This window comes from Gossypium raimondii, chromosome 10 (assembly GCF_025698545.1).
Source record: "Gossypium raimondii isolate GPD5lz chromosome 10, ASM2569854v1, whole genome shotgun sequence".
Lineage (NCBI taxonomy): Eukaryota > Viridiplantae > Streptophyta > Magnoliopsida > Malvales > Malvaceae > Gossypium > Gossypium raimondii.
Window position 1 is genome coordinate 41,902,868 of NC_068574.1, and position 72,089 is coordinate 41,974,956.

At 31.8% G+C, this 72,089-nt stretch overlaps 2 protein-coding genes, 3 long non-coding RNA genes, 1 other non-coding gene and 1 pseudogene across 8 annotated transcripts; 5 read left to right on the forward strand and 2 right to left on the reverse strand.

Moving 5' to 3' along the window:
* Positions 1–15,720: 15,720 nt before the first annotated feature.
* LOC128034150 (uncharacterized) lies at positions 15,721–16,919 on the forward strand. 2 transcript variants are annotated; one of them, XR_008190261.1, is made up of 3 exons: positions 15,721–15,815; positions 16,147–16,469; positions 16,566–16,919. It is a non-coding gene; the product is annotated as an uncharacterized LOC128034150 (long non-coding RNA). The 2 variants fall into 2 exon arrangements; XR_008190260.1 differs by having other exon boundaries at positions 16,147–16,919.
* Positions 16,920–18,511: 1,592 nt separating this feature from the next.
* LOC105777402 (auxin-responsive protein IAA13) lies at positions 18,512–20,541 on the forward strand. Of its 2 annotated transcripts, none has more exons than XM_012600659.2 (5): positions 18,512–19,216; positions 19,304–19,626; positions 19,714–19,831; positions 19,967–20,028; positions 20,107–20,541. In XM_012600659.2, the coding sequence occupies exons 1-5, from the start codon at positions 18,846–18,848 to the stop codon at positions 20,154–20,156; spliced, it is 924 nt and encodes a 307-aa protein (XP_012456113.1). In that variant the 5' UTR covers positions 18,512–18,845; the 3' UTR covers positions 20,157–20,541. The 2 variants fall into 2 exon arrangements, with proteins under 2 accessions (XP_012456113.1, XP_012456112.1); XM_012600658.2 differs by having other exon boundaries at positions 18,567–19,216; positions 19,295–19,626.
* Positions 20,542–27,574: 7,033 nt separating this feature from the next.
* On the forward strand, positions 27,575–28,323 carry LOC105778192 (uncharacterized). Its single transcript, XR_001128564.2, has 2 exons — positions 27,575–27,715; positions 27,930–28,323. It is a non-coding gene; the product is annotated as an uncharacterized LOC105778192 (long non-coding RNA).
* Positions 28,324–32,358: 4,035 nt separating this feature from the next.
* LOC128033976 (uncharacterized) lies at positions 32,359–32,706 on the reverse strand. The gene has a single exon (XM_052622476.1). The coding sequence runs from the start codon at positions 32,704–32,706 to the stop codon at positions 32,359–32,361; it is 348 nt and encodes a 115-aa protein (XP_052478436.1).
* Positions 32,707–53,295: 20,589 nt separating this feature from the next.
* LOC105775001 (uncharacterized) lies at positions 53,296–55,100 on the reverse strand. The gene is made up of 3 exons (XR_001127633.2): positions 54,935–55,100; positions 54,100–54,214; positions 53,296–53,610 (listed from the first exon to the last, which is right to left on the reverse strand). It is a non-coding gene; the product is annotated as an uncharacterized LOC105775001 (long non-coding RNA).
* On the forward strand, positions 55,100–55,181 carry TRNAS-AGA (transfer RNA serine (anticodon AGA)). Its single transcript has one exon. It is a non-coding gene; the product is annotated as a tRNA-Ser (tRNA).
* Positions 55,182–61,724: 6,543 nt separating this feature from the next.
* Positions 61,725–72,089, forward strand: part of LOC105778700 (uncharacterized) — a 10,759-nt pseudogene continuing 394 nt past the window's right edge.

Here is a 72,089-nt window from a genome sequence, read left to right on the forward strand (position 1 = left end):
TTTATATTTTTATAAATTCTTTTTAAAATTAAATAACTAACTATTAGCTCGATTAATCAATTCGTAAACACCAAGAGGGGGTGAATTGGCCTTTTAAAATTTTTGGGAGCAAAGAGAATAAATAAAGACAATGAACAAGTCGATATATAGTGGTTTGGCCCCAATTGCCTACCCCACTACCTTAGCTTTCCACAACTAAGGATTTTCTCAAATTAACTAATTTGACAACCTTTGAGGACAAAGTTTAACCTTACAACTCTTTTAAGATTTCTATCCAAATTTTAATATTACAACTCCCTTAAGGTTATAACAAATAAGCAAGCTAAGAAATAACCCTTACAAGATTAGAGTGTTTACAAATTAAGCACAAATACAAAGAGAAAACTTGAGCTGAATGAATACAATGAAAGCTCACAAGTGTGTATAAAGAAAAATGTTGAGAATTAAAAGCACAAGGTTGTTTTGGTTGATCTTTAAGCTTGATGATCTCTCTTTTTGTTGTAAGGCCTTTAAATGATGGTATTTATACCCCCTAATTGATTTCCAATCATTGTGGTTGTTAGAGAAATGAATAGAACCATTGGGGATGAAATAACCAGTGCATTTAATTCACCTGCAACCACGAGTATCGATATTTGCTAACAAAGTATTGATATTTTTAGCATTTAATACAAAATTCAGTGATCGTTGGAACCAGAGATATCAGTACCAAATAAAAGGTATCGATACTTGGCTAGATTGTTTGAAAGTCAGAATGTCAATTTAGTATCGATTTTTAGAGAGATATCGATAAAATTGAAAAAATATTGATACTGTAACACCCCTATACTTGATTCGATCCTTAGAACCCGATATAAGATATTACATTTGGTGCCAAAGCGATCTTGGCTAATCACTAGGTAGTTTGAACATTAAACGATGAAATTTTCATTTAATCAATCCGATAATATTATTTTAAAAGTTTAGGGACATTACTAGTTAATTGAGTATGTTTAGAAATGATTTAAATATGACTTTTGATCAATACAGGGGTAAAGTATCGATTCTAAAACATGATGTATTGATACCTTGTCTTCACTATCAATACCGGAAATGTTATCGATACCAAAAATGCATTCTGAATTTCTATTTATACCGGTGTAAGTATAAGTATCGATACCTGATCCACTGGTATCGATACTTTGGGCAATTTTTGCTCAAAACCCATTTGGAAAATTTGCTTAAAACCCCCTGCATTGATTCAAAACAGTCCAACACTTCAAAACCAGTTCAATTCACCTCAAACTCATTAAAATTCATCACTTAAATATACCAACTAACTTGAATATAAGTCTTTATCTAGCTTAGCTTAAGCATGCTTTAATTTCTAATAAGATCACAGAACCAATAGAGTTTGTAAAATCTTACATTCTAGTCTTTCCAACACTTAACTTTATTCATAGCTTATTAAACCTATGTGCATGCCAAGTCTAAACCAAAACAATTGCAGCTTACTCTTTTATGAGCTTGGTAGATGTGATGAGAAGTATTGAGGTCAAACTTTCCAATCGAATGCTTGCTATCTATCTTATACCTAAGCATGAGAAAATAACGCGTTAAGTCTGTGAAGACTTAGTAAGTACCCATGATATCCAAAATCTATTAAATTCTTTAATTCTTAATATTTCATTTCTTTGTTTAACTATCATATTACATCTAAATTTCTTATTATCATATTCATTTGTCACTTTCTACGTATTTCACAATTTAGTTCTTAAGTCCTCAATTCAACCCATAGAATTTACTACTCTTTTAATACACACATCATATTTTAACATTTGATATAAATTTCCATCATTTCATCACAAATCTTTATCCTTTATTTTACAAAATACTTTTACACATTTATCTTCCTTTCTTTGTCGTCCTCATATTACTTCAGACATATTCGATTTACTTACATACTTTTACTTTTCATATACAATATTTCAATCCTCAATCAATGATAGACTTCTGCTTTATAATGAAAATTATTTACCTTATTAACAGAGACCCAGTAGACTAAATAGAACACTTAAGTTATACGGAACTGATACAAAGGTGCACTAAAGTGCACTAATAGAACAGTAGGCACCAAAGTGCAGAACGATAAGCACCGAAGTGTGAAACAGTAAGCGCTAAAGCGCAAGGCGGTAAGCGCACTAAGATTTCCTTAATGGCATGTCATCTATATCCCAATAGTTCTAATCTCGTCTATTTGGGAAAATTATATCATTCACAATTTATTCCTTGTAATAATATTTAATATAATTATATCTTCCACTCTCAATAACACATGTAACTTGTCTCCATACTTAATAATCTTTCATAAATCACTAATAATTCTTATTATACATTTCACATAACACTTATACATACTTTACAATTTAGTCCTCATCACAATATTTCATGTAACAATATTTTTCCTTTCAATAACACATATAGCATATCTCAATACTTATTAATATTTCCATAATTTGCCACAATATCTATTTTCACATATTAAGTGTTATGCACTTCCTTTTACTATTTCTAACATAAATTTCCCAAATTCACGATATAACCTCTAATCTTCACAATTTATAAAATAATTGTAGTTTGGACTACAATATTCATATATTCTTATATTTTCACTATATGCTTTACTTTTCAATATTTTCTTGTAAACTTTTATAACTTTCCAATTTAATCACTTTTTGATGAAAAATCCCTATTTAATATTAAATAAAATTTCTTTCTCATCTCACTTAATTCACATAATTAATTCCATTTCTTGTTTAAATATCAAATTTCTATGTATTTTACTTGTATTATTTCCCACATATTTTTCTCAAGTCTTTCAATTTAATCCACATTTCCATAAAAATTTATATTTTTCCATAATTCCATTTATTCAATACTTTGTGTATTTTCACTATCACATGACTCAACTATTATGCTTTTATAATAATTTCCTACTTCATATACTAAATTATTCCACTCTATATTTTACTTAATTACCACTTAGTTTACAAATTTCACATTTTAATTCTTAAATAACAAGGAAGTTCATGGGTACTTACCTCTTTTCTATCAAAATCTCTTGTTTTCTCTTCTCCTACCACTTGATTCACTTTCTCAATTTCTCTCTTCATCAACATGTCAAAAAAAAAAACAATATTTTCTCATGAGAAATCTTTACTTTAACACCATATTTATGCTTTTCTATCACTACTAAACTTGAAAATAACATAAAACCTTAACATCCATACCTTATTCTCTTGAAACCAAATTTTAACTTAACTTTCTCTCTCCTCCAACTTCTGTTTTCTTGAATCTAATTTGATATTCTAGCTTCTCATATTCTCCTTATCATTTTTCTCTCTTGGTGGCTATGAGAATTTTTTTGATTTCTAAGTGAAAATGGTGGATTTTTTGTGAAAGGACCAAATTGTAAAGAAAAGAAAATTTCTTTCTTTCTTCTTCTTCTCACGTTGGAAGCATAGGTGATATGCTAATGACCATTCTGCCCCTTATGATTCTTCAAAGTTCCCCCATTGAATCATCACTCATTTTAGTAAAATTACAATTTAACCCCTCATACTTTTTCCACTTATTCAATTTGGTCCTAATTCATCCATTTTCCTTAGTTTCTAGATCCTTCCACCCTTAAAATATTTTCACTATTGGCCCTTCAAATTTTCCATATTTACACTTTAACCCTTCAAATTTTGAGTATTTACTCTTAAGCCACAAAACTTTTCTCACATTTACGATTTAGTCCTTACTTGAATCAATACATTATAATATACTTCTTAATCAAATTTTTAATTGATATAACTCAACTTCTCCCCCTTTTTATCACTTTTATTTCCTTATTTTTCCTTTCTTTCACTTTATCGAGGGCAGGATCTCAATTTTTCACTACTTTCATGACTGTAGCAACTTCTAAGGTGTTATAGATACTTACCAAAAAAGTATTGATACTTATTGGCTTGGAGCAATTCCAACTTGTTTGAAAATTTTAGAGTGTTTGAATGAGTATCTTAGCATAACTTGCTCTTGTAAAAATAATTTCTAAGTGTTTTAAAATGTTTGTTTTGAAGTTGTTTCCTTAGACATGATTTTTATTCAAAAAATTTAAATTTTTTATATCAAAATAAATGACTAAATTACTAAAAAAATTACCATTTTTAAAAAAAAATTATCAAATTAGACATTTTTTTGAAAAATTATAAGACTAGGCCGGTTTTACGAAAATGCTTCCAACTAGAAGCGTTTTTAGGTGATTTATATAAAAACGCTTCCAGGTAAAAGCATTTTTAGCTAATTTGCAAGAAAATGCTTTTAGCTAGAAGCGCTTTTTGTCCCAATATCTTTTTTTTGTGCCACTTCTTATGAAAAGAAAAATTACAAAACAAGTCTTTATATAGACCCATAATCTCATTTCCCTTGTTTTCTTAAGCGATGTGGGATGTGTGATATGGGATATGGGATATGGGATATGGGTATATATAGACTCATAATCCATTTGCTGCTTGTTCCTAGACAATGTGGGATTGCTTACTCTTTTAACTACCAAGATTAAATGGTACACTTAATTTTTAAAAATTAAAGACAAAACTTTGTATAACATTAAACTCTAACAAATTAAAACATTATAAACTCTTAACCAAAGAGTCCAGGAGGGAAAGCTCTCTGCCATTCCTGGTTCTCTTGTAGTAGGATCCTCCAGAACCACAAGAATCCTTAGTTAGAATGGGATTCCAACTCAACACCTTTTGAGATTTTGAGAAGAGATGGTCTTTAGAGAGCACAGTACGATGAAAGTTGTAAGTTGTGTTTGGGGGGAGTTATTTTCTATCATTGGCCTCTATGGTAGAATCATTCGAGGGCCTGAGAGGTGGTGGTTTACCATGTGGCGGATGTCAGCTGTTCAATTTCGCTTATCTCCAACTCGTGAACTTAGCCGAAACAAAGCTATATGATAGTACCCAATTTTTTCAATTTGGTAGTTAGTTCGATCTATGATTTATAATTCATGAACGTTGATAAGATCATTCTATTTCATTTAGCAGCACCTTAGGATTGCATAACCTTAAATTAAAATCAAGTAAACTTAAGGGCGAGGTTCAAACGAGGAAAGGCTTACGGTGGATACCTAGGCACCAAGAGACGAGGAAAGGCGTAGTAAGCAACGAAATGCTTTGAGGAGTGGAAAATAAGCGTAGATCTGGAGATTCCCAACTAGGCCAACCTTTCAAATTGCTGTTAAATGCATAGGCAGATAAGAGACAACCTGGCGAACTGAAACATCTTAGTGGTCAGAAGAAAAGAAAGCAAAAGTGATTCCTGTAGTAGCGACAAGCGAAATGGAAGTAGCCTAAACCATGAAAACAGGGTTGTGGGAGAGAAATAAAAGCATTGTGCTGCTAGGAGAAGTAGTGAAGTGTTGAACCCTAGATGGTGATAGTCTAGTAACCGAAAGCATCACTTGTAACCCCCTAGACCCGGCCTAGACGTTATAGCCGAATCTCGAAATCACATTGGCCATGACAATGATGCAGTAAAATATTTAGAAGATTTTCTCTTTAAAATTTCCTTGCGAAATCACTTTTAATTCTTATTTTAAGTAAAACTGAACTTAGTTGATATCTTATCTTTGGAAAAACTTAAGTATTGTGATTGTTCATTGAAAACGTCGTAATTTATCTAAGACATTACAGCGGACAATTTTCTAAATTAGAAATTCATTATTTATTTTGAAGACATGAACTAATCATACAACTAGTAAAATAGTAGTCTCATAAATGGATGCATTGAATTTTGAAAACATAATATTGAGTTTTGGAAATCATCCTTATTGAGCTTAAGTTTCATCATAATTATGAAAATCAATCGTAAATTATTATTTTCTCAAACCATTTAAAAGATAGTTTTTAAATCCAAATCATGCAGAAAATTTCTCAAATCAAATCCAAGTCTCAAAACCAAAAAAAAAAAAAACACCAGAGTCCCCAAAATTAAAGTCCATAGTGAATAAACACACCCTCAATATATCAAATACCATTATTAATAAAGTTTTTTGAAAATCAGAATTTGAATGGGTGAGCTTTAAAAACTCAATGTGGGTTTCTAATAATAATCACAAAATAACTCATACCAACATTATTTATTAAACAAATCATAACATATATAAATTATTCATTCATAGAATCAAATATGGCAAAAAGCATAACGAAGATATCAATGTAACACTTTTCAGAAAATAGTGCAGATTTTGAAAACAGATCCTACCCAACTCCACTACACACCAATGAAAGTTTCCCCAGAACTCGTCCATCCAATATCACACCAATAATGTGGTCTAGCCACCAAGTAATGTAGTCGTACTACCAGAAACAGAATAGCGTGGTTGAACCACCAGATATTTATAGATTTACTGCTAGATATTTCCTCCATACGTTTTTCCTACCCCATGCATGTGATATGGCAACAGAACAAATATTCAGAAGCATGTTTTACATACAAATCAAAATATCAGAATATGACATGCTCAAAGTGTGGATCAAATCTCATATTTTTACACATATTTTCACTATGGCATGCTTTAACATGCAAATCAGAATATCATAGTAGGGCATACTCAACCATGCAAATCCATAGATTAGATTTAGTAACATATATTATTTTCATATAACCAAAATATCATATTTTTATGAACCATGAATCACATGACATGAGTGATGGAAATCACATAATAACATATATCACAGAATCATCCAATAAACCAATCACATCACAGATCTCAGAGTTTCGAGATTTTACTTACTTGATATCCTTATTTATCGATTTTTACCGATCTCTATGAATACACTTGTATTCACACATACTTATATTTCAAGAATCATATAATAAAAAATAGTACATTTAAAATATCACTATTATTTATTATTTAATCAATATTATTAATTATTATCAAGAATAAGTCCCCACACCTTAGATCCGATTGAATAGATCTTGATTCTACTTCGAAAGGGATGAATCCAATTTCTTGAGTCACTATGTTTAATCAAATATACATGTTAGTACCAATATAATGAATAAATAACAACCCCTTAATAAAAACAACATTGATCCGGCACTATTTAAGCAAAAAGGTCATCAACTATCACCCTTTCTATAGTTGATGCGCAAATTCCAGGATTTTTGAATACTCTTCAGTAATGCATGAAATCGAATAGTTAGAACCTTGCTAAATAAAAAATAATTTATGAAAGTGTAATGAGAACAATAGTTCTTCATACTTATGATTAAACGGAGAGTAAAAGGCTCAGCAACAAAATCCCGAAAAGCCAATCAAAGAGGGGGATTAGGCATTATAAACGAAAAATAGAAAAATTTAGAGATAATAATATGAAATATTATCTTTAATATTTAAAACTCAGATTCAAGAGTTTACGAGAGGATTTTCGGAAAGAGGAGAAGAAAAGAAGAAAAATCAGCGGTGGTTGATGATGGCAGCATGGCGGTGGTACAGCGACGGTGACGGTGGAGGTAGGAGGTGGTGCAAAAACCGTGTATGGTGGAGGATGGGAAGAGAATTGACTTCAAAAGTGTTGAAAAAAAGAAGAAAAACCAAAAATTAGTAGAGGAAATGTGGTAGAAGGTAAGAGAGAGGAAAAGAGGAAAAATAAGTGTATCAAAATGAAAAATAAGGTTATGGGAGTGCTTAGGCCAACCATGAGTACTCAAAGGCTTACTTTGGGTAAGTTTAGGGACAAAAGGAGTGAAAAGTGGACCATGAGCAAAAAAGGGAGTGAAAAGGGGGCTTTGGAAGGAAATTTTGACTCAAACAAAAGGAAGGGAAATCTCCCCCTTTATGGAAAGACTTGGACGACAAGAGGGAGTATTGACCTTCAAGAATGGTCAATAATTGTGGCTAGGATGAGAAAAATAAATAAAATGGAGTGCAGAGGAATTCGAACATAGGACCTCTAAGGTTTAATTAACACTCTTAACCACTTGACTACTAATTACCTTGTGATACAAACTAGCACAATTTAATAAATAAAAACTAAGGCCTGACATCACTAGCTTACATTCTGACCCGAGTACATGGGGCACGTTGTAACAGCCCGGTTTTAGTTAAATCAGTACAATGGTTTTGGAACCACAAATTTGAGGTCAAAAAATTATTTTAATATTATTTTTGGTATTTACAACATGTGATTATATATGTGTAAATGTTTCTTAAAGAAATTTTAATATTTGAATGCTTAATTTGGTAAAAATGACTAAATCGTGTAAAGCTTAAAAGTTGTATTCTATAAGCTAAAGGTGTCTAATAGCTATAGAACATTATAGTAAAGGTTCTTAAGTGGTAAATAGGTCATTTAGGAGTTATTGGATGATAGTGGAGTGGCATGTGGTGTAATTACTAATGTTTTTAATGGTAAAATAGTAAATAAGTAAATTAATGATAAAATAAATAAAATCAAAGCTAAAATTTTGTCCATCTTTTCTTCCTTGGCCGAATATTGAAGAAGAAAGACACCATTGATGAACACTTAGGGTTCGGCACACACATAGCTTGATTAATATCAAGAAAGAAAGAAATCAGATTTAGATCGGGAGAAATCGAAAGTTGACGAGTAGTTGATCCAATCCGTTCGTTTCTGTATGAGGTAAGTTCATAAGTAAATAAATGTTTTTGAATTCAAATGTACATGTTTTATATATTGCCAAATTGTTTCTAATTCAACGTTTATCAAATATAATCGGGCATATGACCAAATTATTTTGATAGTGTGATATCTCCCAACTTTGACAAAATTATTTTGTTAAGATAGAGATCACTTCCAACCGAGCTATTTTTTATAATGTTGATAATGATATTGAAATGATTGAAATGTGCTTATGATGTGTAAAATTCAGAAAGGTATGAATTGAAGTTCACGATGTGTATGTTTTAATGTACGAAATGAGATAACCACAAGTTGAGAAATGTGAAAAGTGGAATGAAATGAAAGTTTATATGGTGATAAGCCCATTCATGTTTGTTTGGCATGCATATGATGTTTTGTGCCTAACTTGTTTGATTAAGTGAATGTGATAAGTGACCTTATTCAAAATTCAAGGAATGTGTGTTTATGTACTCTTGTTGGAATAAATGCAACCAGTAAGTTCGTGTGATGTAAATATGTATGTAAATTTGCCAGAAGTGAATTATATGATTGTGATGATATTATGTTAATGATGGGTGTTAAGTCATATGTGTGTAATCATGAGAGTCGAGTTAGAGGCTTTACGACCTTACCCCCTTACCAATAGAGCTATATGCCATAAGAGTTATGAGATTTATATTGAATGAGCTCATAAGTGTGAAACTAAAGAGTTTATTGGTGAAATAATTAGTAATGCATACAGAGATGAGAATAGTTTGGAAAGTGAAAACAGTTTTAGGGAGAATATCAGAATGTTTTAAAGATTATACAGATTATGCAATGTCACGTACAAAGAAAAACTTAGTCTTGGTTAATCGACTCAATCAGGTATGATGTCTAAAGAAAGTATTAACTGAAAGCTTTTCTGAATTGATTTCTGTTAGTGAAGAGATAATGTAAAAAAAAATTCTGATGACAGAATTAGACAATTGAATAATGTTTGTAATGGATGGTTGAGTGTAGTGGTTATAGTCGGGCAATTAATATGATTCCTTCTGGACATTCTATGTGTACAATTATGTTCAGAAGTATATGTGACTGTTTAGGTTTAGAAAGAATTCTTATCGTATGAGAACATTTGCTAAACTTATTAATAGATGAAAGTATTGTTGGTCTGTTTGGGTTGTGTTTGACATTGTCATGTCTTTTCTGGTATTTATTCCTTTGAGTGAATATGAAAATCGATGGTAAAATCTGTATTAGGCTAATATTTTGTTTCTACTAACTATAGTTATGTTAAATATACGTGAAGATTATATTGCCTCTATTACTTTAGATTCCAGTACTTATGAGTGACATTGATCTTTCTAAATATTTTCTGGGATATCATCGGAATTGATATTATTCTACATGGGTTGTAATTTTCTGATATTTTGTATAGCTTCAGATGTTGAAATATCGCTACCCTAGTTTTCTTATGATTCTATGTGATTAACTGTAAGAGATATCTGTTTGACAGAAATGGCTATATCTATTATAATTATAATTTCTGTTCTGAAATTTGGGAGTACTACAGTACCGTTACCAGGGTTGTATAAGTTGTACTTCTACATCGATTGTTGATCAAATTATATTTGATTTTCTCCGTGTTCAAATGCTTTATTAATATCGGGACACAGATCAGAATCTTTGTTGCAAGATTAAAGAGATACGAAAATCTAAAGCCATGTGTGAATTTGAAATGTACTGTGTGGAAGCAAATCATTAATCTACTATCTGGTAAGATTTTCGGGGACGAAAATCCCTAAAGGGGGGAGAGTTGTAATAACCCGATTTTGGGCCTAGTCGGAATAGTGGTTTTGGGACCACAAATTTGACGAGGAAAAAATTCATTTTTATTATATTTTTATGGTCTACGATTTCACAAAATAATTTTGTGAAAAATTTGTTCGAAAATTTTGACATTTGGGCACTCAATTTAGTCAAAAGGACTAAATTGTAAAAAGTGAAAAAGTTGAGTTCTACATGTTAGAGGTGTCTAATTGTTATGAAACTTTAAATTGGAGGTCTTTATTTGGTAATTATACCATTGGTTAAGTTATGGACAAAAATAGACATGAGATAAGTGAAATAGGAAATTTTTAAGTTAGGGAAATTTGGTAATTTAGTAATAAAAAGAATTAAAAAGGGAAAAAGATGGCAAAATGTGCTTATCTTCTCCATGATGAACGAAAATAGCAAGGGGGAAGCCATAGTTAGGGTTTTCAAGCTTCCAAGCTCCATAGTAAGTGATTCAAAGCCCTGTTTTTAATGTTCTTTACGATTTTAGAGTCCCGATAACTTGATTTAGCTTATTCTAGCAATAATTTAACCTAGGGTTTATATTTGGAAAAATACCCATAGGTGAAATGTGTTTATTTTGATGTTTTATGATAGAATATGAATCTTGAAATTATGTTAAACAATTTTTGCTAAGTGATTTTAAGTGAAAACGAGTAAAACGACATAATTGATAAAAATATCTAATGTTCATAAGTAAGTGTTAGAGTGGGAATTTGATGTTTCCATATAAGGGAAAAATGTTCAGCATGTCATAATACATAAGACTAATGGATGAATTTAATTTATGAGCTTTGGGGTAAAAGTGTAAATATGCAAAAGTTTAGGGGCAAAATTGTAATTTTGCCAAAGTTTGAGGCAAGGACTGTTTTGATAAATGTGAGTATTAAATAAGTCAAATGTGTTATTATAGATCAAGAAAGAAGTGGAATCGACCTTGATCGGAGAAAAGAAAAGATTGTGAATTATATTTTTATATTGTTGTACCAAAGTAAGTTATGTGTAAATAATATCAATATATTTTTATAAATTGTGAATTATGTTTGATATGTGAATTATTATTATTGAATGTGGAAGGAAAATTGTTCATGAATTATTCAAGTGATAAAGTGTTTAAAATAAAGTGTTAAGTGTAAATTCCCCGTTGAACTTAGGAATAGAAGTGGATACAAGTGACATGTCACTAGAGACCAGTGTTATAGAGTTACACTGAGTCTCGGGTGCTGGGTGATCTAGCATGTGTTGTAAACACCTGACAGCTTGTGTGAGCAAGCTCGTGGACATTTCCAATGTTATTGATCAGTGGTAGTTACGACTACATATCAGTGGTAGCTTCAGCTACATTTTAGTGGTAGCTACGACTACGTATCAGTGGTAGTTTCAGCTACATATCAGTGTGGCACTTATGTGCTAATTCTCTACGTATCCGTGTATATTTTGAGTGTTCAACGAGAAATTTACTAAGTGAAAATATATGAGATTATGTAACGACTAAGTATAATTAAATGGTGAATATATGTGTGGAATTGAATTGAATAGTGATCAAAAGTGAAAAAGTGAAATTATGAAATAGTAGAATTAACAACAAAATAGTTTTGGACAGAAACAGTTGCATGACTTTGAAAAATCATCAAAAATGGTGAAAATCGAATTAGAGAGTGAATAAGATATGAAATGAAAGGTTAATGAGTTTATTTTTACATAAAAGAAACAAAGTAAGCAAAATAGTTATATATGTTGAGACATTTTAAGTTTAGTTAGATAGGGTCAGAATGAATTTGGAATCCCCTGTTCTAACTTTGGAAAATTGTTAAAAATTGTACAAAAATAATTACGGGCTAAACTTTATATTTTTAGAACCCTGAATGAGTCTATTTTCAAGTGAAATAAACGTAAGTACCATCCGAATTCTGTACAATGAGATAATTAATTTTTAGTGAAGAGAAGTCAGAACTGTTGAGCAATGAAATAGGGAAAATTTAAAGAATAAACCGTACTTATTGGCTAAGCCAAAAATTCTAAAAATTTTATGGTAATGCCTCGTACCCTATTCCGGCGTCGAATATGGGTAAGGGGTGTTACAATGTGACATCGCCAGATTCGGCCATAATGTTTTGGCCGGGTTTGGGATGTTACAACGAGAGCGGGACCAAATTGAGGCAAACTTTGAATACTAAATATGACCTCAAAATAACAGAGGTCGAGGTCGGCCAATGAGACGGTGGGGGATAAGCTTCATCTTCGAGAGGGAAACAGTCCCGATCACCAGCTAAGGCCTCTAAATGACTGCTCAATAATAAAGGAGGTAAGGGTGCATGAGCGATAGTAGACGAAGCGGAAGTAAGAATGTTAGATTGAGTAATGCAAACATTGGTGAGAATTCAATGCCCCGAAAACCCAAGGTTTCTTTTGCAACGTTCGTCCATGGAGGGTGAGTCAGGGCCTAAGATCAGGTTGAAAGGCGTAGTTGATGGACAACAGGTGAATATTTCTATACTACTCCTTGTTGGTCCCGAGGGATAGAGAAGGCTAGGTTAGCCGAAAGATGGTTATCGATTCAAAGACGCAAGATGACCCTACTTTTTCAAGGTAAGAAGTGGTAGAGAAAATGCCCTGAGCCAATGTTCGAGTACCAAGTGCTACGGCGTAGAAGTAACCCATGCTATACTCCTAGGAAAAGCTCAAACGACCTTCAAGAAAAGGTTACATGTACCCAAAACTGACATAGGTGGGTAGGTAGAGAATACCTAGGGGCGCGAGACAACTCTCTCCAAGGAACTTGACAAAATAGCCCTGTAACTTCGAGAGAAAGGGTACCTCCTCACAAAAGCGGTCATAATGACTAGGCTTGGGCAACTGTTTACCAAAAACACAAGTCTCTGGGAAGTCGTAAGACCATGTATAGGGTTACTCCTACCCAGTACCGGAAGGTCAAGGAAGTTAGTGACCTGATGACAGGGGAGCCGGTGACCAAAGCCTTGGTGAACAACAGTCGTAACTATAACGATCCTAAAGTAGTGAAATTTCTTGTCAGGTAAGTGAACTAAACATGTTTATGAAGATGCAGACTACTCGCACGTGGACAGAAAGACCCTATGAAGCTTCACTGTTCCTTGGGATTGGCTTTGAGCTTTTCCTACGCAGCTTACGTGGAAGGCGAAGAAGGCCTCCTTCCGGGGGGCTCGAGCCATCACTGAGATACGACTCTAAAAGAGCTAGAATTATAACCATTTTTCAGGACCTACGGGCCAATGGACAGTCTCAAGTAGACAGTTTCTATGGGGTGTAGGCTTCCCAAAAGGTAACGGAGGTGTGAAAAGGTTTCCTTGGGCCAGACGGAGATTGGCCCTTGAGTGCAAAGGCAGAAGGGAGCTTGATTGCAAGAACCACTCGTCAAGCAGGGGAGAAAGTCAGCCTTAGTGATCTGACAGTGCCGAGTGGATGGGTCGTCACTGAACGGATAAAAGTTACTTTAGGGATAATAGGCTGATCTTCCCCAAGAGCTCACATCGACGGGAAGGTTGGCACCTCAACGTCTGTTCTTCACCACCTGGGGCTGTAGTATATTCCAAGGGTTGGGTTGTTCGCCCATTAAGAGTTTAAAATGTTTTATTTTGTTAGAGTTTAATATTGTACAAAGTTTTGTCTTTAATTTTTAAAAATTAAGTGTAGCCTTTAATCTTATGTTGTTAGTTAAAAGAATAAGCAATCCCACATTATTTAGAAACAAGCTGCAAATGGATTATGAGTCAATATATACTCATATCCCACATCCCACATCGCTTAAGAAAACAAAGGAAATGAGACCTAGGGTCTATATAAAGACTTGTTTTTGTAAGTTTTGTTTTCACAAGAAGTGGCACCAAAAAAAAAAAATAAAAAAAATATTGGGCAGAAAACGCTTCTAGCTGGAGCATTTCCTTCAAATCACCTGAAAATGCTTCCAGTTGGAAGCGTTTGTGTAAATTTGGCTTAATCTTGTAAATTTTCAAAAAAAAAGTTTAATCTATTAATTTTTTTTTTAAAAATGACATTTTTAAGAAATTTAGTGAAAATAAATTCCATATAAAGTTTGGTTTAACACTAACAAAGACTATTTTAAATAAATAAAACGTTTAAAATTGAAGTTCAAAAATTATTATTTATTTTTATTGTACAATATTAGAAAAGGGAAAATGACCATTTCTACAACTAAAATTGGATTCATTTATAATATAAAGTATGGATAAATATTTTATTCATATTGTGTGGCCTAATCTAATATAAAATTGAGTTGTTTATTAAGGCCACCGCCCACTTGCAAATGTATATGTTTAGGTCGCAACTTTATAGAACAAAGTTTTGTGCAGTTTGTCCTTGAAATTGTAGACACCACAATATTTAGGGAAGAAAAAAGAAATAAGTTGTGATAATTAGAATATACCCTTCTTTTTTGGACTTGTAAGAACACTCGATACCTTTATACTTTAACTCGTTGCTTTTTTTATTTTATTCTATTTTTTTCTGATCCGTTTGTTCATTATCTTGTTCTTATTTTATAAGATTTTTGTAATTTATTTTTAGTGAGGGATAAATGTAGTCAACTCGAGTTTAATAATACTTAGGGTGGGTTTAGATGGACGGTGCATTTACCTGCGTTAGTTTAAAAATAGTAGTAACAGTGAGATTAGATATTGTAGTGATACTGTAGCGTGAGACAAAAAGTAAGCTTAACACACCGCACTACACCCCATCACTCATCCAAACTCACCCTTAGTATGTGCAGATCCAACGAATAAATAATTTAACAGGTTTAATTATGATATTATGATTTATTTGGTTCTCTAATTTATATAAAAATTATTTTAGTTTTTATTTAATTTTTAATTTTTTTAGTCCTTAACATGTATTGTTTGTCAAATCACTTTAAAATAGATAAAAAAATTAATTTTTATTAACTTTATTGACGTGACATACATGTGAATTGCCACGTGAATGTCACATCACTAAATAATTAATTTTTTAAAATTTAAAAAAAATTATATTTTTTTTAAATAATTTTTAGGGTAAATTACATCAACAGTCACTCAATTTTATGGTAGTTAACAAAACAATCACTCAAGTTTTAATTTAGTCACTCAACTTTCAAAAAATAACAAAAGAGTCACCACTAACCATTTTCCGTTAGTAACGGAGCTATCGTTCCCTTATCGACTTAACAGAAATTATCACTAGTCCCTTTACTTTTTTGCAGACCTCTCCACCATTGCCCTCTCCCTCTCTTCCCCCTATTCCAATCGGGAGTCTTCTTCGAATTTGCAATCTTGCCTCCAGGTAATGCACTAATTCTGATTTTCATTTTCTATAACAGTTTTTTATGAAATGAAAATTGTCATTTAGACATTTTAAGAAATGAATATTAGTTGTGTTTTTGAAGTTATTTCTCGCTGAGTTTGAAAAGCTTAGGTAAAGTACTTTTTTTCCCATTTTTTTAGAAGTTTATGTATGATTATAATTGCTTAGGATAAACGGTACTTTCAAATTAAAGAATTTTATTATTGTGTTCTGGAACAGTAATCTTGCTGAACTTGTTTGACATTTGGGCATGGTTTTAATTATTGGGAGTTCATTTCAAAATGTTTGGATTTTTTTTCCTTGTAAACAGGAGTTCCTCCATTCTATCAATGGAAATATGCATGTATCTCTTCAAGATAAATCAAAATTTTCTTTGTTGGGTCAGTATGGAGCTTGTATTAACTCTGAGAAAAACCTGCACTCACGGTGTAGATGGAGTTTGTGAATGCTATGGACAATGGAGCTGTGGATGCCTTAAATTTGATGGGTTTTTAGGCCAGTGTAGACGAAAGTAATTACTGGATTAAGCTGGCCTATGAATCTCTTCGTCTTCAAGCCAGGGGAATTCATTGGGTTCCTAAATTGCATCATCTTCATTGGAAGAAGGAAATAGTGTCTCAATGCGATGTCCATGTACGAAATTCAGATTGCTTCTATTGTTTGGTTTATCATTTGAGTTGTATTTGTCAATGGTGATTAATCCATGGCTCTTTGTCTGAACAAGTTTAGGTTATATTATACGAAACTCCAACATACGGTGCTCACCATTTCTCATTGCGATACTGGAATTCTTCTGAGCATGGTAAAGCTTCTCCTAAGAAGCCTCAGTGGGTTGATGAGCTTCAACAAAAGCAACCTTTAAATGACATGATAAAAATAGTACCTTCTTGTGGAGCTAGGACAGTTTCCATATATATTCTTAATTTTAAAATTTTGAAAGCAGGATATAGTTGTTTTGGCTATCAACATGGTGGAGAGGTCTGCGGACTTGTGATTGGGGGGATGGCGGGGAAGAGGGATGGTAACAGAAAATGGTTAGTGAAGACTGTTTTGTTATTTTTTGAAAGTTGAATGATTATTTTATCAGCTATCCCAAAGTTAAATGATTGTTAATGTAATTTATCCTAATTTTTAGAATGGTTTTGAATTTTTAAAATTTTAAAAATAATTAATTGGTGACATGACATCTATATGTATGCCACCAACAAAATTAACAAACATTAACTTTTCTATCTATTTAATGGTGATTGAGAACAAAAGTTACGAGAAAATAAATAGGAAAATGAAATAATTATTTTATAAAGTTAGAAGAGAAAAGAAATGATATACCTGTAATCATCTTTAGTTAAAGCCTTGATTATCATTTAAGAATATAAAATGAGGTATCTTAAACCCATCTTTCCCTACATTAATCATCATGTATGTGTTTTAGGTCTCAAAGCATGATGAACAAATTACTATTTTACTTGAGACAGCTTTGTTTAGAGAATAAAAAAAGAAGAAGACTTCTTTTATGAATCCAAAGACCAAACCAAAGGCACCTTTTTTTAAGGAGAGCCTTTCAAAAAGTTTAACTCTCCAATATCTGTTGGTATAAATAATTATTTCACTTCTATACATTTATGACCAAATCTTGAGTAAAAACAATCAATGTCTATTTCTCATGTAAACCCATTTTATTATACAACTTAAAGCTACATCAAAATTATATTAAATACAGCTTTTTGAAAATTTAATCCAGACAACCCTTAATTCAGTTGAGGCTCATCATTCATAATTTTATATAAGGGTTTCGAAATTTCACTATGGGTTTAATCTTAATTAATTTAATTTATTGACTTTAAGTAGAATTTATCATTATAATTATAACCTCTATACATCTCACTTTTCTAGGTTAAATTATGTGTTATTTTTTATGGAAATTATACTTATCAATTTATATTTGAATTATTATATGTTGAATTAAACATTACAAAGCATGATTCGGACCTAATTTAATTTATCTTAAATTAAAATAATTCAGGACTCCCTTCGTAAATGGCGTCATTTAAACCATACATAAATTTGTATAAAGCCCGCATATAATTTATGCAAGGCAAGATTTGAAATCGGACACTCGCGATGTTTCAAGTTCATATACTTTTTGTACATATAAATAATTTTTGACCTGGTAAAATTGGTGTTATGAAATTTGGATTAAACTGATTAATTGAATTGAAATTTTTGATTCAATTGATTTCAAATAATCAGAACAAATTATTATGAAAAAAGGAGTAACAAACCATTTCAATATGGAACTTATTTTAAAATTTGTTTTGGGTATTTATTTATTTTAAGTTTGGCTAATTGGCTCATATTTATTGTATAAATTCTAAAATTTTATGATTTTTTTATTTAAGCATTATTAAATAAATTGAACCAATTTTGACTAATTCAATCGCCCAGTCAAATTCTTACAAATAAATAAATAAATGAAGTAAAATGTGGTGAAAAAGTAGAATAAATATAACATACTTTGAAGTTAAACCACAGCTCACATTCACAACGACAAAGACTTTGGAATGTCGACAATTAGACCCAAGACATCAGACGTTAACTCCTACTTCCTTAACTTCCTAGTTTTATATACCCTGACTCTTGTCTGCAGATTTACAGTTCCTTTTTTTATTTTTCTCTTTTTGGATTTCATATTTTTTTTTATAACATATATATTTCCAACAAACAGAAGAAAAGCCAGATTCTAAAGAGACATGATCATGTCTAGGGAAAAAAATGTTGTTTTTTTTAAGTAAAGAGAGTGGTGACCGGTGAGAGTGCTAGGCGCACTAGCAGACATATGGGTCCCATCATCATCACTTCCTCCACCACCTTCTCTAACCTACCTTCTCCCTTTTTGCCCTCCCCTATACCTCCCCTCTTCCCCCCACCCCCCAAAAGAAAAGCCTTGTTTATTTCCCCCCTTCCACTTGTAACACGTCTTGATCTTTGAGTTTCTTTCCTTGTTTGGTGATGGAAGGTGAGTTAGTTTTACTTGGCGGTGGTGGTGGTGGCGGCGGCGGCGGCTGTGGTTCTTCTGGGGTTTCTACAAATGAATCAGCAGTGTTGTCTAAAGGGGAGGTTGTTTCTGAGGCATGTTCATATCCAGCTGAGAGTGAGTTGGAGTTAGGTCTGGGGCTGAGCCTTGGTGGTGCTACAGGGAAAACTAAGCCTGCCACTGCCACTTCTTCATGGGGTGAGTGTGGTAGAATCTTGACTGCAAAGGACTTCCCTTCTGTGGTTTCTCATAGAACCAAAAATGGCGGTCCTTCTGTTTCTGTTTCTGGGACCAAAAGAGCTGCTGAATCTGTCTCCCATGAGGGTGGATCCCCTACTGGTGTCAGGTTTATTTCTTCAACACTTTATTAAACCTTCTTCTCTTCTGTGTTGTATTCAATTTATTCATTTTAATGCTTTATTAGTGGAAGCAGTCAAGTTGTGGGATGGCCACCCATAAGAGCTTATAGGATGAACAGCTTGGTGAACCAAGCAAAGTCTCAAAGAGCTGATGAAGGAGACAGTGGAATTGGTGAAAAAGATAAACCCAAAGATGCTTTGAAGAAGAAACTTAATTACAATGGTAACAAAATCAGTTCAACAACTACTGTTAATGAAAAAGGACATCTTGGGTTTGTTAAGGTGAATATGGATGGAATCCCAATAGGAAGGAAAGTTGATTTGAATGCTCATTCTTGCTATCAGAGTTTGGCTCAAGCACTTGAGGATATGTTCCTCAGATCTACTAACTCAGTTGGTAATTCCTCTTTACTTGTGTTCTATTCCTCCTTCTCTGCTTTGTGTGGTGATGTTAATGCAATTAACCCCCCCCCCTTTTTTATAGGTGCAGAGAAGGAACAATTAACCAAGGCTTCTAAGCTTTTGGATGGATCATCTGAATTTGTTTTGACTTATGAAGACAAAGAGGGAGACTGGATGCTTGTTGGAGATGTCCCATGGAGGTATGACATTTGAGACTTGTAAATGACCATTAAATCTAATCAAGTCCCAAAAGCAACAGCAGTAACCAAAATCAAACTAGTTTGATTCATGCTTGTGATGCTTATAGTATGCTTTTGTTTCTCGTCATGTTTCAGGATGTTTGTGAGCTCGGTCCGAAGGCTCCGAATCATGAGGACCTCTGAGGCTAATGGACTTGGTATACATAAGAAAAGCATGGCAAACCACTCTTGTTTTTCGTTTTCGGTTTCTGAATCTTGTTATTCATTTGTTGCAGCCCCAAGATTCCATGATAGCAATGAAAGGCAAAGAAGCAAGCCCATTTAGGCACATCAACGCCATGAGTCATTTAAATTCCTTAAAGAAGACTAGTACAAAAAAAGAATCCACAGGTTGAACACAGAAGCTAAAGCAAATTAGAGAAGTTGATGAATATTGATACCGCACCAGAGATTGGTTTCTCACCGCTTGTTAGAGTCGTCATCCTCGAATCATCATATGATTCTCGTTGCTGTTGTTTTATTTTTGTTGGTTTTGTTTTGTTAGGTGAAATTCAATCTAGTTTTTCGCTCTTATACAGTGCCATGATCATATATACAATCCAGCAGCCTTTGACTGAATGCTGTTTTGTCATACTGTAAATATGGGACTATCAAGAAATCTAGAGTGTTTTTGAGTTTTGCTGCTATAAATTGCAGCTCAAGTTTTTTTATATTTTGTGATCATAGAAGAAATGCTGTGTGATGCTGATTTACAAGTGTTCTCATACTCTTGGTTGGTTTATGTTTTCCTTTAAATCTGAAGTTGTTGAGTGATTTGTTATAATTGTAATTTAATCTTTTTGTGTAAGTGTTGGACATGAATGTCGGGAAAAATAAAAAAGTTTGGATAACACTTTGGTAGGGTAGGAAAATGAAGTGCAAAACTTGGTGAGTGGATATAATAATAATGCTTGCATTAGTCTTTACGAGCATCATTGCCTAGAGTTAGTGAGTGCTGCAGTTGCAACCAGCAACAATGAATTTGTTCCCTAAATATACCTTAATACTTATGCATAGACATATATCAAAAGACAAATACCAACCTTATTTAAAAATTGGATCAAATTCATAACCACAATTCAGTATGATCTATGCTCAAATCATTTATCAGTTGAACAAATGTAAAGAAGTAGCATGTTCTGAGGTTGACGAGGGAAGAACAATGGGGGATCATGTGTTGAACAGAACAGATGTTCTTTTGAGGGTCTAATCAGTGATTTTAAACCCATATTTTCTTGAGGGTCTAATCAATGATTTGAAGCCATATATTACCTTCAGATGAGACATGTCCACAAAGCTAGAGTTTGAAGCTTTGACAATAAACACTTGGATGGATTATGTGATTTCTGATTTCTTTTCAAAAACAAAGGAATTTTGTGGTTCAGAAAAGAGACAAACATTAAAAAACTTTGCAGCCCTAAGAAAAATTTGCCATGTTTTTAGGTCAGGTAGGATGTTTATGTTTTCTGTAATAATTAAATTTATATTATTATATTAAGATATGAATCAATTTTGTAATATTTGAATTTATATAACTATATTAACATACCAACTAAACTCATATTTTGGGTTGGGTTATTTATTTTTGTTTAAATTATATAGTAAAAATTTAAAGTTTACAATAATTATGTCAATAAAATGTCGATTTAGTCTTAGTTTAATTGACATGATTGATGTTGTAATAAATATGAATGTAAATTTATGAACACTTAAATAAGTATTATCTTTCGGATATATTATTAAAATGAAAAATAGGAGAAAATGTAAATATTAAAAAGTAGTGGTAGATCCAAAGGAAATGTAAAAGGAGATAGGTAATAAGAAGGGGTGTTGATGAAAACTGGGACATATCTGGGTGCTTGAGATTATGCAATGATAATGAAATTGACTGTGAAGATTAGCAGGCAACTGGTAATGATGCTGCTTCTCCCATTCTCCATAATTACTTTCTTTTAATTGATTGTGAAATACAACTGTTGTCTACTATCCCTTCCATTCCATGCTTTTTCTTTAACTCTCACTGCAACCTTTTCTCAAACCAAATCTTTGTATTTATCAACAAAAGTATCCTTATCCTTCTCCTTCTCCTTCCCTTCTTTTTCATGCTTTAAATCTAACACCTACTTTTTCCTCTTTATTTTGTATGCAATCACAAATATTTATAAAAAATATGAAATTAATAAAGTTTTGTAATGGTAAAATTCAGATGTTGAAAATTAGTGCTTTAAGTTCAAATTTTATTATGTGTTTGTATTTTTCTTTTATATATAATATTTTCTCATGTTTTATTGGTAGGAATGTTAAATTATTTATACATGGGTTACAAGTACTATTACCGCTCACAGCGAGGTCTGCCTACTTTATTTTGATTGTATTATCTTTGATATTGACATTCTTTGCCCCAAATACTGACATTCTCTACAAATTTCAGGCCTGTTAGGCACGTTTGTACGGAGCATGCAATGGATGGAATAATATTGATGGTAACCTAGGAAGCTTTTCATTGGCCTTAACAGAAAAGAAAAGAAAAGATAGTATTCATAATTATGGTGAATTGAGACACATTCTGAATAGTGAATGTTTATGTTATATCATTCTGCTGCATCTTCTGTTTATGGTGAACAATATAATTTTTGTCCAATTTTGTGGGACAAATCATAAATGCCATTGCCTGCCCCCATCATTCATTTATTATCATCCATATTAAATATGATTATTATTATTATTATTATTATTATTATAATTCAAACCCAAATCAATTATTCATCAGATTTTTAATATTATAAATATTAGAATTTAGTAATTCAAAAGTTTTAAATAAAAATTTTAAAAAGTAAAATGGTTTGAATGTATATATTATCCAAAAACTAAAGTGAATATATGCATTTATTCCAAATTTAAGAAAAATACATAAAATATATTTTAAACTTTGGAATAATTAGAGTCAAACTAAACCTTTCACTTTTCTTTAAAATAAAAATATTTTCTTTTTTATTTACAAATTTTAATATATATTTATTTCAATAACTAGATTCAACTTGTTATATATTATATTTGTATCAATATTTATCATATATTTTGCATCCTTTTGAAATCAATAAGGGTAAAATGATCTTTTAGATTTATATATATATATATATATATATTTAAGATTCTTAGAACGCATATGGATAAAATAGTCTTTCACATTATTGTTAAAACCTTTTAATTTTTATATTATTTTTAACAAATCACAAGAAAAATGTATCTACTTATGTGTTAATTACTAATTGTAAATCTATATATAATTAGTTTTCTTATCCGGTCGCATGGATAATTAGTAGTTTTAAAATATGTAAATATTTTTTATAGAATGCCTAGAACTATTCATAGCCACTCCACAACCCTTAAATAGAAGGATAATGCACTTCAACGTACTCGAACCCACGACCTCCTGCACTAGCAATAATGTCGATGTCGATCGAGCTAAAACTCAATTAGTATTTAGACAACTGCCTTAACAATATAGATTTACAATAAAATATTAGTCTCCATTTTTATTTTTATTTTATTAAATATAATTAGATTTTTTTCAAACATATTTGACAATATTTTTAATTTTATAAAACAATATTATTTTTAATTGAAATTGAATAAAAAGGTTTCTTTAAGATTTCCATTTAATCTACCGGTCCCAAATTGTGTTCACCATCGTTGATGTTGTGTTTATTTGCCTTATAATATTTTTTATTCAGTCATTATTTGATTTTCTTCTATATTTTATAATATTTAGTAAATACTCTATTTAAAATTCACATATGACAATTAAAAATAAAATTAGAAATCATGCACAATATAATCAAATTAACTAAATTATACATATTTTTCAAATTAAAAATTGAAAATAAGGATTAAAATTTAAATTTCTTAAAATATAATAATTTACTATCACAATTAAAACCCAAAAGTTAGAAGTAAAGTTATCTTAAATTTTAAAACGAAAAAAAAAAACTAAAATAATTAATAGAAAATGACTTATATCTTTATTTCCTATCGAATTTTCTATTCCATTATAGTTCACAACGTAATTTATAGTTTTATTACATTTGATAATAAATTGTTTGCTTTTTTTTTAGAAAATAAAGCATAAGCAATTAACTAAAATTATCAAGCTTCAACATATTTTGCTTCTGAATGTTGCACATGTTGGATCCTCTTTTATATATTTCTCATATTTTATGGCGGGTCATTAATAATAACCAACCAATTCATCTTACCTCATGCCTCCTTATTTAATATGGACATCACATATATGATAAGGATAATTACATGTTATTATTTACTATCATGATAGGTTAGCCCAAATTAAAAGTGATCTAATTTCGTTAAAGCTTTATTGAGATTTAATTATTAAATAAATTATGGATCAAGTTCTAATCAAATTTTAATTAATGATGGGCTAATTAGGAATTAGGGCTAACATCCCAAAGTTATAAATATTAGGGTTATGGTCTCCAAATTACTACATATAAGATATCTTTTCTAATATCTCATCCTTAAGAAAGAGAGAGCAAATATTCTTTGAATTTCTTGTGTGTTAATTTGGAAGATCAAATTCCTAAGATCCGGAAAAAAAACTTCAAGGAATTCATGGATTGAGGTACGCTTCCGCATCTAGTTTTATTCTTGTTTTGTTCTTGATGATTTGACATATAGATCCTGATTTATAATTTCTTAAGTTTTATATAATATATTAATTTATGATTCAAACAAACGGCATCCGAGCCTCGTCATATTGAATCATTGGGAATTGATTAAGGTTCTTCATTTGAATGATTGATTCATGAAATTTCATGGGTTTTATATTTCAGATATATATACCGACCTTTGAAGGTTTATATTAAAATATTTTTTAGATCTTGATTATCTTGAATTCATATTAAAATATTAGAGTTTTATTTTAATTTTTAATTTGGGTGATTTTCGAATTGATGAATTTAATTATAGAATTTAAAATACTTATATAATATTACTTTAGCGAATGATAGATTAAATTCAAGATTTTTATTTCTTGGCTGTGTTTCAATTTCTATTAAAATAAAAACCTACACGACATTTAGTTAATTAAAAAATAAAAGAAAGTTCACAGCATAGAAATTGATGTTTCGTTTATATATAAATATATAATATATGCATGTTATGATTGATTCGATATTGTATGAGATGCATACTTAATTCATATATATATTTTGATTATATACATATATAATATATGCATGTTGTTTTGGAAAAGTATATAAATACATATATATACACAATTATCTTTTAATTTGATTGAAAGATAAGATTAAGGTAAAATTTTGAGATAAATAAATTCAAATTTTGACTTTTAATTAAGGAGGTCTAATATTTTAAATAGATTAGTTGAAACAAAATGCCGCCAAAGTGATCTCTTTTATGTAGATTAGTTTATTTGAAATATCAAGATGATTATATGTTTTTATGATTCATGCGTTTATTGATTGACCCAAAGGTAAGTTAATATTTGGCAGAATTTCAACGCCATCTGTGGTGATAAATGTGTGATAATTATAAGGTATTTTATGTGAGCAATAAGTTAGTCCAAAGATTAATTAATTGTTTGACATAATTTATTGTCAATGTTTGATTGCTACAACAAGAGTATTGCTTACTGTTAATATTACTATCTAAAGACTTGATATTAATGTTGTGTTTGGTATCTTGAGATGAGATTAGCCATTATCTTGAATTTATTGTTTATTTATGAATATTGGTTTGAGCTTGTTTTTTATTTGTTCTATATTCAAGTAGTTCATCTTCTACTGCCACAATATCTACTAATATAAATTCTATACCCATGCTTAATGGGACTAATTTTAAGAAATGGAAAAGGCACATACTTACAGTGCTTGGCTGTATGGACATAGACCTTGCACTAAGGGAAGAACAACCTGCACCTCTCACTACGGAAAGCACCCCTGATATTAAGAGGGATTTTGAGAGGTGGGATAATTCAAATTGCATGAGTCTAATGATCATGAAACACAGCATTCCAGAAGCCTTTAGGGGCACAAAATCTGAAGAGATTACTTAGGCCAAAGGTTTCCTTGATGAAATTGAGAAACGTTTTGCTAAAAAAGATAAGGTTGAGATGACATCACTTCTGACTTCTTTGATGTCTATGAAGTATAAAGGTCAAGGAAACGTAAGGGAGTACATTATGGAGATGTTTCATACTACTTCAAGGCTTAAGGCACTTAAAATCGAGCTTTCTGAGGAATTGCTTGTTCTTATGGTTTTGGTATCGCTTCTTGCACAATTTAATCAATTTAAAATTAGTTACAACTGTCAAAAGGAGAAATGGACTCTAAACGAGCTCATTTATCATTGTGTGTAAGAGGAAGAAAGGTTGAAGCATGATAAATCTAAAAGTGCCCATTTGGCCAATGCCCCTAAAGAAAAGGGAAAGAAAAGAAAATATCATAATGAAGCTGCTAAGGGTCCAGCTCAAAAGAAACAACAACAAGCTATAGAGAGTTGTTTCTTTTGTAACAAGTCTGGACACGTGAAGAAAGATTGTACCAAATATCATGCCTGGTGTGCAAAGAAGGGTATAATTCTTAATTTGGTCTGTTTTGAGGTTAATTTAGCTTTATGTAAGTGTTGCTATGGAGGGTTGCCTGAGTTACTGAAAGCCTAGTGATGGTGAAAGACACATCTTTGTGGGCGATGGAAAATCGGTTGAAGTAGAAGTGATTGGCCATTTTAGGTTGTTATTAGGAACTAGGTTTTATTTGGATTTAAAAGACACTTTTATTGTACCGTCATTTAGACGGAATTTAGTTTATGTTTCTTCGTTGGACAAATTTGGATATTATTGTTCATTCGGAAACAATCAATTTAGTTTGTCTTTAGATTTGAATGTTGTTGGAACTGGTTATTTAAATACTTATAACAACCTTTATTTGCTAGAAACAATTTCATCATATAATGAAACCTTGCATGTAAAATCACGTGGTATTAAACATAAATTAAAAAAGGAAAATTCAACATCATTATGGCATAAGCGCTTAGGTCATATCTCAAAAGTTAGAGTTGAACGCCTTGTGTCTGATGGTATTTTAGAGTCCCTTGACTTCACAAACTTTGATGTTTGTGTCAATTGCATTAAGGGAAAACAAACCAAAACAAAGAGATTGGGTGCCAACAGATCTTCAGACGTCTTAGATTTAATTCATACAAATATTTTTAAGCTATTCCCTACGGCATCCTGGAATGGTCAACAATATTTCATAACATTCATAGACGATTACTCACATTAAGGGTACCTATATCTAATTCATGAGAAATCTCAATCTCTGGACGTGTTCAAAGCTTATAAAGCTGAAATTGGGAATCAACTTAACAAAAGGATTAAAAACATCAGATCTGATCATGGTGGTGAGTGCTACGGTAGATATGATGGCTTAGGTGAACAATGTTCAGGACCATTTGCGAAATTCCTAGAGGAATGCAGTATTGTCCCACAATACACCATGCCATGATCACCGAGTATGAATGGTGTAGCTAAAATATGAAACAGGACTCTTACAGCATGTTTGGTTGGCATGAATAGCCATTCCATTCCTTGCCTATTCAATTGCCTACCACCAAACGTTAGTTTGGTTGGCTGTAATATCATTACAGCCTGATTCCATTCAGGCCCTATTACACCCATCGACTATAATAGCCATTCATTCCCTTCAATGCTGAATAGGGATTTCATCCGATGTTTCTTTCCTATTTTTCATTTTCTGCCCTCAGCTTCATCTTCTCCTACGTTTTTTTCTTTTCCAAATTGCAGAGGTGATTTTTTTCCTTCTTTATGATTTCTCCTTCTTACGTTTGGGTAGTTAGAAACTTTTCTGCCCTCAGCTTTATCTTCTCCTACATTTCTTTTCTTCATTCTATCAGGAACGAAAATGAAACATAAAAGAAACTTTATGATTTTTCCTTCTTACGTTCTTCCCCTTTCCCTGTTAATAGAAACATAAAAGAGAAAGGTATTTTTTTCCAACAGATTGAATGCAAAGCAACCGATGGGAGAAGAAAACAAGAAGATTAGGAAAGAAGAGGTAATTGCAAAGCTCAAGGACGATGGTGACTTCGACAAGCTCCGTCTCAAAATCATCCGCAAGCTCAAGGACAACGTACGTTCTTTCTTCTTCTTTTTTTAATCACCAATATTATCTACTTTTTTTAGCTTTTATATATTTTTTCTAGGATTAAGGTAAAAGTTTTAGAATGCTGAACTTTTGGGTAACCTGGAAATCATGGATGCTTGTTGTCTGTGATTGTTTGCTTGAATGGGTTTTGTCTTGATTTTGAGTTTTAGGTATTTTCATGGAATTTAATTTGATTATTATATCCGGGTAAAATTTATTAATTTCAAATTCAAGGCCATGTTTGATTAAGCTGCTTTGCTGCTATAGATTGTTGACAAATGTGATTATTGTATATCAATTATCAGCCTATGCTTTTCAAAAACAAGCCAAATAGCTTGATTCAACTTGTTTAGATAAAAGAAGTTGTTCAGCTCGAGCTATGTATTTTATACTTGCTTTCTTTCCTAATGGATTCAAAGAATGACTCTGTCAACTCAAGAACACACCGAATGCAACCTTCGTATATTTATTACTTTAAATGAATATAAAGTAAATAGTGGCATTCTTACAGTGTCCCTTTATAATATGTTCTAAATAAAGTAATAAATTTACCTTAGAATTACGCAACAACATTTTTTAGTGTGAAGCGATCAAAGACTTAACCTGTCTTGGCTCGAAAACATGAAAGTAAGGGAACTATCAGATGCCATACATGATGAGGTTGGGTAAGTGGACCTTGTTGTCAAAGTTATTTAGGACTTTAAACTTAAGAACTTCATTTATATGTGTATATATGCATATAAGAGTGAAAATTAAGAATACATATTGGATTTCTTAGTTGAAATAATGCGTGTTCCCGAATAAAATTCTTGCATATTTCTTTATGGTGTGTTTTATTTATGCGAAATATGGTTATTAAAAATTTCAGCATTGGGAATAATAAGATATGGATATAAGTATAAATTGGGAGAAGTTTGTGAGAAGAATATCAACTCAGAGTTCTCGAAGCTATTCAAGAGTATGTTAGATTTTTCACTTAATCTTCACATATGCTTCACCAGCTATAAGTTCTTGTTGGTTGTTTCCATGTAGTCAATAATGTTGATATTAATGTGACACTTGAATTTTTTATAATGATTAGGAACAAAGTGATGGGCAAGATTTCAGATAGTCTCTGGGAAATAATAAGATCGGAAGGTAGCACGAGAATTGAATTATAGAAACAGTTGTTTCCCACAGAAATAATAATGAGAGTAAACTTGCAAGTTGTTTCCCATAGCCATTGTGATGTAAATGTTGCACTATAAATGGATCAGTCGTGACCCACTGGGATGGTATACCTCTTTCTTTGCTCTAATGGCCTTTCCTTTCTGTTTTCAATTGGGGAGGGAGCTTTTTATCTGCTAATTGTAATAACCCGGTTCCATATTCCTTTTTGATAATTTTTTCTATGCTAGAATTCTTGAGAATCAGCAAGGGGTTACTAATATTGTAAGAGGCTGTTTTACAAAAATAACCTTTCTTATTGTCATCTCTTTGGTTTTCACTAGTTCCTAATCTCTGTTACTTTATTTGATTGTTACTAATAACTGGTTTATTGGAGCTTTTGAAAATGCACAAGGTAGGGATGTAAAAATTGAAATTGTATGTACCTCTTATTTGAACGACTTTCTAAACTTTGTATCAACTCTGTATCTCCCCTTTTTTGGAGAAATTTACATTAATTCCAGCAGCAAACAAGCTGATTTTCCAATGTTTCTATTTCATATAAATGCACTTTGTAGGACTTCTTTGGCACATGAAATGACCAAATTAATTCTTTTCATGGATTTTTCTCTCAAACCTTTCTACTTATTGTTATTGTTGATCTTTTGATAGACATTATTACTATTTACATTTTTTAAGCAACTTCATTATCAAGTATTGATTTTGAGTTTAGAAAAGCAAAGATACTCCACATCTATAACTGGATTAATTGATGAACGTTAGATATATGTATGTACTTGACATACCCTTGAGTGAATTCACCAATTTTATATTCTGATTCTGCTCGAGTAAATATCATTAAGTTACCTTGTGCAAAAGATGAATTTGCCTCACCAACATTTGTCAAAGTCCTTATGCATATTTGAGATAGTCTTAATTTGACAGAAAATGAAGTATAGTTTAACTCTCCTTGCAGTTTACTTGGCTTTTCTTAGCACTTGGCCGATCTATGTGCAGGCATCCCAATATAGAATATAGAATTCACCATGAGGCTTTATTCTAACAGCCATCCTGTCTATGGGAAATCTCTCTCAAGTTATAAGGAACAAAAAAAATAGAAGAAGAAATTCGTTCATATGATCATTTCTGCAAAAGAAATTATAATCCAATTGTTGCACATCAAAGTTACCAAAATACAACTTTCCAATTCTCCATTTGATAAGTTGCATAGTAATGGGTCTCTGCTCCATGCTAAAAGCAATCTAATTCCTTCAGAATACTTGAAAAATAAACAAAACGGTAAAAGTACTATAGAAGTCATTATATTAGGAGTTGCATTGTATTTTGCCCTCTCCACTGGAAAAATGAGTAAATTACTCATTATACATTAACCTTGAAATTTAGGAAATGCAAAAGATTCCTTATGCATCAGCTGTTAGGAGTTTAATGTATGCTTAAGTATATATGCATCCGAATATTATGTACATTGTTGGGATGTTAGGCAGATATTTAAGCAACCCTAGTATAGACCATTGGATAGTAGTTAAAAGGGTTATGAGATATCTTAAGAGAACAAAAGGTTACATGCTTACTTATGAAAGATCAGATCTTTTAAAGGTCGTAGGGTATTTTGATTCTGATTTCGCTAGGTGCCAAGATAGTAGGAAATCTACATCAGGGTATATTTACCTGTTAGCTAGAGGATCTATATCCTGGAAAAGTGTCAAATAGACACTTGTAGCTTCATTCACTATGGCAACAAAGTTTGTGACACTTTGTCATTAGGCTATACATTTTAGAGAATGCAGAAAGACCACTCAAACTATTTTGTGACAATAAATCAGCAGTGTTATATTCTAATAACAACAGGAGTTCATCTAAGTCAAAGCATATTGACATAAAGTTCCTAGTTGTGAAAGAAAGACTGCAAAATGGTCAAATATCCATAGAGCACTTTGGTTCAAACTCCATGATAGTGGATTCGCTCTTAAAAGGTTTACCACCCAAGGTCTTTCATGAGCACACTGCTCACATGGATGTTACATTGTTAGAGGATATCGCGATTTAGTGGGAGTTTATATTTTATTTGCTTTATGTTTGTTTTCAGATATTTATGTATTTGGTTATTTTCTGATAAAAAATGAAGTATTCAGTTTATTCACTCTGTTTGTTGTTTTGATACTGACCTCACTTAAGTTTAAAGAGGACCAGTTGGAAATAGAAATGTTTAGATCATATTACATGTAATTTTCATGCTACACATCCATACTTGATCTATGTCATTTGTTTGTGTTAATATAAGTGATCAGGGATGAATTTAGTTACGATATATGTAACAAAAGTCGCCTTGGTTCTATGTTAGCATAATTAACGGACGAGATTGTTCAGAATACCTTTGGGATATGATAGTAACATTTTTGAGCTCATAAGGTTATATAATGACATGTAATTATAAAGTAATTAGTATATATATGTGTGGTCCAAGTGGGAGATTGTTGGAAAATATGGACATCACATACATAATAACGGTAACTATAAGTTATTATTTACTATCATGATAGGTTAGCCCAAATTAAAAGTGATCTAATTTGATTAAAGTTTTATTGGGCTTTAATTATTAAATAAAGTATGGATCGAATATGTGTAAATACTCTGGCAATTAAGTTCTAATCAAATTCTAATTAATGATGGGCTAATTAGGAATTAAGGCTAATATGCCAAAGTTATAAATATTAGGGTTATGGTCCCCAAATTACATACAAGATATCTTCCCTAATATCCCATTCTTAGGAAACAGAGAAAATATTCTCTGAATTTCTTGTATGCTAATTTGGAAGATAAAATCCCCAAGATCCGGAAAAAAAAACTTGAAGGAATTCATGGATTCAAGTACGCTTCCGCATCAGTTTTATTTTTGTTTTGTTCTTGATGATTTGACATGACAAATACTAATTTATAATTTATTAAGTTTATATCATATCTTAATTTATGATTCTAACATGTAGCACATGTTGGATCCTCTTCCAATATATTTCTCACATTCTGTGGCGGGTCATAAAAAATAACCAACTGGTTCATCCTACCTCCTGGCTCATTAGCTAAGCAATCAAAAATTTTGTTGTTATCTCTTAAAATAAGTCAGCATTTAACCTCCCAATCCTTGTAGAACCATTCATGAATCATTCTAACTTCGTCTATATTACTGACTATTGTTGATCCATTGCACAAGGTGTCAATTAGCAGAGCATTATCACTTTCAATCTCTAACTTTTGAAAACCCCATGACCAAGTTAATTTCAATCCTTCCAACATTGCCAATGCCTCGATTTGAAAAATGTCTGTCACCATTTTGAAACCCACCATCCAGCCTCCAATTGGACCTTTTATTACTCCACCAATGGCCGCCCTCAAATTACTCATTAGCACCGACCCATCCACATTAATTTTGACCCATTCAGTATATGGTGCTTGCAAATGTTCCTTCATTATGGATGTGCAAGCCCATTTATTAGCATGATCCTTGACTTTTCACGACTTTGTCCATGATCCTTTGGTTAGCTTGAGTAGTTGAAAATTAAATTGTTACGATTCTTCCAAAGGAACCAGCTAATAATGGCATAGAAAGTAGCCTATTTGTCCTCAAGAAAACCTATGTTACCTTCATCCCTAATATTTCATATGATCCATCTTTCAAGAGGTAGACTAAAAAAAGAATACCATATGTCCATAGGTACTACTGATGTCCACACAATTTGAGCAAATTTACAATCCCTTATAGTATGTATTGTAGATTCTACCTCTCGACCGCACCGTTCACAAAAGGGGAACAAGGTCATACCTCTCATTGATCTTTCTTTATTAGTCAATAGTCGATCACGAGCAAGTAACCAAAGGAAAAACCCAAAATCTTTGTGTAACACCCTATTACCCGACCCAATCGTCGAGTCTGAACAACGAAATATCACATTCATTGCTGGAGCAATTGAAATCACTCATTCCATAATAAATTTAAATCATACATTTAGACCCATAGCCATGTCGTGATTAATAGACCAATATCTCAACTATTAACTTATTTATTCATTGCATTTCATGCATCATCTATTCCAACTATATATATATTGGTTCACATTCAGAGCATTATAGCCTTATTTGAATACTCACATAGTAGCATCAACACCAGACATATACATAGTACGAGCCATTATCAACTAACATATAAACCTATTTATTACACATCTCGAATGTTAGAATCAATCTCCAACTAAGCTTAATATAACATAAAATCTTATAGGTACATGCCGACCAAAAAAAAAAAGTTCACCAACTTGACGAGTACGGGATTTTCTGCTAAATACTGGTAACCACAAGTACACACAATTGAACCTAACTTGTGCATGGAAAAAAGAAATTGAACACTAAGTAATCAAATCAGTGGCATTCTATAACTAATATTATAACATGATATAAATTATGCAAGGACATAAATAAAATAAAAATCAAAGGGTCGTCAGCAGTTTAATATGTTACATTATATTATAAGAACATAATCCTTTAATATCGCATTTATAGTATACCGACTGGTTGTCACATATTCGTCTTCAAATTACTGACTTGCAAACTCCGAAATTCAATTAAACATTGAATAATTGCTTACATTCACATACATCATGCTTTGCAAACAGAAATCAGGCTTAAAATCTAAATTTAAGCAGGGAATTAATTGTTGTAGGAAATTAAATGTTGCATCCAGCATTTTGGACCGCAAAAATCCCTTACAGACAGAATCAATATTTTCCTTCATCTAACACAGAAGCTCATAACATTTAAAATAAGAGAATAAATGTGTTGAATTTCCAGCATTCAATTCGGCTGAAACTTATACAGTTCAATTTTGTAAAACTTAAATTATGCTTTAGACAACAACAAATCTTCAACATTACAAGACATTAAATCAGCTTAATATTATCATATTCAGATCGTTTATTAGCCCCATCCGGACAACCTAATTAACACAATATGACAACATAGCAACATCACAATTGGACAGTGAAATCGACACATTTGAAAGCTTAATTAACCAAATAAAACATCATAAATGAGAACACATAAATCTTCTCATTGACAATAAAATATCACAGACAAATTAAATGGAGCATTGAACCAACATGAAAAAATTTAGGTGTGTAAGTAGTTTTGAACAAGCATTTATGCACCTATAATACAAGCATAAAAAATCGACATATTATAGTGCCCATAATTCTATTTTTGTACATAATTAACCAAGCTTTGGTCAACTTTAAATCTTTAACAAGACAAGCCCTTCTAATTCGGTAAAACATGGTAAACATGTCCTGTTTTGGATAGAAATGAAACTGACATTATACCAATAGTTTTCAACTGATGACAAAATCATCTTAACCTAACTAACCAGCCTCGATCCATTTACATTCAGACAAATAAAATGTAACATTATGCCCTTTAATAGAAAAATAAAAGGGGTTGCACCAAATCAAATAGCAACGGAAATTTCTCAACTTGGATATCAATCAGGCCGTTTCAATTTGGACAACAACAAAACTTTAGACACAAGAAATCAATGAAGTTAAAAGCTCAGTTTTAATTTACCCTCATTATATCTACATTAGGATAGCATTTAACACATTGAATCATCCATGCAATTATACATTAAATTTGTTCGGAATTTAGACAACATAAATACAACCAACCAAGAATTTGCTATTTAGAACCTTAATTCTTCCTTAACATTTAATATGTCTAAATTTAACATAAAAAATTCAGGATTTAAATCCTCATGTAACCATACAATTGCATCACAAACATTTAATTCAACAAGATACATTTACGATAAGGTTAAACATTTAAAACAAAAAGAATTAAATAATGAAATTTCAGCATTCGAACATCAATTAACCATTCCAATTAATAACCAATACTTCCTTTATTTTAATAGCAATAGTAGCCTAAAATACCACATCATATGACACCAGCAACTACTTGCTTAAAAAAATAAAACAACAATTTAATTGACATTCAGACTGCAACAATTTTCTTTATTTTGAACAACAACTGTAAACTAATTTTGCCACACATTACCATACAATCAAATAAAGTTTCCATGCTAAAATGACAAGCATTCAAACAACAATTTCATCCGTAACTTATGCAATTATTCAAGTTTTTTCTCACTTCTAATTGCAACACTTCGGTAAAAATTTAATTTTTTTTTCAGGCTACTAAACTTGCTAAACAGTCTAAAGCCGAATATCACCTGCATTAAATATATATATCTTAAACTTAAAAATTCTACAAAGTTCATTTAAAGAACTTACATGCAGCAGAAAATTCTAATAACCCATGGAATTTATGAAACACAAAAATAAATCTCAATGATTTACTAGAAATTTTCCCTTAAATTGAGTCTAGCTTCTGAAATTATACAATTTGGTGAAAAAGAATTTTTCACTTGAAAGTCACTGCCATGTTAAACAATCGGAGCCAACTTACCTAAAAAGAGTGTTGAGTGCTAAAATATGATCCACCATCCTTTGAGAAAAACCGATGATAACCACTGATAATTCCACGAACCATCTTCACTTATTGTATCAAAAATACGTGTCAATTCCACTAGAGGTTCTTGACTAATGTAATAATGTTTCAAAATGATTGAATCTTCTAACAATGTGTCATTCTAGAAATTTACCGCACTTCCATCAAGGACGGACCAAATAAGACCTTTTTTAACATCCTCCCAAATGTTCGCAATAAATCTCCAAATGTACGAACAATTGCTCCGAATAATGCTAAATAGAAGAATTCCATGGACATTATATTTATTCTTCAATACTTGAACCCACATCACCTCAGTCTTGGTAATCAAATTAGACCCCAACTTTAGAAGAAATAACTTGTCTTGATCTTATAAGAGCCTAATCTCGAGACCTCCGTTAACCATAGGTTTACAACATGCATCCCAATTCACAAAAGACAGTTTCCTGCTTGAAGGTGACAATCCCTACAAAACCATTCTAGCTTGCTTTCAATTTCATTGCAGATCGTTAAAGGAATACGAGACATGGCCACAAAAAAGTTTAGTATCGTTAGTAGCACTAACTTAACTAAAGTAAGTCGATCCGCTAGAGACAACTTTCGAGCATCCCAACCATTTAACCCAACTACAAAATCTATCTAGCACGAACTGGAATGCAGATAACCCAACTTTATCATGAAAAAGAAGTACTCCAAGGTACTTTCCAAGATTATTCACCTTGGTAAAGCCAAGTTTAGCACAAATACTTGTTGAAACCTCCTCAGAAACATTACTTGAAAAAAATACCAGTGTCTTTGTTTTTTAACTCGATGTCCAGAGAAATGATGAAAAGTATGTAAGACTTGTTTAAGGCAGTTTGCTCTTTTATTGTTAGCTCTGAAAAAAGATAATCAAATGTGGCGAAGAAAAGGTGAGATAGAGGTAGACCTCTACGAGATAGCATCAAAGGTTCCCAAGTTCCCTCAGAAATAGTAACTTCAATCAAATGACTTACTTGTTCCATATCCAACACTAAGAGATAGGGAGAAAGAGGATCTCCTTGTCTAACCCCTCTAGTTGGGAAAAATGTTTTCGACAACGCCCTATTCTACATGAGTTGCATAGATGGTGATGAAACAAAATTCATGATAATTTGGACTAGAGATTCTAAAAAACCAACATTATACAAAGTATCTCGCAGAAAATCCCAACGAACACGGTCACATGCTTTCTCCAAATCTATCTTAATTCCCATCCAACATATCCCGCTTTCTGTTTGTTTCATTAAATGAACTACCTCTTGAGCAATTATGATATTGTCCGTAATACTTTTGGAAGCAACGAAACTTGCCTGATTCTGCTAAACCATGTTTGCATCATATGTTGCAATCGGATGATGATCGTTTTAGTGATAATCTTGTAAAGAACAGAGTAAAGACTAATAGGTATGTACTAATTAATAATCTCAACAACCCTGCTTTTAGGGATGAGAACCAAAATTGTCCTGCTAAGATTTTGGTCCAAAGGACCTCCCATAAATACTTCACCATTTTATAAACATCATCCGCCACAATATTCCAATTAGCTTGATAAAACTTTGCATGAAAATCATCTACTCCAAGAGCCTTAAGAGGTGCCATACTAAATACCGAATGTCTAACTTCATCCATTGTAACCCCGATAGTCAGAGCATTGATGCATCTATCTTGCAGCTTTGGGAATCGTCCCTTTATGGGAAAACACCTAATCGAGTATCGATCCATAGTATATAAATTAGGAAACTACTCAACTGCATGTCTTTTATGAATTTCCTCATCATAGCACCAGCTATAATTCTCAATTTTTAGTGCATCAATGTTGTTCTGCTTTCACCACTTCAAAGTTCGAGAGTAAAAAAAAACTTTGTATTCTTATCACCACTAGCAAGCCATTCACTTTTAGACTTTTGAAACCAAAACATTTCTTATTGATTAAGGATGTTTTCGATTTCCAAACGGACCTCAACTTCCCTCTTTCGAAGACACATCAAGTCACACTGTTTCAAAGCCTGTTGAATCCTCTTTAATTCCCTAATATATCTATATTTTCAAAAAATATATTCCCAAAATTGAGTACCTTCCTCCTTCATGGCTGCATTGTCATAAATATCGAAGTTGTCAAACTGTACCTTTCTTCTGAGCTCCTCATTCAATTTTAAGAGTTCTTGATGGAACATTTATTACTGCTTGAACCTCACGTTCTGTATAGCCATTTGCTCCTTCATCAATCTTATTTGCTCCTGAAGAGTGAGAAACTATTACAGTGATGCTTCTTGACAAGAAAAAAATGGTAACCCCTGGCCAGAAGGAAAATTTAGGTCAAAGGAGTTCGAGACCCTTGTGCGGGCTGCGTTACCCAAATTTTCCGGTTGGTTAGTAAACCATCCGACAAACAGATCTATCTCAATGGGTTGGCCACCTACACTTGAAGCTCCAGGTTGTCCTGATGAAAAGTTGACGAGGAAATTTTCATCAAGGTGAGCCATTGTGGTTATTACAAAATAAAAGCAAATATAATGGTCAGAAGTCTGTCCACGTTCACTGTACCAAATTATTGAGTATTTTGATGTGTTCTAATGATGGGGGGAATCGAGTATTTATAAGATACAATTACTGTTAATCGAAATGACGTCCTAGGTAGGCTTCATGCATGCTGACACACATATTGTCCCAGACCTAACACGTGTTCGCCGGTCAATTCGCTTGACTTTGCATCCTTTACCTACAAACACCCAAGAACATGCGAACTTGGCTTGTGAGTCCTCCCCATGAGCCCTGCTTTCGAGCCCTTAATGTATCCACCTTGTAGGGCCAGGCTTGGGTCGCGGGTCAACATTTCAGATTATATTCAGGTTTTAGTTCGGTAATGAGAAGTACCATAACAATTATAGCTATCTTTTTCTCTTTTTTTTCCTTTAAATAAATTATTATTAAAAAACAAGACTTCATATATTTTTTAAATTCTAAATTTCCTAAGATTTGTGGCAAAATAAGTATAAAGATATATTATTTTAAATTCTTAATACAATTAAAATTCATTAAACAAGAAATTATGTCAATAAAAATATTAATTTCAACTATTAAAATTTGAAATACGATATAAAGAAAAGTTAAATTTCAATAATATTTATTAATTACAATTTATACTCAATAAAAAGCGTTAATTTTGTTTTGAAAAAAAACCTGGCTTGTAGTTTTATTCAAATAAGAAAAAAAAGAAAAAAAAACAAAGTAAAACAAAACCTAAACTAGAAATAATGACCTATTAAAAAACCTAGTCCGCTCTAAAATCCTAAAGCTTAAACAATCCCAAACCCTAAAAAACATCTATTTTAAACAAAACCCTAAAGAAACTACCCTACATCAGTCTCCATTTCTAACTATCCCTCATCTTCTTCAAAAATTTATCGCTTCAAACTCCGAAAGATAACCGTAAACCACGTCGAACTCTCATCTGATCCAAGGTATCTCTAAAATAAACGATTTTACTCGCTATCTTGGTTGCTCTTTTACTAAAGCAACTTTGGATCTGAAATACCTTTCCATTTCTCTGTCATTTTCTTCTCTTAAAAAACTGAAATACTCTTTCTTCAACCTCTTAGATATATTGTTTCCTTGTATTCAAATCTGTAAAGTTCCTTGGATTTTACAACAATCCCTTCAATTACCTCCCCTTCCACCTTGTCTGTCAACCTCAACGACCCTAACTATCGAATTGGAAAGGCTAGAAGCCAAATAAGTATTCACGCACTCAATTAAACCTTCATTTGCAAGTATATGAGCCACTTTATTTGTTTGTCTCCCTGCATGCTCAAATCTAAAAATAACAAAGTTGCTTAGCATCTGAAATATAAGCCCTGATTTCAAATCTATCATCTTCCTCACTTAGTATTTTTTTTAATAATAGCTAACGCGTCTCCTTCAACTTCAACTCTTAAAAAGTCTGACTCTGCTCCGAATCTAATCACCTAGACGCATACAAGTGCCTCTGCTGCAAACATCGTTAGTATGTGACCATTATTGTAAGATTTTACTTTTAAAACATGACTAAAAGAATTTCTAATGATGATTCTTGTACATTACTTTTTATTTTGTTTATCAAATGCAGTATCAAAGTTGATTTTAACATTCGTACCCTCTAGAGGATTCTAGTGTTCCTTTGCCACTATGTTGACAGATGCTTTCTTGTTAACTCCTTCTATCTCCCGCAAATATTCTATAATGAATTGCACCAAACTTGCCTCTGATTGTATCTTATTTTCATCAACCACTTTATTTATGGTCGTCCATAATCCCCAAATTGCACACACTATTGTTTTAATTTGATGATTAGATTCTTTTTTGAATAAAACCTGCATCCAATCCTTATAATGTAATTGATCTTGCTCTAGGGTCCACCTGATACCTAATATGTACCAAACATCAGCTGCAAATGGGCAGTCTCGAAACACATGATCAGTGGTTTCAGTACTGTTTAAGCATCTCGAACAGTTTGCTGCATTCCTTAGTCTGCATTGATATAGATTAGAGAAAGTAGAAAGAAAATTATTTAGAGTTTTCCATACCATGATTTTTGTTTTTGAAGGCAATTCAACCATTCATAGCTTTTTGTACATGGTTTTGTAATAATTTTGGTTTGGTTGTAAATTTGTTGATCTATTAGTTTGTATTAAATTTTTGTAAGTTCCCCAACCTTGCGTGCATAAAGCCTGAATTTGGATAGTATTTAGCTTAATTGACATTGCTAACAACGAATATGGGTAATAAATTAAATGCCAACCTTGTTTTGCTAACAATGCCACATTAAACTTTGATAAACATCTAAATCCCATTCCTCCATCTTCTTTTAACTCCCCAAGCTTCCTTCAATCACACCAATGGATTCCACATTTATCATGTCATTTTTGCCACCAAAATCGACTCATAATGTTTTCCAATTCCTCACAAAACAACTTCAATAACAAAAAACATGCCATAGAGTAAGTAGGAATTACCTCTAATACTGCTTTTATGAACACTTTCTTACCCCCAATTGATAAGAATCTTGTACTCCACCCTTTAACTTTGCTATTTATCCTATCTTTTAGGAGTTGGAAAGTTATTTTTTTATCCCTCCTTACCATGTTTGGAAGTCCCAAATATTTCTCTGGATTTCTTGAGGTTCGGACTTCCAAAATGCTTGCTATTTGCTCCATTGTTTGCTCTGAAATGTTTGACCTAAAGTATGCTAGTGACTTATCAAAGTTTATGCATTGGCTGAAACAAATTTCATATTCTCGTAAAATGGTCTTAAGGTTATGGGCTCCCCTTTCTATGGCATCCCCAAATAAAATGCAATCATCCGCGAAAAGAAGATGCGTAATAGTAGGCATACCTTTGCCACTTTAATAGTACTTTCTCGTGCTACTAACCTCATCAATGATGACAAGCCTTCACTACAAATTAAGAACAAATAGGGGCTTAAGGGATCACCTTAACACAACCCCCTCATTGGTTTGGAACTCTCGCCTATCTCACCATTCAAACATACCAAATAATTTGGTGATGTTACACACCGCATAATTAAGGACACAAAGGCTTCTGTGAATCCCATCTTCTGCATAACTTTTTTTTTCTAAAAAAGACCACTCCACCCTATCATACGCCTTGCTTATGTCCAGTTTTAGAGGTAAACTTCCATGTTGGCGCATTCTTTTTTATTTTAGAGAATGCATTAATTCATATGCTAATAGAACATTATCCGTAATTAGTCTACCTTGCACAAAAGCGCTTTGGGCTTTATCGATACATACGTTCAATACTCTTTGGAGTCGATTAGCTACCATCTTTGATATAATCTTGTAAATCATAGGCTAATAGGGCGAAAATTCTTGAGGTGGGTTGGACTTGCTACTTTAAGTAGGAGAACAATATTCGTCAAATTAATCTCATCAACCATATCTTCGTTATTTAAATTGTTTAGACAAAAATCTCTAATCTCTTGCTCAACAACATGACAATACTTTTAGAAAAATAGTGTTGGGAATCCATCACACCCAGAAGCTTTGATTGGTCCCATGCTTTTAAGAGCAAGAATAATGTCTTCCCTAGTAAATCTTTGGTTAGGTCTTTGTTCATACTATTCGAAATGTATGCCTTAATTCCACATAATATGTACTCAGGATTACTGACTCCTCCTGATGAAGACAAGTTTTCCAAATATCTCTTTGCCACCTCCGTCATTGCTCTTTTGTCTGTAGTTATTTGTCCCCGTTCATTCTCAAGCTCCTCTACATGATTTGCTCTTCTTCAATAGGATACACAATTGTGAAAAAAATTTTATTTTTATCTCCTTTTAACCAATTCATCCTTGCTCGTTGCTCCCAGTACCTTTTTTCTTTCTCAATATCCATATTTAAATAAATTTTAGCATCAATTAATTCTTCCAAATTCTCATTCGTCCTTTCCATTCCATCTCGTTCCTCAATTCGAACAAGTAACTTTCTAGACAGTCCTCTCTGTAATTTTTTATTCCCATTTCCCATCTTTGTAATCCTTTCCCTACTACTTCTAATTTCTCCATCACCCTTACTCTACTCATCACCCATAACCTTTTCACTTCCTCCTCACAAGATGTCTCCATGGTCCACAATGCTTCAAATCTAAAGCCTTCCCTTCTTTTGCTCATCCCCTCTTGTTTAGTTTGAAAAAACAAATGACAATGGTCAAAAAAAGAATAAGACAAATGTCAAATTGTATATTCAGGAAATAAATCGATCCATTCTATATTTTCAACCCCTCTGTCAAGTCATTCTTTAATATATGTTTTAGGAAGGTTACCTCGTTCCACGTAAACCACCTACCAATATATCCCACATCCTCCAGTCGACAATCATTTAGAGCTATCCTAAATTCTTCCATATGTCCTTCATCCTTTGGTAAACCCCCTTCCTTTTCAAAAGAAAATAAAATCTCATTAAAATCGCCACAACCCAACCATGGTGTAACTTATTCTCTACCCAATCTCTTTAATATGTTCCATGCCTCACTTCTTCCACGAGCCTCCGGTGCTCCATAAACTCAAGTCAGTCACCAAGTTGATCTAACTTAACTATCCTCAATATTAACATCAATGTGATTATTTGAAAAACTCTTCAAGCTTACCGATACCTCGCTTTTCTATCCAAGGCTTAACCCACTTCTTGTTCCAATTGTCGCTACATCTATCCCACAATGAAACCCACATCGTCGTCTAACTCTTTCCATCCGAAAGTTGTCTCATTTAGTCTCCATAAAGAAGACAACCTGAGGATTATACAGCTTCAGCATGTCCTGAAGTCTTTTAATGCCCTGTGGAGTCCCCAATCGACGGACGTTCTAATTTAAGATTTTCATTGCGTTCGATCGGCTTGCCTGTTGGCAGTCCCTGATATCTATTTTTTTCAAATTGTTCCTCTCTGTTCTCCTTATCCAACCTCCCTTGCATGCAAACATTGACCTTGTACTTGACAACTCAACCTATGTCTCTTCTTCCCTTCACCATTCTCTAATGATATCTCTTCATTATTCTCATCCATATCCTCTTTATCCTCCTCACTTAAACATATTACCCCTTTTCCTTTATCTTGCCTCTTCTTACCCTCCAAATTAAACCCTAAAGTATGGTTAATGAATCCCAAATTATATCGTGTATCGAAGCTATTTATCCCTTTGCCACTATTCTGAACGTCTTCCTCACCAGCAATTTTAAATATTTTAAAAATTTATTAAACAACATAATTTTTATTACTTAATTACAATTAATAAATTTAAATATTTCACAATTAATAAAATGACATTATAAATTATAATATCTATCCGTTGTAATATTTTATAATTTGTTATTCACATTATATTAAAAATTATAATATCTCCATCCATATCATGCTTTCAATTTAAAGAAATTATTATGTCATATAACAATGACTAAAATAACAACCCTATATGTTTTGCTTCTCTATACAAAAATAACAAATAATTAACTCTCTACTAAATAAGACTACTTCTACTTTCTCTTAAATGTTTTCTTTGTAATATGAAGGAGAAACAAAATATTTTATATACAATTTTCTTTAACTATTTGTTAAAGTACTGCATCATTAACATAAGAAAATATACATGTTTCATCATAAGTTCTGACTATATTACTCTTTTTGTCACAATATTTAAATTTACTTATAGTCTTTCTCCAACCCATAAATAGGAGGATAATATGCTCTAATGCACTCGAACCCCCATGTCCTTTTGTATTGACAACAATGCCCATGTCAATTGAGTTAAGACTCAATCAACCAAGAAAAATATATTTTTTAATTTACAATAGGGTGATTAATATTACACACATATAGGGACCAAAACTAACATTTCAATTACAATTTTAATTGTATATGAGTAAAGCTGGCAAAACAATCTTGTGTTCGAAAGTTTGCTCATGTCAATTGGAGCCCGTAACAATCCAAGTTCAAGAAAGCCTGAGTTCAAAAAACCCGAGTTCAAAAAAGTCCGAGTCTATAAGAATTTAAGTTTGAGACTGATTTGACCCGAGCTCGAGATAAATCTAACCTAAAACCCGAAAAAGCATGAATTTATAGTTCAATAGTCGTAATATGCATTAATAATTAATATAATTTTATAATATTACTTAAAATAAAAATAAATGATAATTATTTATTTTATGAAAATGTGTTGATAAGAATTACAAATTCATATTAAAATTTTAGTAATAAAAAAGTAATTATAATAATTTTTATGTTAAATATAAAGTGAAATATTTTTTATAAATATTAGTTGAATATAAATTTATTTTAATAATATAATTATATATGTATAATAAATATATAAAATTAATAATTATTAAACTCTATAAATTTTAAATTTAAAGATAATATAAAATATATAATGTGATAATATATTAATTTAATAATATAATAAATAGTGTTATACTTATCACAAATGATAAATTATGAAATATTAATAACGATTTAATTTTAAAGGTTTAAGAATTTAGGTTTTAGTTTTTCTTTTCCTTTTATGATTTGGTAATTTAGATTTTATTTTTATCGATTAATGTTTAATTTTTATTAATATTATTATCTTTATAATAACCTTTTAATTTAGAATGAGTTTATATATATATATATATATATATATTTAGGTTGGGTTTTAATAAAGTTCAAATAAGACTTGGGTTTGGGTTTGGTTGGTATTGGGTTAGAGTTTAGATTTAAATATAAATTATATTTAATAGGTGTAAAGTCGGTTAACTTGATTTAAATGGTTTTGGATTTCAAAATCAAACCGAATCGACAACATTAAATCAATCGATTACCTAACCAACCTTAATGCATATATATAAACCATTAATATATTATATATGATATGATATAGCATTATATAATATAGTAGGAGAGCTAGCTTTCATATATATGAAGATTATAGGGCATAAAGCTTATTTCAACTAGTATAATAATAAACAATAATATATAATAATTAATACATTATATACCACTATTATAGTATGTAATATAGTGTTACATTATGTAATAATATATTTTAAAACTATTAATACACATATATGACTATTAATTGGTCCAAAATCAAAATCGAATTTACCATCCGATTTGCTTGAATTGGCTCGATTTTATTATTTAAGTTGGTTTTTATCGCTAACTATAATAGATGATATACTATTACATAATATAATAATATAGTATGTATTACTAAATTTTTAATACATATAATGTAACTATTATCATAGTATAGATTATAATAAAATATAATATTACATAATATTATAATGTTTAATCATTTATGCATATATATACGATACAATACAACATTATATAATATAGTAGTAAGGCTAACTTTCAAATGTACAAAGAGTATAGAGACTTGAAGCATATTTAAACCAACATAATAATAAACAATAATATATAATGATAATAAATATATTATGTGTTACTATTACAACATGTGCTATACTATTACCTAATGTAATATATATTTTAAAACTATCAATACATATATATAACTATTAATTGGTCCAAAATCAAAATTGAATTTATCAATTGATTTGCTTGAATTAGCTCAATTTGGTCGATTAAATCGGTTTTAATAGCTAACTATAATAGATATATACTATTACATAATATAATAATATAGTATATGGGAGGGATCCATTACACCACTTCATATCTCTTCAGTATTATTAATATTTTAACAATCCAACCTTTGAATGTATTGATATAATTGTATTTGTCGGGCATGTAAATTTTTGAACCGATCGATATTTCTATCATATTGATCTAAAATACTATATATATTTATTAAAATTTATTGAATAGTTGAAAGTTTTTTACATAAAACAAATAGTTAAATAGTTGAAATTTTTAATTTACATCAAATTTGACATGCATGATCTATAAAAATAAAATATAAAATGTGATGACTAGATTGCAAAAACATTAATCATACAAAGAGACATGAATGGTGTAAAACTAGTTTAATTTTACACCGATGTAAGTGAATCCTTCCCGTAATATATAACTATTACTAAAACTATTAATACATATATATAACTATTATTATGTTATAAAAATATAATAAAAGATCTAATATTACATAATATTATAATGTTTAATCATTAATGCATATATATAAACTATTAATATATTATATACTATATGATATGATATAACATTGAATAATATAGTACAAGAGCTAACTTTTAAATGTACAAAGAGTATAAAGAATTAGAGCATATTTCAATCAATATAATAATAAGCAATAATATATAATAATTAATATATTAGGTATTACTATTATAGTATGCGATATAGTATTACGTAATGTAATAATATATTTTAGGTAAACTACCAAAATAGTTACATTTTAGTCATTTATGTTTGAAATGTTACGTTTTAGTCAATTACGTTGTCATGTTATAACATTTTAGTCACTTAGCATTAATTACCGTTATTGTTACCATGAGTTATTGTTCATTTTTAATTTCTTTTCATGAGTTATTGTTGCCACGATGCCAAGTTATTATTAATTTGGTATTAACAAATATTTTTTTTGGTTAATTACAATAATAGGGAAAAACTCGAACAATTAACGTAACTAGCGCAACTCAAACTCAGGCCACACCTAGAGCAATGAACACCCTTAACCATCCGACCATCACATGAGGTTCTTGGTATTAACAAAATATTCAACTTAGATTATAGTGCAAATATAATAAAATAATTTATGTTAACCCATTATTAATATTGTGATATTGAAATATAAATTTTAAATGCTTTTTAAATAATTAATATAAATTAATTGTAAAATCCAATGTGAATATATAAATTGTATTTATATTTTATATAAATGATGGGGCAAATTTATAATTAGTCACCCAAACTGTCTTTTGAAAAGTCAAAAACTAAAATTTTTGGCTTTTTGGCTTAATTTGAAAAGTTAACTTAAAAAATTGGTTTGATTTGAAAAGTTATCTATTTATAATTGCTTTTGGCTTGAAAATTTGTTTGACTTGAAAATCAGTTTTGAAACTTAAGGGAAACACAGCCTTACAAAGTTTTATTGAAATATGAAATATGATTTGTGTTGTGAACAAATCACTAAATGAACGAATTACTAATCTAAAAGAAGCCGATTTGAATATATTATAGTTTTTAAATTTAAAATTTTAAAAATTCAAACATAATCTAAATCTAAATTTTAAACACAAATATAGATGTATAACAACCATATCTTTATAACATCCAAAATCTTAGCAGACATATGAGATTTTACATAAAAGATTAATCGTATAATTACAACATAATAAGTTGTTAGCTCGATTGACATTGACATTGTTGCTAGTGCAGGAAGAAGTGAGTTTGAGTGCGTTAAAGTGCATTATCCTTCTATTTAAAGATTAGGGAGTGGCTATGGGGTAGAATCTTCTTTCTTCCTCTCCCTTTTTTTTATTCTTTAATTTAAGTTTCTATATTTGGACATTCGCCATCTTTGACCATATCAAGTTCGTGTTATTCTTTTATCTATATTTATATACCATCAATCGGGTCTCAACTCAATTATAAAATTACTGAAAACTCATTCTTTTTATTAAATAACAAGCATTACTAACTAAGATGATATTTTTACTATTTTATATTTTATGTAAAATCTAGAGAAATGCATATGATGGAATTTGAACCCAAAAAATTATAATATTTAATATCTTAACTTTACTATTTCAACTAAAGCCTCATTTATTTGTTATGTTAATTACATAAATTTTCTTTATCCACATAATGGGTGTTTCATAATCTAGTTGTAACAGCCCATTTTCAGTGAAATCGGAACACTGGTTTCGGGACCACAAATCTGAGTCCAGAAGAAAAAATTATTTTAATATTATTTCATGGTCTGTATTAAAATTTAAATATCGTATGAAAATTCCGTAAAGAAATTTTACCGATTACATGTTTAATTTGATAAAAAGGACCAAATTGCATAAAGTGCAAAAGTTGAATTCTAGTAGCTAAAGGGATCAAATAGCTATGGAATTCAAAATTGGAGGTCCTTATATGGAAAGTAGACCATTTAGAGGAGTTATTAGATAAGTATGATGATTCATCATTGAAAAATTTAATAAAGAAAAGGATGAAATTGGAAAGATGAAATAATTAAAGATGATAAATAATAAAATAAAAAAATACCATCATTTTATATCATCTTTCCCAAATAAAAACATGGAAACCCTAGTTTGGAGAGCTTGAAGTTAGCAAGCTTATTTGGCTTAATTGGGTAAATATTATTGTCATGTTTTTAATAATTTTTATGTTTCTAATATCGTAATAGCTTAATCTAGCTATCTCGGGATTAATTTGCAAAATTATCAAAGTATTAGGGTTTTCCATGGATGAATATGCATGAATTATGAATTTTATGGTAGAAAATGAAAGGTTGTTGATAGACAAACAACTTTTGTAAAGTGAATTTTGATGAAATTATGATTTAGAGACTAAATTGAAAATATGTAAAATTCATGGAAAAATTCTGAATTTTATGAAATACATGGGTTTCTATTGTTACATGTAAAAATCGGTTAGGCTTGGAATAAGGATTAAATTGAATGAATTTCATTTTCTGAGCCTAGGGACAAAATTATAATTAATCAAAAATATAGGGGGAAAATGGTAATTTTTCATAAGATGTGAATTGGATTGAATTGAATATGAATTGTATTAAATTAAGCTAAATTTACTCGTATAGATCCGGATAGACCAAATACGAAGTTAGATCGTGGAAAAGAAAAAGTGTCGGATTAGTAGATTTTGCGTACACGAACACTTGTCGAGGTAAGTTCATATAATTAAATTGCATATTTATATGTTTAAATTGAATGTTATGTATGTGAAATATATAAAGTTTTCATGTATAAGAATGGATCACATATTCGATAATGTCTGACAAGTGCTACATTCAGTTTGAACAAATGAAATTTGATGATACAGAGTCCTTGAATTGGTTATGATCTTGCATATGTTGCAAACACACCACAGCTCGCAAGAGCGTCCTGTTATTAGCTCCCATGAGCATTCTGATATTGGCTTTCTTGAGCTACCCGATATATGGCTCTCACGAGCTTCCCGTTAATAGCTCTTATGAGCATTCCAACTTGGTTGTGATCCTGTATGTGTTGCGAACACATCGTAGCTCTTATGAGCGTTCCTATATATGGCTCGCACAAGCTTCCTGAATAATTGCTCTCCGGAGCTACCCGATATTGGCTCACATGAGCTTCCCGTTACATGACTCACATGAGCTTCCGGTTATATGGCTCGGAAGAGCTTCCCGTTTATGTGCTCTTATGAGCATTCCCGAATATGAATTGACATCGATATTTTAAAAGAGTCCAACGGGCAAAGTTCTAATATGAGATAACATGAATTCGAAATGAACTGTTACCCGAATAGATCTGAAATACATGGAAATGATTTGTACATGTTATATGGACACATGATGTGGAAAATTTATGTATATGGCAATTTGATTATTCTTAAGCTCATATATGTTTCTTGATATTTCTATGAAATACATGACTTACATGGTTGATGAGGATATGTGTTAGGCAATTGGCCAAATTAGTTTGAGTATATTTAGTTTGCTTACCTTAAATGATAAATGATAAGTTAGATTTCATGTTATACAAACTTACTAAGTTTTAAAGCTTACTCTGTTTTATTTTTCCTATTTTATAGTAATTCGGAAGCTCGTTGGATTGGAAGCTTGGCGGAGATATCTCACACTATCCATTAGCTCATTTCGGTATAAATAGAAAATTAATTTTGGTTATAATGGCATGCATAGGTTAATTAGCCAATGTTGGCATACAAATGTTTTAGTTGTAACTAGCCATTGGAACGGCTTGTAGTGGACATGTTATTATATGTATATATGTGTTTGAAACGATTAAATGATGGGTATCTAATAAGCATGTTGAGGATGGATTTGAGATAACATATTTGGTCAATTTGGTAAGTATGAATATTTGAGTATATGTGGTCATATATCATGTTTAAAAACATGATTTTGGCTTGCCTTGATTACTTTGTAATGGCTTGTTAATGTCTAAAATGTTGATTTAGGTGAATGACAAATTGGGTGCAAAATATGGCTTGGAAATGACCTTATTTCGTCCACACGGGTAGAGACACGAGTGTGTGTCTTAGTCGCGTGTGACGCACGGCCTAGCATATGGGCGTGTAGTTTGGCCGTGTGTCCCTTGCATCTTTAAAATTTCAAAACAGAATGCTCAGATATTCTCACACGACCTAGCACACGAGCATGTGACTTGGCCGTATGACCCCTGCACCTATTTATTACAAGTCAATATGCTCACACGGCCTAACACACAGGCTGGGACATGGGTTGGGACATGGTCGTGTGCCCCTATTTCGAAAGTCTACACGGCCTGAGACACGGGCATGTCTCTTGACCGTGTGAGACACACGGTCTGGCCACACAAGCGTGTGTCCCCTGTACTTTTGAGAAATTTTGATATTTTCTGAAAAGTTTTCTGAGAACCCGGTTTAATCCCGACTTGTTTCTAGTGTGCGTTTTGGGCTTAGAGGGCTTATATAAGGGACTTTATGATATATTTTTTATATGAATGTTAAATAATATGAAATGTCTGTATTTGATCTGTATATTTCGGTAATGCTTCATAACCCTGTTCCGGCGACATATACGAGTTAGGGGTGTTACACTAGTATTAGTTTAACTCTTTATTTTATTTTCATATCATGTAATCTTGGTGTTCAAAATTATAGGTTCTAGAGAATAAGGATGCTGTAAATGCTATGCTAGCGAAGTTAATGTTGCAAATGATTAGTTTAATCGCAACAAATGCAGGTCAAAACAAGTTAACAACAAAGGAATATATGAAGATTATAGGGGCATAAATTTATATGTTCATATAATTAAATTGTATATTTATATGTTTGAATTGAATGTTATGTATGTGAAATGTATAAAGTTTTCATGTATAAGAATGGATCACATATCCGATAATGTCTGACAAGTGCTAAGTTCCGTTTGAACAAATGAAATTCGATGGATACAGAGTCCTTGAATTGGTTATGGTCCTGCATATGTTGCGGACACACCACAGCTCGCAAGAGCATCCCGTTATTAGCTCCCATGAGCATTCCGATATTGGCTTTCTTGAGCTACCTCATTTATGACTCTCACGAGCTTCTCGTTAATAGCTCTTATGAGCATTCCAATTTGGTTGTGATCCTGCATCTGTTGCGGACACACCGCAGCTCTTATAAGTGTCCCGATATATGGCTCACACGAGCTTCCTGATTAATTGCTCTCCGGAGCTACCCGATATTGGCTCACATGAGCTTCCCGAATATGAATTGACATCGATATTTTAAAAGACTCCAACGAGCAAAGTTCTAATATGAGATAACAGGAATTCGAAATGAACTGTTACCCGAATATATCTAAAATATATGGAAATAATTTGTACATGTTATATGGACACATGATGTAGAAAATTTATGTATATGACAATTTGATTAATATTAAGCTCATATATGTTTCTTGATATTTCTATAAAATACATGACTAACATGGTTGATGAGGATATGTGTTAGGCAATTGGCCAAATTAGTTTGTATATTTAGTTTGCTTACCTTAAATGATAAATGATAAGTTAGATTTCATTACAAACTTACTAAGCTTTAAAGCTTACTCTGTTTTATTTTCCCTATTTTATAGTAATTCGGAAGCTCGTTGGATTGGAAGCTTGGCGGAGATATCTCACACTATCCATTAGCTCATTTCGATATAAATAGAAAATTAATTTTGGTTATAATGGCATGTATAGGTTAATTAGCCAATGTTGGCATATAAATGTTTTAGTTGTAACTAGCCATTGGAACGACTTGTAGTGGACATGTTATTATATGTATATATGTGTTTGAAATGGTTAAATGATGGGTATCTAATAAGCATGTTGAGGATGGATTTGAGATAACATATTTGGTCAATTTGGTAAGTATGAATACTTGAGTGTGCTTAGTCATATATCATGTTTAAAAACATGATTTTGGCTTGCCTTGATTGCTTTGTTGTGGCTTGTTAATGTCTAAAATGTTGATTAAGGTGAATGACAATTTGGGTGCGAAATATGGCTTGGAAATAACCTTATTTCGTCCACAAGGGCAGAGACACGGGTGTGTGTCTTAACCGCGTGTGACACACGGCCTAGCACATGAGCGTGTGGTTTGGCCGTGTGTCCCTTGCATCTTGAAAATTTCAAAACAGAATGCTCAGATATTCTCACACGGCCTAGCACACGAGCATATGACTTGGCCGTATGACCCCTGCACCTATTTATTACAAGTCAGTATGCTCACACGGCCTAGCACACAAGCTGGGACACGGGCTGGGACATGGTCGTGTGCCCCTATTTTGAAAGTCCACATGGCCTGAGACACACGGTCTGGCCACACAGGCGTGTGTCCCCTGCGCTTTTGAGAAATTTTAATATTTTCTGAAAAGTTTTCTGAGAACCTGGTTTAATCCCGACTTGTTTCTAGTGTGTATTTTGGGCTTAAAGGGCTTATATAAGGGACTTTATGATACATTTTTTATATGAATGTTAAATAATATGAAATGTCTGTATTTGATCTGTATATTCTGGTAATGCTCTGTAACCCTATTCTGGCGATAGATATGAGTTAGGGGTGTTACACTAGTATTAGTTTAACTCTTTATTTTATTTTCATATCATGTAATCTTGGTGTTCAAAATTATAGGTTCTAGAGAATAAGGATGCTGTAAATGCTAAGCTAGAGAAGTTAATGTTGCAAATGATTAGTATAATCGCAACAAATGCAGGTCAAAACAAGTTAACAACAAAGGAAATCCGAAAACCAGAATCAAAACTCAAGAATAATATGAAAAGATTCAAAAGCAATGAAACTAAATATACAACAAAATACTCAAAACCTCATTGTTCCATTCTCCCCACTATGGTTACTTCTCTAGGGCTTCAGCTATTCTATTCTTGTTTCTTTAGGGATTCCATAGGTTCACCTGTTGGCTGGTATACACTAGCTTTTGCGTGGGTGAGAAACTTGGGGTCAGGCTGATGCATATTGGAAGGTTCCTTCATTGCCATATAAATGTAGAATGCAATAACTATATTGACCGATATTACAGCAACGAATCCACTCAACAATGTCATAGCATGGGGAGATAAATTCGTTAAACCTGTTCCAAACAAGTCAACTTGTTGTTCAATCAACTTGATTCTATAGCATACAAGATGAAATCCTCCATGAAAATTGGTTATTTGCTGCCACAATTGAATGCTGTTGCAGCAACATAAAGGACAAACATTTCAAAGTGTTTTTCCAACTATTATTCTTTTCAGGTGATTTTGCATGCATTGACATACTAAAACAAAATTGGAGCTATTTGTATGGTTCGTACATAAACCGAATAAGGGTGATATTACACCTATATGTCACAATTTAGCTTTTATTTATACTACAAAAGCTCATAGTAAAGAGATGTACTATTCATGACTAGATAACAATCAGCTAAACAAAGTAAAAAACAGCCACCAAAATTTAAACTAAATAAATGAAAAGATTGAAGCAACCTAACATAGTAAAAATCAGTAAGAATAACATAAAACAAAAATCTAACAACTCTTTTCTATGTTAAAAAATAAAATAAAATCAGCTTGGGTCTTACCGGGTAGTAAATTATGGTTAAAACCTTAGTGAACTGCAAGAGGAGCCATCCACATCAACGTTGATGCAATAAAGAACTTCTTAACTAGTCCAGCAGCCATTTCGAATCTCACAATCTACCAATGCAAAACAGATAAAATTAAATAAATAATAAAAAAAGCTAACAGTGAGAAATTGGAAAATACCCAGAATGGAAGGAAATTCATCCAACACATGGGTTGCCATGAAAGCATCAATAATCCTGCTGGAAAAATACTCAAAGAAGAACCAGGGCTATCAAAATCCAACACAAATACAAGACAAAACTTGGGTTTTTTTTGGGACACTTTCTCTCTTTCACTCCAGCAAAACATCAAACAGGTCATCAGCAAGGTCCAATCTACGGCGTAAAAGGTAAAGAAATCGAGGAAAAGCAAAAGAAAAGGCTAATATCAAGCTTAAGAGTTTGAACAAAGAAAAAGGCCTAATGAATGAAAGATAAAACTTGTTGAATACTAATTTGAGTATCATGCTTTAAACAAATAAAAATCAATTAGGACATAGATTTATTTTACATAATAAATGGCAATGCCAAGTAGGAGTTTTAGTGCAAAAATTGAAAAATGAAAGATTTTGAAGGTGTACCCACCCATTAAGAAGAAAGGAATTTTTATGTATAGTACAGAAGAAATTACAAGAGAAAGTGGCAAATAAACGACATATGGGTTATTCATTTATCTATTTGCTTACATAAAGCAGGCAAACATTGAAAAGAACAGAACAGAACCTTGAAACAAATAAAAGACAGGCATTTACGATTTGAAAGACTAAAAATTCAAAGGGTAGTTCCAGCTTACTTGTTTGAGCAACAAGGGAACTCCACACTGTTGAACCGAACAGTGAACAGCCTCTCAACAGACATCAACATCAAGCCGTGAACTGAATCCCGAGTCCCGACCCAAAACTACCAAAAAATAAAAACAAAAGTGATATATAAAACTTTTGAAACGAAAAGCAAAGTAGTGGGCATGCCGGAGTGGTTATCGGGCATGACTAGAAATCATGTGGGCTCTGCCCGCGCAGGTTCGAATCCTGCCGCTCACGTTTTTCTTATTAAGAAATTATAATAAATGTAAATTGTAAAAAAATATAAAAATGGTGATAAAAATTTAAAAATTCAAAACAATTATAAAATTATTTAAAATTGATAAAAAAATCTAAATTATACATAATTCAAAAAATATATAATTTGATAGCATAAACTTCAATAGATGTTAGGAATTTGAGAGAAAAATGTTTCCTATTTCTCAACCAAAACAAGTTTTTGAAATTTCAGGGATTCAATAAAGAAAAGGAAAGTTGTATAAATTATATGATTTGTAAAATTATAGTTAGGATATGTTTGTACCAACACAAAATAATTTGAGTCAAAGTGTAATTACAAATAATTATAATTTTCTAGACTTGTTTAGTTGACAAACCGTAATTACATCAAATTTCCTATATCATGTTTGACGGTACAAACTGTAATTATACAATTACATATATATATTTATTAAATACTAATTACTATAAAAAATTATTAGTCGATAAAAATAACTTTTAAACAAGTAACAAAAATTCGAATCAATCAACTCATCATATGTATTATGTTAGTTTAAAATGTAGTTGATAATACGAATACTAATAAAATGACATGAAAAGTAAACATAATATGCAATTTTATTTAATTGTTTTAATGCATATTTGTTGGGTTATTCTCTTTTAATATTTAACATATGCTATTTATCACATTCTGTTAGTCCTTGGTCAAATTCATCATTATATGAATTTGAATATGCATAATATATAAATAGCTTTTCACATATCAATCCACATTTGTTTATACAATGGCATTATTCATTCAATATTCGATTCATGAGTACATAACTCATGTATCTCATTTAATCACAACATATCTCATTTTTCATATTTCAAATCACTATCTCATTTTCAATTCACATACAATATCATTCAATATTGATTACAGAATTTTATTATTTGATTACTTCTATTAACACGACTCGGACTCGGACAGACACACGGATCCAACCAACACATCAGTTTGGCACCCAATGCCTCATCGGATAAATCCGAAGTAATAACTGCGCCCAGTGCTATATAAATTGACACCCAATGTCTCATCGGTTAAACCGAAGTAAATTGGCACCCAGTGCCTCATCGACTCGAAGTCGAAGAAATCTCTGAACTCTTCTTATCCTATGGCATGCCATCTATATCTGACTCAGCCAGATACAGTTAATAGGGTTCAATTCACTTTCCAAATACAACCAATATCCAATTATCATAATTGCACATTATCACATTTACACATATATTTATTTCGATTCAAATAATCAATACATTCATAATATATATACCAATTAAATCTATTTCAATCAACTATAATTTCAATTCAATATCAAAGTGCCAAAATACTCACCTCAACCACTTACCATATGCACTAAATCAAAATATAACAATTAGTAACTAGGTTTGGATTATAGAAATACAAACCGTAGATTCCGAGTTATTCGACGTTGATTTTATCCTTCCCCTTTTTAGTCGAGGACTCCGGTACGACGTTAGCTACAGAATTAAAACAATTAAAATACATCAATACAACACAATTTAATTTCATATTGAATATTTTAAATTTTTACTCAATATTTGCTTAAATTCCAATTTAGTCCCTAAATCGAGACTAATTTTTATTCTCACATTTAATTCTATATTTTCATACAAATTTCACATTAAACTAAATTTAACTCCTATTTTCAATTAAAATCCTAAATTTTGAGTTATTCACAATTTAGTCTCTATTACCGAAAATTTACAATTTGTTCTACAATTTAATCCTTTTTCATTTTAGCTTAAAATCTATCAATTTAATCCCTAATACTAAAACTATTTAATAATAACAACATTTAAAATCTTAATCAATGCTAAAATTACAACATGAGTCGAGTAGCCCTAGGTACCGAGATTCTAAAATATAAAAATTACAACAAAAAAGACTAAATTAACTAACCAATTAAAGTTTGAACATTAGAAGTACCTAAGCCGTGCGTGAATTCCTTTCTCCTTTCTTTTCTTTTTCTATCTTTTTTATTTCTTAATTTGCATGCCACTACTAGTTTTATTATTATTTTATTTCATTTTCTTTTCTATTTCATTTTATTATACTATATTATTATAATACATATACATATTTTTAACTTTTATTTATTAACCGATATAATATAAATATAATAAGTTTATATATATTATATATACCATTAGTGCCGTCCACCAGAACAAGGTAAATATATATTTACCATTTTAGTCCCTCTAATAATTTTAATATATAATTATACTTCTAATACTTATGCAATTTAGTCCTTATACTTTAATAACTCTTGATTCAAGTAAATTCGTTTAACCGGAACCTAATTAACTACACAACTAGCTTCATAAATATTTTTAAAAAATATTTACGAGTCTGATTTATGGGAACGGAGTCCCAGGAATGCACTTTTCGACACCCCTAACTATAAGGTCGTTACAATTCTTCGGTTGCGGGTTCAAATTAATAGCACTCACACTCTCCTCATAGTTGGAATTGTTCCATCCAGATTGCTCGTCGGGACGTGGACTCTGTTTTTGGCAAAATTTGAGCCATTAGGTACCTATTTCAAGAGTACCATATAACTTTTACATTTTGGAGCACAACTAGTTTGCCTGCATTAAAACATTCCATACACATACTGAAATAACTACAAATAACCACATTCATCCTTACATCAACTTATAAAATTAAGTGGACAGAGATTTTTTTTTAAAATAAATAAAAAAATTAAAATTTAAAAAAATTTAAAAAAAACCTAAAAAAATCAAGAAAATTTCAAAGAATAAAAAAATAGCTCGATAATACTTTTTTTAAATTAAAAATGTTATGAAAATTTTGAAAAATAAAATAAAAACTAAATTTTATTAAAAAATTTTAAACTTATTAAAATTTTGACATAGGCATGTGCCTAGGCCGTATGAGCCACACAGTCGTGTGTCAAGCCGTGCAGTTGGCTGTGTAACTCACTATTCATCGAATTTGAGCCACACGGGCAAGGGGCCATGTTAGTGCAGGGTTCACACGGGCGTGTGTCTAAGTCGTGTAACTCTCTGTTTATAAGTTACAACCATACGACCAGAGGCATGGTCGTGTGCCCAGGCCGTGTAAGCCACACAGCCAAGGATATGGGTGTGTGCCCAGGTTGTGTGAGCCACACGGACAAGGACATCGGCATGTGTCCAGGTCGTCTAACTCACTGTTTGCGAATTAGGACTACACAGGCAAGTGACATGGGCGCGTGTCATGCCGTGTGGGACACACGAGTGTGTGCTAGACCGTGTGGTTTCACACAGCCTGGAAAGCCATGCGTTATAAAGCAGATTTATCAAAACTTAACAAATAATATCAAATTTGCCATGAAGTCACATGCATGGTTATAAATCAGAATCAATACCAATCAATTCAACATATTCGGATATCACATGTTCTTAAGCAAAAAAGTCACATAAATGCGTTCCAACAAACTTAACAAAATACATATCGTACTTTGGATAATTTGCACACATTAGACAACAGCACATTACATTTTGACAGATCCTACATACTTAGGTTCAAACATAGTAGACACACGTATAGATTACACGTTGTTCATCATCATATCATCAGATATCAAGTTATATAGCCTAATTCAAACCATATGGACCCTACAGTAGGCTTGCGTTTGTTTTAACAATGCTTGTGGCTCGAGGGAAAAAATCCAAACATTAGTCCACACACTCGTGTGGTTTCATACGGCCTGGGTAGCTGGCCCTTGTGCCTCCACACGGTTTAGCCTACACCCTTGTGCTTACCCGTGTGTTCCACACACCCGTGTCACCTACCCATGTGGTCCGAATCCGCAATTAGTGAGTTACACGGCCTGGACAGACGCCCGTGTCATTGGCACATGTGAACCCTGCATAACACATAACCATACACAACCTGGGCATACGCCCTTGTGCTTAGCCCGTATGCCTCCAATTTTCATGAGCAGTAAGTTACACGTTCGTGTAGCATTGAAAGTCTTGTTTTGTGACAACTAAAATTCGAAGAAGAAGGGGTTTCTAATACCACCTAATATAGATTGATGCAGGAGCAATAAAGATGAATTCCCATCCCTAAACGACAAGCAATTGCCCAACAAACGATTAATTCTTAGTCAAATCGCTAAAAACTAACATTCCAGAATTGAAGTTACATCAAAGAAGTTATGTCGAAGAACTTTCGATACCAAAAATTTAAATCAACTTACTAATCAACGAATTGAACTAAAAAGGAGAAGTCAGACCCCGTATAAAATCAGTTTGACATAACATAGCAAAAAGAAATGTAGTTTGAAGAAAAGAATCAAACGAAGAATGGAAAGTAAAACGAAAATAAAGAAATAAAGAAATAAAGAAATAAAGTAAAAATAAAGAAAGAATGGAGGAATGGTAAAAACATAAATGGAAAGTAAAACGAAAATATAGCAATATCATCAACTCAGGAGGTTTTGGGAAGTTTACTTAACCACCTGAAACTAACTACCACACAAAGAATTTCAAAAATAAAATATTCCTTATTACTTCCTAAGATATTCGAACACCAGACCAAAAAGTACACAAAAGTTTAACCACTGAACCAACAAGTTCATTCTTATAATTAATTGGCTGAATTTAACTTATAACCCATGTGCCTAAAGATAGAGACTTAATCAAAAGTAGCAAAATTTATAGAGATAGGATTCGAACCTAAAACCTTACACATATAATCAAAACACTTAACCACTAAACCAGGTCTAATCACTTGTCAAAAATTTCCAAAATCTAAACTCAAAGTTGAGGGATGACCACTCTTGGTTTCAAAACCCAATTTCTTCTTACCCGGTTTTTGAGATGTTACAAAAATTTAATTTGAGTTTAAATTTTAATATTTAGTATTTCATTTAGATTTAAAAATATTGAAGTATATTCAAGGTTGTTTGAATTGGATTAGATTGGTTGGTTGAATCAGTTAGGTCGAGAACTGGTTAGGGTAACGATTCAGAAAAGCATTGAACTAATATGGGCGGGTAAATTTTGATTGAACATAATTTTTAATATTTTTATAAATTTTTAATGATTTAATTAATCGAATTGGATAGATCTATCAGACCGGTTGAATCAACAAACCAATAATTAATCGATTTGACCACCGATTTGGTTTTAAAACCTTGAATCAATAGAAAGTTGGAGGTTATTTTATTAAAATTATTAATAAAGTTTTAATCTTTTAAGTACATAAATTTAAGTTACGTTATTAGAACTATTATAATTACGTATGACCTAACTTAAATGGATTAAAATTATCAAATTTAAGTTTGAATGATTCAAAAAATATATAATTTCAACTATTAAAAGATATGAAAAATTAAATGAGGGATAAAATGATTTTTTAATAAAATTTAAGGGTAAAAAATTTATTATGTCAAATATATATCCAACCAAATTATAAAATAAAATAAAACTATTATAATCACAAACAAATAAAGAATCGAAAATGATCCAATTAAAACCCATACATTTATAATATTGTATAATAAAACAAAATACTCACAAATATGTAATTGCATATGGTAAAAATCCAACCCCAATTCTTAGATATGAAATTAACAAAATCAACTATACTTGCAAAAATACATAAATCATCAAAATTAGGTTACTTACATGAAAATGGCTGGGAAAAAAAACTAAAAAAGAAACCCGAGTAATCCCATTTCTTCGCCGAAGCAGGATATAAATTTGACTTAAAATTAAGTGAATTTAGTAAATAAATTAATCATCGAATAAATTATTAAAATAGCCACTTTTGTTTGTTTGAAATGTTACGTTTTAGCCACTTACGTTAACATGTTATAACATTTTAATCACTTATGTTTGAAATGTTACATTTTAATTACTTACATTAATATGTTGTATCATTTTAGTCACTATCTGTTAATTATTGTTAATGGTGTTACTGTAAACCGATGTAACACGTTCAAACATCATTTCAAACAAAAATTTTAGCTTGAATTATTCAATTGGTTCCCATATTTTTTTCGTTTTGAGCAATTTATTTTTTTCTTTTATGTTCTTTTAACTTTCTTTTTTTTTTCCATCCTCTTCTTCTTCTCCCTCTATTTTCCTCTCTTCTCAATCTCTTTTAACGTAAAAGAAAAAAATTAAATTGCTTAAAACGAAAAAAAATATAGGGTCCAATTGTATAATTTAACCTAAAATTTTCATTTGAAATGATGATTTAACGTGTCACGTCAGCTTACCCTTACACTGTTAATGGCAATTACCGCTTAGTGACTAAAATGTTACAACACGATAACATATGTGACTAAAAATGTAACATTTCAAATATAAGTGACTAAAATGTAACTAGAGGAAAATAAAAGTAACTATTTTGATAGTTTACCCTTTAATCATCCATATTTAAAATTTTTCTACATTTGAAATGTGTAAAACTGAATTAATTGATAATAAATTAAATAGTAAACAAAATTATTATAAAAAATTTAAAATAAAAAAATTATTATAAAATTAAGGGGGAAAGGTAAAAAAAAACATGTTGGTTCTCGAAGGGAAGTTGGCAGAGTGTATTTTCTTGGTTGAAAACCAAAATGATTTCTACAATTGTTGGGCAGCCGACGATACACACCTTAAACCCGCCCTCTACTGTCGTAATTGATGTGGAATCTCTAGCCATCCAAGTTGCGGACTGCAAACCCACAGGAGAACCACCAAGGGGCAGAACGAAAAATAACTCTGCCACTTTTCTTTCAATTGGCAATCCCTGTTTAGACTTTTTCTTCCATGTGGTTCCCGATACTCCGTCTCATGAGCTAATCGAACGTTGGAATTGGCTTGGGCTCATGATTCTTTAACTGCTCTGAAGTTTATTTGTAATCTCAAGGGTGTAAGAGGGACAGGGAAATCTGAAAAAAGAAAGGTTTTATATGACGGTGCTTTGGTTTTTCAGTAAGCATCCCAAAACCCTTGCTTTTAATATTAAAGCGATTGCTGAATTTGGGTATTTTAAGGATTTTCCGGAGATTCTTTATCGAATCCTTGAGGGACCTGAATCGCGAAAGATCCAGAGAATGGAGTGGACAGAAAGAGAGGAAGAAAAAGGTCCTCAAAGAAAATCAAGAATCGGGGAAAATTCAAGCAAGAAAGTAATGAGAAAGTAGAGGCTTTAGAAAAAGAAATTGAGGGTGTTTTAGAGAACGTGGAGGAAATGAATAGGGGAATCGAAAAAGAGAAAGCTAGAGCTTTGAGGAAAGAGAGGAGAAAGCAAAAGCGAAAAAGGCCATCGATAAGTATAATTCTGATTCAAATTATAGGCTTTTGTTTGATTGTGTTGCTGAATTCTTCGCTAATTACTTGAAATCTAATATTAAGAAGTTGAATGATAGGAAATTTTTTGATATCACTTTAGCTGCAAAATGGTGTCCTTCAATTGATTCATCTTATGATAAGGCTACTTTGATATGCGAGGCGATTGCTCGAAGGGGTTTCCCTCGTAAGAGCGAGAAAGAGTCTGAGGGATTGGAGGAAGCGCATTATGTATACAGGGTTCGGGATAGTTTGAGGAAACAAGTGCTTGTTTCGATGCATAAGGCACTGGAGTTTCCGAAGCTGTACATGAGTGCAAATAAATGGAATTCCCTTCCTTACAATAGGGTGCCATTTATTGCAATGAAGACTTACAAGGAGTTGTTCAAAAAGCATGATAAGGAAATGTTTAGGGAGTAACTTGAGCAGGTAAAGACCGGGAGGGCGAAGATTGCTATTGGAGTGTTGTTTCCCCATGAAATAATCGCGTCACTAGAAGACGAAGATGGACGGGAAGTGGCTGAGCTATAGTGGAAGAGAATGGTGGAGGATGTGGGTAAGAAAAGGAAGCTAACGAACTGTATCGCAGTTTGTGATGTTTCGGGGAGTATGTTTGGGATACCTATGGATGTTGCGGTGGCCCTGGAATTGTTGGTTTCAGAGCTGAGTGAAGAGCCTTGGAAGGGGAAAGTGATTACTTTTAGTGCAAATCCTCAGCTGCATTTGGTTAAGGGAGGCTGTAACACCCCTAACCCATATCCGTCGCCAAAATAGGGTTTCGAAGCATTACCAAAGTTTATCGAGAAAACAGTCAGAATTCTCAACCATATCATATCATCAAAACAAGTCATCAAAGTATCATTTTAATCAAATTATAAAAATACCAAATCCAAATAAAATTTCCTAGTTCATGAGCACTTCAACATAGAATTAAATTCACATGCACCTATCTAGATTTAGTTCAATTTACCATGCCATAATATGACTTCAAAAACAAACACATATTTATATGTATAAAACCAACCAATATTAAACTTATAATCTCATTTATATTCAATCCACAAAAATGACTATTATTTAGACACCCTAGGTACATGCTGACACAAAATATAGACATCACAACATTTGAGTTCGGGATCGTTGTTGGATGTTGAATCGGCAACAAAATGTAAGTACTTAACCTACGCACAGAAAACAAAACCGTACACTGAGTAAAACTCAGTGGTACTTCTATAATCTGAATATTTAAAGACAAAATAATATAATAGACACAATTAAATATTAAGCACAATTGAATATTTAAAATCCACATTTATTTATATAATAGCATGAACCATTCAATACTCAAATCATAATTAAATCATTTTATACCATACTCAATTCTCATCACTTGCTAAATAATAGTTTTTCACAATTTGATCCACAAATCATTTGAAACAATAATAATATCCAATTCATGAACACATAATTCATGTGTCTCATTTTCATGTTTCAGTTCACTATTCCATTTTCAATTCACATACAATATCATCCAATATCAATCATAGTACCATTTTATTTAATTACCCCTATTAACATGACTTAGGCTCGGACAGATACACGGATCCAACCAACACACCAGTTTGGCACCCAGTGCCTTATCAGATAAATCTAAAGTAATAATTGCACCCATCGCTATATAAATTTGACACCCAGTGTCTCATCAGTTAAACCGAAGCAAATTGGCACCCAGTGCCTCATCGACTCGAAGTCGAAGAAATCCCTGAACTCTTCCAATCCTATAGCATGCCATCTATATCTGACTCAGCCCGATACAGTTAATAGGGTATAATTTCACTTTCCAAATACAACCAATATTCAATATCCAAATTTCACATTGACACATATATTAATTTTATTTCAATTCAATTCAATCAACTTTAAATCAATTCAATAATCAAAGTGTCATATACTCACCTTAACCACTTACCATATACATTAATTTAAAATACAACAATTAACACTAGGTTCGGATTATAGAAATACAAACCGGAAATTCAGAGCTATTCGATGTCGACTTTATCTTTCCCCTTTTTAGTCGAGGATTCTGGTACGATGTTAGCTACAGAATTAAAATAATTAAATTTCATCAATACAACAGAATTCAATATCATATTGAATATTTCAATTTTTATTCAATACTTGCCTAAATTCCAATTTAGCCCCTAAACCAAGACTAATTTTTAGTGTTCACAATTAATTCTATATTTTCATACAATTTCCACTTTAAACTAAATTTCACTCCCTATTTTCACTTAAATCCCTAAATTTTGAATTTTTCACAATTTATTCCTATTAATCAAAATTTACAATAATTTCTAAAATTTCTAAAATTTCTAAAATTTTTAAAATTTCTAAAATTTCGACATGGCTCGAGTAGTACTTAACACCGGCATTTTAAAAACATAAAAATTACAAGAAAAAGGACTAAATTGACTAACCAATTGAGCTTTAAACCCTAGAAGTCCCTAAGCCTTGCGTCTTTCTTTCTCTTTTTCTTTTTCTTTCTTTCCTTTCTGTTTCCATCTGGCTTTGGCTTTCTATTCTTTTTTTTTATTCATTTACTTATTTTATTATACATTATTTTATTGTTATTAGAATATATAAACTTAAATAATAAGTAAACTTATTTTATTATAATATATATAGATATATTAAATTTATAAATATCTTACCTTATGCCGTCTCATTCAAGAACAATGGCATAATTGCTTCTTTAGTCCCTTTAATTTTTCTTTAATCTATAATTCAACTTTCACCCTATATGCAATTTAGTCCATATACCTAATTAACTACACAACTAGCTTCGTAAATATATTTAATAAATATTTAAGAGTCCAATTTACGGGAATAGAGTCTCAGGAATGTACTTTCCAACACCCCTGACTATTTGGTCGTTAAATATTTACGAGTCTAATTTACAGGAACGGAGTCTCGAGAATGCACTTTTTGACACCCCTAACTATCGAGTCGTTACAATTCTCCCCCTAATTAAATTTCGTCCACAAAATTTACCTCAAAAGAGGTTGGGGTATTGAGATCTCATAGTTTCTTCCGGTTCCCAAGTCGCTTCTTTAACACTATGACTATGCCACAACACTTTCACTAATGGAACTCGCTTATTACGAAATTCTTTCACCTCACGTGCCAAAATCTCAACCGGTTCTTCTTCGTATAACAAATCAGGTTGAATTTCAATATCTTCTATCAACATAACATGAGATGGATCCGATCGATATCTTCTAAGTATTGAAATATGAAAAACATCATGAATTTTATGTAGTTCTGCAGACAAAGCTAAATGATATGCAACTGGTCTCACTCTTTCCGTGATTTCATACGGTCCAATAAAACGAGGACTCAGTTTGCCTTTTCGGCCAAATCTCAAAATTTTCTTCCATGGAAAAACTTTAAAAAATACTTTATCACCAACAAAATATTCATTATCTCGACGTTTTAAATCTGCATATGATTTCTGCCTGTCAAAAGCCGTCTTCAATCTATCTCAAATTTTCTTAACAATGTCTTTCATTTCTTTAATTAATTTCGACCCGATCATTCTTCTTTCACTCAATTCCATCCAAAAAATAGGTGATCGACACCTACAACCATATAAGGCTGCATACGGAACCATTTGAATACTTGATTGAAAACTATTATTGTATACAAATTCGGCCAAAGGTAAGTAACGCTCCCGACCTGATTCAAAATCAATAACACAAGTACGAAGCATGTCTTCCAAAATCTAAATAACATGCTCAGATTGTCCGTCAATCTGCGGGTGAAAAGCTGTGCTAAAATTAAGTCACGTACCAAGAGATTTGTGCAACTGTTTCCAAAATCTCGAAGTAAACCGCAGATCTCGATTAGAAATTATCGACTTAAGGACACCGTGCAATCTTACTATTTCTTGAATATAAACTTCAACAAGCTTTTGAAGTGACCAATCAGTCCTGACCACAATGAAATGAGTCGATTTCGTAAGTCAATCAACAATCACCCAAATAGCATTTTTCTTACTTGCCGATAAAGGTAACCCTATTACAAAATCCACCGTGATACAATCCTATTTCCATTTAGGAATAGAAATAGGCTGAAGTAATCCGGTGGGAACCTGATGTTCTGCCTTAACTCGCTGACAAGTTAAACATTTAGCCATATACTCGACCACATCTCTTTTCATTCTTGGCCACCAATAAGATTCTCGCAGACCGCGATACATTTTTGTTCCTCCAGGATGCAAAGCAAAAGAACTATCATGAGCTTCGAGAAGCATCAACTTTTTTAATTTAGAAACATTTGGAACGCAAATTCGGTTATGAAATCTCAAGCAACCACAATTATCAATGCTGAAATTTTCTAATATACCATTCTGAACCATTTATCCTTTCTTCGCCAACTTGTCATCTTTTAACTACACTGACTTGATCCGATCAAACATCATCGGTTTGATTTTTAGTTCAGCCAATAGACTTTCATCATCATTGATGCTGAGCTGAGCAAACATTGCTCGCGATTCAATTGCTGCTTTTCTACTCAATGCATCAACTACAACATTATCTTTACCACGGTGGTAATCAATAACACAATCAAAATATTTTAGAAGCTCTACCCAACGACGCTATCTCAAATTCAACTCCTTTTGAGAGAGAAGGTATTTGAGACTCTTATGATCGGTATAAATATAACATTTTTCACCGAACAAATAGTGTGTTCAGATCTTTAGAGCAAAAACCACAGTAGCTAGCTCTAAATCATGCGTCGGATAATTTCGTTCATGCATTTTTAGCTGGCAAGATGCATAAGCAATCACTTTCCCATCTTTCATCAAAACACAACAAAGACTGCTCAAGGAAGCATCACTATAAACAACAAAATCCTTTCCCAATTCTGGTAGAGTCAAAACTGGCACTTCAGTCAACATCTGTTTCAATTTCTCAAAACTTTCTTAACACTGATCATCCCAAACGAACTGAACATTCTTGTGCAATAACTTTGTCATCGGCTAGACTATCTTCGAAAATCTATTTATAATTAACCAGCTAATCCAAGAAAACTACGAACCTCTGACACACTCCTCGGTGCTTTCCATTAAACAATAGCCTCTATCTTTTTCAAATCAACTCTAATTCCATCTGCTAAGATAACATGACCCAAAAATACAACCCGTGATAACCAGAATTCACACTTACTAATCTTTCCGTATAACTGTTTCTCTCGTAAAACTTGCAAAATAATTCTGAGGTGTTGCTTATACTCGGATTCGAATTTCGAATAGACCAAAATATCATCAATAAAAACTACCACAATGATCCAGTTACGGTTGGAAAATACAGTTCATGAGATCCATAAATGCTGCCGGAGCATTCGTCAATCCAAAAGGCATCACTAAGAATTCATAATGACCATATCGTGTAAAAAATGTTGTCTTCGGTGCATCACTTTCTTTCATTTTCAACTGATAGTAACTCAATCTCAAATCGATATTTGAAAAGACAAAAACTCATTTTAGTTGATCAAATAAGTCAACAATACGGAGTAGAGGATATCGATTCTTAATCGTTAACTTATTCAATTGTCGATAGTCAATACAAAGCCGCATCGAACCATCTTTCTTTTTAACAAAAAGTACTAGAGCTCCACAAGGCGATATACTAAGGCATATAAAACAACGATCCAATAAGTCTTACAATTGTACCTTTAATTCTTTCAAATTCGTGGGTGACATACGATAGGGGGACATTGACACACCAGAGCCATACTAAGAAACACTTTAATTGCAAACTCAACCTCTCGATCTGGTGGTAATCCCGATAATTCCTCGAGAAACACATCAGGGAATTCACAAACAGTTCAAATTTTACTGCACTGGCTATCAACAGAATTCGAATTGATAACATAGGCTAGAAAAGCTTCACAACCTTGATTAAGAAGTTTATTAGCTCGAATTGTTGAAATGATACAAGTTGAACCACTTGCTCGAATACCATTCACCTCAATCATATTACTGTTTTCACTTTGAACAGTAAACTTCTTTTTACAGCAATCCAGAATCACCCCGTGCTCCGTAAGCCAATCCATACCCAAAATCATATCAAAATCGCCAAATGGCATTATCAATAAATCAACAGGGAAGGTTATATTTTGTATCACTAACAGACATCTCCTACACACTTGATCCACTAACACAGATTGTCCTAATGGATTAGACACCACTATTGATACTCAAAACGCCTCAGATTTTAAACTTTCCGACTTAACCAATTAGTATTAGCATATGAATACGAAGATCCCGGATCTATCAAAGCATAAACAAGTTCTGAATGTAATAAAAATATACATATCAAAACATCATTAGCATTACCATCCTCACAAGTCCGCACAACATAAGCTCGAGCTGGCGTTCTAGCCTCCGGCTATTGAGTAACAACATCATTTCCTTTTCTAGCACCACCTTTCGAAAATGAACAACTTCGACTCAACTTGCAACCCCTAGAAGCAGGCATAAATCTTTGAGAAGTAACAGGTGTAACATTTTCATTCTTTGGACACTTTTAAACAAGAAGTTCCATAGATCCACAGTGAAAATAGCCTCGAGTTAACTTCCAGCATTCACCACGGTGAGTTTTCCCACAATGCTCACAATTCGAAATATCAGTATCCTTGGATGGACCTCGCACACTACCTGTAGATACAGTCGATTGTCTATCACGATTTTTATCAGTTCTATCTAACTTAAAATTTGATCTCCAACTACCACAAAATTCTTTTGATCTCTTCGGTTGTGGATTTGAACTTGCAGTTCTAGGACGTTTTCCAACAATACGAGTATTCGTAGTCTTTTTGTCAAAACCCAAGACTTGCTCTACCATTCTTGCCCGTTCAACTAAATCTACAAACTTAGTAATTCTATGCGATACCAACTGTACTCGCAACTCATCGCGTAAACTACGCAGAAATCGCTTGTAACTGTCAATTTCAGTCGGCACAAATTTAATAGCATACCTACTAAGTCGCGAAAATTCTCGTTCATAATCAACCACAGATTTCACGTTGTTTCAACATCAAAAACTCTTGTTTTCTGTCTTCAATATATAATTCACCCATATATTTCTTTTCAAATTCCTTTTGGAAGAATTCTCAATTTGCCTAATTTGGGGGTACATGACGTGTCAATGACTGTCACTAGGTATATGCTTCTCCTTGCAGTAGAGAAACAACACATATTACACTTTCACTTAGGTTGCATACAAGTTGTCTAGTTCATGAGTACTTAAACATAGAATTAAATTCACATGCATCTATCTAGATTTAATTAATTTTACCATGCCATAATATGGCTTCAAAAACAAACACATATTTATATGTATAAAACGAACCAATATTAAACTTATAATCTCATTTACATTCAATCCACAAAATGACTATTATTTAGACACCCTAGGTACATGCCGACACAAAAGATAGACATCACCACATTTGAGTTCAGGATCGTTGTTGGATGCTGAATCGGCGATAAAAAAGTGAAGTACCTAACTTGCGCACGGAAAATAAAACCATACGTTGAGTAAAACTTAGTGGTATTTCCATAATCTGAATATTTAAAGACAAAATAACGTAATAGGCACAATTAAATATTAAGCACAATTGAATATTTAAAATCCATATTTATTTAGATAATAGCATTAACCATTCAATACTCAAATCATAATCAAACCATTTTATACCATACTCAATTCTCATCACTAGCTATATAATAGCTTTTCACAATTTAATCCACAAATCATTTGAAACAATAATAATATCCAATTCATGAATACACAATTCATGTGTTTCATTTTCATGTTTCAATTCACTATTCCATTTTCAATTCACATACAGTATCATCCAGTATCAATCATTGTACAATTTTATTTAATTACCCCTATTAACACGACTCAGATTCGGACGGATACAAGGATCCAACCAACACACCAATTTGGCACTTAGTGCCTTATCAGATAAATCCGAAGTAATAACTGTGCCCAATGCTATATAAATTTGACACCCAGTGTCTCATCGGTTAAACCGAAGCAAATTGGCACCCAGTGCCTCATCGACTTGAAGTCGAAGAAATCCCTGAACTCTTCCAATCCTATGGCATGCCATCTATATCCGACTCATCCCGATACAGTTAATATGGTTTAATTTCACTTTCCAAATACAACTAATATTCAATATCCAAATTTCAAATTAACACACATATATTCATTTCAATTCAATTCAATTCAATCAACTTTAAATCAATTCAATAATCAAAGTGCCATATACTAACCTTAACCACTTATCATATACATTAATTTAAAATACAACAATTAACAACTAGGTTCAGATTATAGAAATACAAATCAGAAATTTCGAGCTATTCGATGTCGACTTTATCTTTCCCTTTTTTAGTCGAGGATTCATGTACAATGTTAGCTACGGAATTAAAACAATTAAAATTCCTCAATATAACACAATTCAATTTCATATTTAATATTTTAATTTTCATTCAATATTTTCCTAAATTCTAATTTAGTCCCTAAACCGAGACTAATTTTTATTCTTTACAATTAATTCTATATTTTCATACAATTTCCACTTTAAACTAAATTTAACTCTCTATTTTCACTTAAATCCCTAAATTTTGAAATTTTTACAATTTAGTCCCTATTACTCAAAATTTATAATTCATTCTACAATTTAATCATTTTCATTTCTAACTTAAAATCTATCAATTTAATCCCTAACACTAAAATTATTCAACATTAACAATAGTTAAAAACTCAATAATTTCTAAAATTTCGACATAACTCGGGTAGTACTTAACACCGGGATTTCAAAAACATAAAAATTATAAGAAAAAGGATTGAACCAATTGAGCTTTAAACCCTAAAAGTTCCTAAACCTTGCGTCTTTCTTTCTCTTATTCTTTTTCTTTCTTTCCTTTCTGTTTTGGTTTGGCTTTGGCTTTCTATTCTTTTTTTATTCATTTACTTATTTTATTTTCTTATACATTAGTTTATTATTATAATAATATATATACTTAAATATTAAGTAAATTTATTTTATTATAATATATACTAAATTTATAAATATCTGACCTTATGCGGCCTCACTAAAGAATAATAGCATAATTGCTTCTTTAGTCCCTTTAATTTTTCTTTAATTTATAATTCAACTTTCATTTTATATGTAATTTAGTCCTTATACCTAATTAACTACACAACTAGCTTCGTAAATATTTTTAATAAATATTTACGAGTCCAATTTACGGGAATGGAGTCTCGAGAATGCACTTTCTGTCACCCCTGACTATTGGGTCGCTATAGAGACAGTTTTAATGCGAAGACTGAGTTTGTGCGTAAAATGGAGGTGGGTTTTAACATAGATTTTCAGGAAAGTGTTCGATGAGATATTAGCAGTTGTGGTGGAAGGAAATCTCAGTGAGAAAAAACTCATAAGGAGGCTATTCGTGTTGAG

What these genes read in the sequence shown, in the direction of transcription:
- LOC105777402 (XM_012600658.2), top strand. Translation starts at nt 18,846, where the DNA reads ATGGAAGGTGAGTTAGTTTTACTTGGCGGTGGTGGTGGTGGCGGCGGC. An exon ending in CAGATCTACTAACTCAGTTG is followed by an intron (nt 19,627 to 19,713) that starts GTAATTCCTCTT and finishes CCTTTTTTATAG; the next exon opens with GTGCAGAGAAGGAACAATTA. An exon ending in CTCTGAGGCTAATGGACTTG is followed by an intron (nt 20,029 to 20,106) that starts GTATACATAAGA and finishes CATTTGTTGCAG; the next exon opens with CCCCAAGATTCCATGATAGC.
- LOC128033976 (XM_052622476.1), bottom strand. Translation starts at nt 32,706, where the DNA reads ATGAAGGAACATTTGCAAGCACCATATACTGAATGGGTCAAAATTAAT.